Below are 69,104 nucleotides of genomic sequence, written 5' to 3' on the forward strand. Positions count from 1 at the left end.
TATCTGAGGAAAGGGATTTAGGAGTAATTATTTCAGAAGACTTAAAGGTGGGAAGACAATGTAATAGAGCAGCATGAAATGCCAGCAGAATGCTTGGATGTATAGGGAGAGGTATAAGCAGTAGAAAGAGAGAAGTGCTTATGCCGCTGTACAGAACACTGGTGAGACCTCACTTGGAGTATTGTGCGCAGTACTGGAGGCCATATCTCCAGAAGGATATAGATACTCTAGAAAGAGTTCAGAGAAGAGCTACTAAACTAGTACATGGATTGCAGGAAAAAACTTACCAGGAAAGGAACAGTTATATTCAAGCCATCATATGGCTGATGTCATAGTTCATCACATATGCAGCATCATGGCGACTGCAGATTAAACAGAGGCTAAGATGGCAGCTTCTTTGGGTGTAAAAGACAGGAGGTTTTAGTTCTGTTTTAACCACTTTTGCTCCTGCAGATTTTCCCCACTAGACCATTTTTGCTATTCGGCACTGCGTTACTTTAATTGGCATTTGAGTGGTTAAGCAATGCTGCACCCAAACGGAATTTACATATTTTTTTCCCACAAATAGAGCTTTCTTTTAGTGGTATTTGATTACTACTGGGTTTTTATTTTTTATTATATAAATTAAAAAAAGACAAAATTTGGAAAATAAAACAATATAGTTTACTTGATATAAAACATATCCAATAAAAAATATATTTTCTTCATAAATTTAGGTGAAAGTGTATTCTGCGACATGTCTTTGGTTTGCGTAAAAGTTATAGCGTCTACAAACAATGGTATACTGTATATAATGGAATTTTTATTTATTTTTATAATAATGGTGGTGATCAGACTTATATTGGGACTGCGATAGTGAGGCAGGCAACCTGACACTAACTGACGCTGGGGGGGGGGGGGGGGACTAACGCTGAAATCACCAGTGACACTAATACAGTGATCAGTGCAAATAATATACGCTGTCACTGTACTAATGACACTGGCTGGGAAGGGATTAACATTTAGGGGCAAGTAAGGGTTTCATTGTGTGCCTAACAATGTTTAGTGTGTGTACTGTTTTACTAACCAATGTGGCAATGTGGCAATATATATTGAATATAAATGATATTCCTCATAACCCTAGAACCCTGTCACGGATACCTGCAGTGACAAACACTAATAACTCGGTACACCAATTATCACGGAATTATTGTATTTAATGGTTATATCGAATAAATCCCCATTAACACAAATTTTCATAGAAGATCTTAGTAGCAAGTTAACCATATAGGGTAAATATCAGAATTGTATAAAAATCATATCCAATAAATCCACATTAACACAGATACTCATGGAAGATCTTAATAGCCAGGTAAAGAAGCAAGATCCTAGAGGAAAATGTGAAGTGTCACCTCTTATTGTGCATAATTTGTATGTATGTGTTCCAGATAGTGTGTAAACGTACATGGGTCAAACACCTCACTGTCATTGAGCACCCTTATAAGTCTCTACAGTATTTGACATTGACAAACACTGTCAAATACCCACTCTAATTCCTTGATATAGAGGTATACATGGTACATTAGTGCCTCATCTACTTTTAATCTGAATATAGTTAACTTTTACATTCTCTGTTGGTTGTGACCCTGCAAGGCACAAATGTATTGTTAAAAACATGCATATAAAATTCTCCATGATCCTTTAAAGGGTTCATGTCAAATAATACTTTGACATGAGAGACTAACCCATCTTTGTCATGACATGTACGAATTATATATGAGGTCTATGGGCACACAAACCAACAGAGGTTCATTCTATTTTATTTCACCATTTTCCCTTGTACTTTACACACTCTTCCATGCTATTTTTCTCATACTTTGGACACACAGTTCTCCCTAATTTTTTAAAAACATGGTGCTGGGTACCCCTCCTGCCTCTTATGGCTTTACCTCACTGAATTATCATATAATCTTGTGATGAGTAAGAAATTCCCCCTTTCTTCATACACCAGACTTCAATTTTTGGAATATTCTATAAATTGGATGGACACCCCTACCCTACTCGGTTGACCTCTAGCCACGATAAATACTCATCTATAATAGGTATGGTATATGTCCCACCCCCTTCTTCCTCTCTACTTTCTTATATTTTTTGATACTGAATACTTCTATCCTCCAAATCTACTCATTTTAGGCATCCATACATATATGTAGGGGGCCCTTCGGACCAAGTGGATCACTGTGGCACCCATGAGCATCCTAGGCGCAAGCCAGCTTTTCTTCCATCACCCTCTTACCTAGTGAACTATGTCTATGGGAGACTCGGTATCCCTCTTTCGATACAATTACCGTTTTAATTAACAGGCCATTTTCTTTCCACACGAAGACTCCCCCTGGTAGGTACTATTACTCAATAATTATGCTATTTCATATGAAAATATGTTTCCTTTGAGTATAACTGTACTTATATAAACACTAAAAGAAAATGTATTCATATAGGCACACTTAGTGTTTTGAACTCTGGTTGACCCCTGAAGCAGGGTCTATACCTGAAACGCGTAGGGTTCTGTCCGCTTCTCTCCACCAGCTGTACCTAGGAGTCTTCTGCGCTGAGGATGGTCTGTCTTTGCATGCAATTTAAAATTTGATGCATATCCAGTCAATTTCCTGTTTGGAATATGCATTCAGTATATAATCAACATTTTTTTCTTTTTGTATAAATAAAAATGGATTATTTTTAAATACTCTGGTCTATACTTTTTTCAGTGTTAAGTGGCATTTATAGTCCCAAACAATTGGGGGTATTTTCTTTGTCTCTACCTACTGGGATGAAGGCCACTAACACTGGGTACTAAGTGATATGATCTAATTTTTCTTTTCGCTGACATGGCAGCACACTTGTATAAAGTACTCGAAACCCACACTTGAGTAAAATACAAGTGCTCGATCAAAAAGTGACTTGAGTAGAAGTGGAAGTGCTCGATCAAAAAGTGACTTGAGTAGAAGTACTAAAGTATTCAACATTTTTTGTACTTAAGTATTGCAAGTAGTTTTTTTTTTATTTTGCTACTCAAGTACTGAAAGTAAAAGTACCAGTAGTTTTTTTTTTTTTAAATTTGCTACTCAAGTACTGAAAGTAAAAGTACAAGTACTGTGTTATGTAATTATTAAAGAAAGAAGTCAAAAGTTTGAACATCATATTGTTCTTTTATTATTTCAAATGATTAACCTAAAGGACAATCACAATTTCTTTGGCTGTAACTTTTTGTAAACAAAAACAGATAAAGTATGTCCCTCCCTTTAAAGCATCCCTCCTTCTCTTCCCTGCATGTTTTTTTTCTCCACAGCTTATTGGTGCGCAAAATCATATATAAACTAATGTGATATACAACAATATATTCCAATAATGAAATAAAGGAAGAGTGTATGAAATCAAAGTCAATAAAAAGTCCATATATATATAATGCCATAATACCATATATATGTGACAAAACAAGATGAATATATTTTCAAAGGTGCAGGAATCAAACAGGTGCTATTCCAAATAATAGGTGCAGACTCCCACCACCTTGTGGATTTCGCCCTTACCCGGCGGATGAAGGTAAGTGCCAAATAATATCCAAATAGATTCTTCCAGTGAGACAAAACTGCAAAACCTGTGCTCTCAACTTCCAGTTGCAAAATCAGCCTCTTACCAGAAAAAAGGTCTATGTACGCTTGTGACTCTCCTTGGTTGGGGGAGGTTCTCTTTCCCCTTAACAGCAGATATGTAGACCATTTTATTTATACATACAGTAGCATTTATATACTATCTCCTGTACCATGACCTGTGACAAGCCTGCCATGCCTATACCATGACCTGTGACATGCCTGTCCAATTCCTGTACCATGACCTGTGACATGCCTGTACCATGACCTGTGACATGCCTGTACCATGACCTGTGCCATGCCTGTACCATGAACTGTGCCATGCCTGTACCATGACATGTGCCATGCCTGTGCCATGACCTGTGCCATGCCTGTGCCATGACCTGTCACATGCCTGTGCCATGCCTTTACCATGACCTGTGCCATTCCTGTACCATGACCTGTGCCATGCGACTGTGACATGCCTGTACCATGACCTGTGACATGCCTGTAGCATGACCTGTGCCATGCCTGTACCATGACCTGTGCCATAACCTGTACCATGACCTATGCCATGCCTGTACCATGACCTGTGCCATGCCTGTACCATGACCTGTGCCATGCCTATACCATCACCAGTGACATGCCTGTACCATGACCTGTGCCATGCCTGTACCATGACCTGTGCCATGCCTATACCATGACCTGTGCCATGCCTATACCATCATCTGTGCCATGCCTGTACCATGACCTTAGGCACGTCACTTCCGGTTTCTCACGATCGAGATTGAGGCTTGGATCGCAACCACGCTCCACACATATGATTACATGCCTGTTGTTTCTCCTGTAAAGTACCTCTCTATCTTTGCTATATTAAAATTGCCCTTACGGTATCACACTATGTGCCTTGTTTATTATTCCCTGGTTTAAAACTATGAGTGATACCCCGTGGACATCCCGGACCACTTCCTATTGATAGGAGCCTAGTAGATCCCGACCACTATCCCAAGGGACCCTTCCATATAGGACCCCCCAGACCACTTCCAGGACGCCCCCATCCAGGAGTAGTTGAAGATATCAGGAGTCTCTGGTCGCTGGATACATATATACACCCGCTCCATACCCCTGCGTGGGGTGGGTGTTTCTGGTGAGTGAGTTTTTTTACCAGAAGGATCACCCAACACCTCACCGCCCACCACGGGGTCACTCCTCATAACCATCATTAGAGTGTTGTCACCCATTATCTATTTTGGAACTCTGTGCCTTGTATTTGGTCACTGCATGTGGCATATAGACACTTAGCACTTATATTGGACTTTGTGTGCATATTTGGTGTGTTATATATTTTGTTAGCACTTTACTTTACCTCCATACCACAGTGTATGGTATAGTTGGGGATTTCATATGCACTAGAGCACTTTTCCTTATATGCACTTTTTTGATATGTACAACTAAGATTTTATATAATTTATGATATCCGTTATAACTTTTAGATTTGGCATCCATTTTTTACCACATTGTATCACATTGTTTATTTATACTCACATGCACATATCACTTTATATGATTATAGCTGCCAACATTTAAAAAATATTTCCAGGGACACTTTGCAGCACAGCTATCAATAACCACACCCACTTCCATGAAGCCACGCCCACTCTGCATAACTAATCTCGCCTACTTATCAGATTATAGAGTCTACTCAATATAGAGAGAATTACAGGAAATTAAAAAGGGAATTTCAAACGTAAGGCCACAGTAGCAGAGTTGGAATAATTCTCCCATTCAGCTGCACTACTTCTGCGTAATATTTACAGGCAGCCTGATTAACAAGCGCTTCCAGGGACAATATAAATTACCTGGGACAGGCTCCTATTTGCAGGGACTGTCCCAGGAAAAAAGGGACAGTTGGCAAGTATGTGATTATTATCTTTGAACACTAAGTTCTTACCACTGCTATACTACCAAGTCGCACTTCTAGGTTTACATTTAGCACCTATAATATTAGGCAGCGCCACTACCCTACCTTTCCTATACTATGACCTGTGACATGCCTGTACCATGACCTGTGCCATGCCTGTACCATGACCTGTTCCATGCCTTTGCCATGACCTGTGCCATGCCTGTACCATGACATGTGCCATGCCTTCGCCATGACCTGTGACATGCCTGTGCCATGACCTGTCACATGCCTGTGCCACGCCTGTACCATGACCTGTGCCATCCCTGTACTATGACCTGTGACATGTCTGTACCATGACCTGTACCATGACCTGTGCCATGCCTTTACCATGACCTGTGACATGCCTGTACCATGACTTGTGCCATGCCTGTACCATGACCTGTGACATGCCTGTACCATGACCTGTGACATGCCTGTTCCATGCCTGTAACATGACCTGTGCCATGCCTGTACCATGACCTGTGCCATGCCTGTACCATGACCTGTGCCATGCCTGTGACATGACCTGTGACATGCCTGTGCCATGACCTGTGCCATCCCTGTACCATGACCTGTACCATGACCTGTGCCATGCCTGCACCATGACCTGTGCCATGCCTGTGTCATGACCTGTGACATGCCTGTGCCATGCCTGTACCATGAACTGTGCCATGCCTGTACCATGACCTGTGCCATGCTTGTACCATGACCTGTGCCATGGCTGTACCATGACCTGTGCCATGCCTGTACCATCACCTGTGCCATGACCTGTGCCATGCCCTTACCATGACCTGTGTCATGCTTATACTGTACTTTCTCCTGTACCATGACCTGTGACATGCCTGTACCATCACCTGTGCCATGCCTATACCATCATCTGTGCCATGCCTGTGCCATGCCTGTACCACCACCTGTGCCATGACCTGTGCCATGCCCTTACCATCTCTTGTACCATGACCTGTGACATGCCTTTACCATGACCTGTGACATGCCTATACCATCACCTGTGCCATGCCTATACCATCACCTGTGACATGCCTGTACCATGACCTGTGCCATGCCTATACCATCACCTGTGCCATGCCTATACCATCACCTGTGCCATGCCTATACCATCATCGGTGCCATGCCTGTACCATCACCTGTGCCATGCCCTTACCATGACCTGTGCCATGCCTATACTATCTCCTGTACCATCACCTGTGCCATGCCTATACCATCATCTGTGCCATATCTGTACCATCACCTGTGCCATGCCCTTACCATGACCTGTGCCATGCCTATACTATCTCCTGTACCATCACCTGTGACATGCCTGTACCATCACCTGTGCCATGCCTATACCATCACCTGTGCCATGCCTATACCATCATCTGTACCATCACCTGTGCCATGACCTGTGCCATGCCTATACCATCTCCTGTACCATGACGTGTGCCATGCCCGTACCATGACGTGTGCCATGCCTGTACCATGACGTGTGCCATGCTTGTACCATGACCTGTGCCATGCCTATACCATGACCTGTGCCATGCCTATACCATCATCTGTGCCATGCCTGTACCATGACCTGTGCCAAGCCTATACCATCTCCTGTACCATGACCTGTGACATGCCTGTACCATGACCTGTGACATGCCTGTACCATCACCTGTGCCATGCCTATACCATCATCTGTGCCATGCCTGTACCATCACCTGTGCCATGACTTGTGCCATGCCTATACCATCACCTGTGCCATGCCTATACCATCATCTGTGCTATGCCTGTACCATGACCTCAAAGTCACGCATTTTTTACAGCGTTTTTTGCCGCGAAGCAATGCCTATTACATTTTTCTTTTTGCGCCCCCCCAAAAAAAAATTTTGAGCACCAGCCGCCACTGCCTCCGCAGGAGGCCCCAATAAAACACAGAAAATGTCATGATCAATTTGACCACGATGAAGAAGATTCTCTTCTCTTTGTTGTCGTCTTTTTGGGCATTTTTCTGTTTTTGCAGCATGCTGCTCTTTCAGATTATAAAAATGCTGTTCTGGACTTGTCTTTTCAGCAGGAACCTCCTGCACCTCCTGTTGAATATCTTCTGCCAGCCATTGTTTTGCCTTGGCTAATACATCATCAGAAGAGAAAGCATGGTTCTTGTATCGAGGATTCAAAAGACTTGCCAGCACAACATTTTTAATCTCTTCATGCTTCTCAAAACATATATCAATCAAAGCTCTCTGGCTTGACAGACCATCATTTGAAAGTTGGAGGGTGTTGTGTGCCATGACACTGAGGTCTGACATATCAGCAAGCCTCATTCCTTTCCGCATGTTTGCTCTGCACAAGCATCACTCAGTCTTTGGTGATTCCCCATTCTTCAGACCAATTGCCTTTTTGTCCATCCACTGTCAATGAAGTGGCATGTAAGATTCATTAGTGACTGTTTCTCCTCCTCCTGACCACCAGTCAGTAGTGAATGAGAGTGAGGTGCCAGCATTCTCTGGTTGCAGCATAGCCTTTACTTTTTCAATGACCTTTTGGTGAATCTTTCCCAGCATTTTGGTTCGATAATACTTCTCACTCGTCAGTGTGTACTTTGGCTCAAGTATGGACATCAACCGCTTAAATCCTGAGTCGGACACCATTGTAAATGGCTGGTTATTATCAGTGACCATCATCTTTGTGATTACTCTGTCCAGCAGTTGGGATCTTCCATCTGAATCTAGACTGTGACACCTGTTTTTTTTCTGAAACATATCTGTTATTGTTGCCTGGGATAGTAAAGGAGGTATTTCAAAATCACATTGATATTCATTTGGTTTTTTCTGTGCTGCATGATATAATTCAATATGATGAACTCTTAGATGGGCCCAAAGATTTGACGAATTTTTGTTTTTTGCAGTTACTGATCCCATGCTTACATTGTTTTTGCATGTGTTGCACACTGCTGCTTTTCCTGGAGATGGTTGAGACGAGAAATAGTCCCAGACCACACTTTTACCTTTTCTGTCTTCATCTATCTCCATTGCAATTTGAAAGAGACAATAAGGTTAAAAAAATGGCTGGCTGGCTGCTGGCAACCTGGCCTGCTGTGGGTGGCTTTCTGGCATCCTGTTGTGGGTTGGTGGCTGACGCCTGGCAGTGTGGGTTGCTTGCTGTCACCCTGTTGTAGGGTGGCTGGCTGCTGTCACTCTGTTGTGGGTCAATGGCTGACACCTGGCAGTGTGGGTGGCTAGCTGGCTCCCTATTGTTGGTCGGTGGTTGACGCCTGGCAGTGTGGGTGGCTTGCTGGCACCCTGTTGTGGGTCGGTGGCTGACGCCTGGCAGTGTGGGTGGCTTGCTGGCACCTTGTTGTGGGGTGGCTGGCTGCTGTCACCCTGTTGTGGGTCAGTGACTGATGCCTGGCAGTGTGGATGGCTGGCTGTCGGTGGCTGATGTCTGGCAGTGTGGGAGGCTTGCTGGCACCCTGTTGTTGGTCAGTGGCTGATGCCTGGCAGTGTGGGTGGCTTTCTGGCACCCTGTTGTGGGTGGCTGACTTGCTGGAACACTGTGGTGGGTGGCTGGCTTGGTGTCACCCTGTTGTGGGTGGTTGGCTTAATGTCACCCTTTTGTGGGTGGGTGGCTGGCTTGCTGGAACCTTGTGGTGGGTGGGTGGCTTAGTGTCACCCTGTTGTGGGTGGCTGGCTTGCTGGAACACTGTGGTGGGTGGCTGGCTTGGTGTCACCCTGTTGTTGGTGGCTGGTTTGGTGTCACCCTGTTGTTGGTGGCTGGCTTGGTGTCACCCTGTTGTTGGTGGCTGGCTTGCTGGAACACTGTGGTAGGTGGCTGACTTGGTGTCACCCTGTTGTGGGTGGCTGACTTGGTGTCACCATGTTGTGGGTGGCTGGCTTGCTGGAACACTGTGGTGGGTGGCTGGCTTGGTGTCACTCTGTTGTGGGTGGCTGGCTTGGTGTCGCCCTTTTGTGGGTGGCTAGCTTGGTGTCACTCACCCTGGCCTGTTGTGGGTGGCTGGCTTGCTGGAACACTGTGGTGGATGGCTGGCTTGGTGTCACCCTGTGGGTGACTGGCTTGCTGGAACCCTTTTGTGGGGTGGGTGGCTGGCTGGCTGCTGGCACCCTGTTGTAGGGTGGATGGCTGCATGCTGGCCCAGCACCCTGTTGTGGGTCAATGGCTGGCGGCTGGCACCCTGCTGTGTCTGGCTGGCGCCCTGTGGTGGGTGGCTGGCTGGGAACCCTGTGGTGGGTGGCTGAGGCCAGGGCCTGTGGGTTGCTGGCTGGCTGGCACTGTGACCAGACTGCAGCTGCACACACTGTCCAAGGCTGTCTGAGGTGTGGGAGGCAGTCTTAGAAGGCAGAACGTGTCAAATTATAGGCCCAGCGCGCGGAGACACGTGAAGCAACACACGCAATGACGTCACGTGTGCACCGCGCACAATATAAGCAATATCGGTAACTGGGGCAGATTCCGATATATCGGGGAAAGTGCATATCGGCCCTCAATATATCAACCTGTGGATCCCTACTGACAATATCAATCACCTGATGGGTTGCAGTCCTTGCCCTTGCATTTGTGCTCCAAGGTGCTCCAAGGTGCATCACTGCTAGCAGTTGTCTGTTCTCCCTGTTCCTTCTTGTCTGACCAGGCTTGGCTGATGACTCTCCTGGCTGACGACTCTTAACCCTGCATCGGCAGACGACCCGGCATCGGCAGACTACCTGCTTCTGGACTCGTCCTCGGCTTGGATGACTACCTGCTTCTGGACTTGACTCAGCTTGTTCCTGATCTCGCTCCTCCTCCTCTTGCTGTGAGTTTATTGCTGTTTACTCCAATAAACTGCTTTATTTTACCTGCATCTCCATGTGGTCTGGTTTCCTGGCACCCTGACACCATGGACAGATGCACTCTTTTATTCATCACAAAACCTCCAGCAGCACTGATGTCCATTCTGAAAGCACGCTGGAAGCAGGACAGGGCAGTAGCTCGATTGCATATTGAGCAATTTCCGGCCAGTGGTCCATCCTCAAGACCCAGTAACCCAGTGGATGCTCAGTTGGAAAGGTCTCCAAGTCTGCTCTTGCCCCTAGATAATCCTGCACCACATGATGCAGACGCTGCCGATGGTTGCTTAAACCTAACAGCCCTGGGTGCTGAGGACTAAATAAATGTTTAAAGGCATTGGTTATCCGACCGCCTTTTCCACCGCTCCTCCTTTGACCGAACAAAGCCTCAGAAACATGTTGTTCAGGAAATGATAACCTCCCAGTGTCTGCAAAGGTGTTACATACATTTTTCTTTAAGGCGTCCTCAAGATAATTTAACCTCTGCTCTCTCTGCGAAGGCAGGATAAGCACTGCAACTTTACCCGTGTAATGTGGATCAAGAAGGGTTGCCAACCAGTAATGATCCCTCTCCTTGATACCACGAATCCTCGGGTCCATTCTCAAGCTTTGCAGAATCATGGTGCCCATGTTCCCACAATCCTCCTCTTCCTCCTGTGTGTTTTGCAGCCCCGCAGGAATGGTATCTGCATAAAGGGGGCTCATTGATGGCCCTCTGCTTCATGTGCAGCCGCTGCAGCATTACCAATATTGAGTTCCACCTGGTGGGCATGTCACAAATGAGGTAATTAGTGGGCTGGTTGAATTTCCATTAAATGTCAGCCAGCCGAGCACTGGCATTGTATGACTGCCAGAATGCCAAGAATGGAACATGTTTCAAGTGTCCCTGTCTCAGGGCGGAGAGAAGGTTGGTACCATTGTCGCATACAACCATTCCTGGCTCAAGCTGCCATTGCGTCAACCACCTCTGAGCCTGCCCCTGCAGAGCTGACAGAATCTCTGCCCCGGTGTTACTCCTGTCCCCTAGACAGACCAACTGAAGCATTGCATGGCATCTTTTAGCCTGACTGCCTGCGTAGCCCTTTAAACACTTAGGGAGCGCTGCTGGTTCAGAGGTCAATTCAGCAGAAGAGGACATAGAGGAAGAAAAAGAGGAGGGGGTGGAGCAGACAGATGTGGCAGAATCACCACTAGCTTTTAGGAGGCGTGGTGGCGGAACAACCTCCAGCACTGAACCCTGTCCTACACCCTTCCCAGATGCCAGCAGAGTTACCCAGTGCACCGTGAAGGAAATCTAATGTCCCTGACTATGCCTGCTGGACCATGAGTCAGCAGTAATGTGAACCTTCCTGCTGACCGCTCCATCCAACAAGGCAAAAACATTGCCTTCCACATGATGGTACAGAGCATGAATGGTCTTACGTGAACAGAAATTTATTTTTGGAACCTGCCACTGTGGCACAGCACATTCTTGCAAATTCACGAAAGGGGGCAGAGTCTACCAGATGAAAAGGCAGCAGTTTTAGTGCTAGCATTTAGACGCTGAGCATGTGGATGGCTGGGACAGTATTTCTTTTAAATATATTTATTCCTCCCATTGATACCAATGATGGAGCATTATTTCTCCCATTTAAACTAGCGATTGGTCCCTTTTCCTCTCATTTGTACCAATGATTGGGCACTATTCCTCCCATCGGTACCAGCGAAGGGACCCCATTCCTCACATTGATACCAGAGATGGGGCATTATTCCTCCCTTTGGTTCCAATGATGGGGTACTATTCCTCCTATTAGTACCAGCGATGGGGCCCTATTCCTCCCATTGATACCAGTGATTGGGCCCTATTCCTCCCTATGATACCAGCGATAGGGCCCTATTTCTCCCATTGATACCAGCAATGGGACCCTATCCCTTCTAATGATACCAGCGATGGGGCCCTATTCCTTTTGTTGATACCAACAATGGGGCCCTATTTCTCCCACTGATACCAGCAATGGGGCCCTATTCCTCCCACTGATACTAGTGATGGGGCCCTATTCCTCCCACTGACACCAGTGATAGGGCCTTATTCCTCCCACTGATACCAGTGATGGGGCCCTATTCTTCCCATTGATACCAGCGATGGGGCCCTATTCCTATCATTGATACCAGCGATGGGGCACTATTCCTCCCATGGGTACCAATGATGGGGTACTATTCCTCCCATCGGTACCAGCGATGGGGCCCCTATTTCTCCCATTGATACCAGCAATGGGGCATTATTCCTCCTATTGGTACCAATGATGGGGGACTATTCTTTCCATTGATACCAGCGATGGGGCATGATTTCTCCCATTTAAACTAGCAATTGGGCCTCTTTCCTCTCATTTGTACCAATGATGGGGAACTATTCCTCCCATCAGTGCCAGCGAAGGGATCCCATTCCTCACATTGATACCAGAGATGGGCATTATTCCTCCCATTGGTACCAGCGATGGGGCCCTATTCCTCCCATTGATACCAGCGATGGGGCCCTATTCCTCCCATTGATACCAGCAATGGGGTCCTATTCCTCCTATTGATACCAGCGATGGGGCCCTATTCCTCCCACTGATACCAGCGATGGGGCCCTATTCCTCCTACTGATACCAGTGATGGGGCCCTATTCCTCCCACTGATACCAGTGATGAGGGACTATTCCTTCCATTGATACCAGTGATGGGGCCATATTCCTCCCACTGATACCAGTGATGGGACCCTATTCCTCCCACTGATACCAGTGATGGGGCCCTATTCCTCCCATTGATACCAGCGATGGGGCCCCATTCCTACCATTGATACCAATGATAAAGGACTATTCCTCCCGTTGATACCAGTGATGGGGCCCTATTCCTCCCATTGATACCAGTGATGGGGCATTGGTTATATCCACTAACATCGGACCATTTTCTATTCCCACTAGGCAAAGTCCGGCCCCTCTGAAGTCTGAAGGACAGTAAACAGGCCCTTTCTTGGGAAGGATAAAAGACCTCTGCTTTAAAGGAACAGGGTATTTTTTTTAGGTTACAACCAATTTAACTTTGGTCAAAGCGGCACAATTTATTTCTATCTACAGGTGCCCCTTATCTATGTTGGAAGGTTTTTAGTGAACTATGCCTTTAACTCCAACATGAACATTTAGACCTTGGGAAGCCAGAACTATCCATGGAGCTAGTGACACTTGTCCAGGAGACAAATAAAGCAGGTGAAGTGCAAATCACATACTTGCCAACTGTCCTGCTTTTGCCGGCTGCAGGCTGACATCGTAACAGCGCATGCGCCGTTCCAACACCTGCCGGGATCAGGAAAGTTCGTACAAGTTCGGCCGGGCGGCACACGTGCAATTACGCAATGGCGCCGCCTGTCGCCATTTTTAAATCAAAGACAATCGTTCTCGGCAGCGCCTTGCCGGTGCTGGCCGCCACAGCAGAGCAGAGAAGGACCCCTGGAGAGTGAAGACACATTCACAGACATTAAGGTAGGTAGGATGAAAGCAAAAATCTTTTGTGCAAAAATATCTGGTAACATGACATGTGAATAAAGTGTGAAATGTGCTCAGGTGTGACCATACAAAAAATGTAATATGTAAATATAAATAAAGTGCAAGGTGTAAATAAGTACGAAAACCTAATTATATCAGATAGTATAATTGCACTTTATTTATATTTACATATTACATTTTTTGCATGGTCACACCTGAGCACATTTCACACTTTGGAATTGTGATGAGAATTTTAAACTTTAGGCAGAAGTAGTGCAGCTGAATGGGAGAATTATTCCAACTCTGCTACTTTGGCCTCAAGTTTGAAATCCCCTTTTCGATTTCCTGTAATTCTCTCTATATTGAATAGACCCTAAAATCGGATTAATTATGCAGAGTGGGAAGTGGGTGTGGTAAGTAATTGATAGCTGCGCTGCATAGTGTCCCTGGAAATTTTTTTCAAATGTTGGCAACTATGAAATCAGCAATGAGGGGACACAAAGACACATTGGTGCCGAGGTTGTGGTGAGGGGGGAGTGCTAAAATAACCATCCATCCGTTCAACCCCCACTACCTAACGACATAGCACTCTATGGGGGGGATTTATCAAAGCTGCCACACAGAATCTGGTGCAGCTCTGCATTGTAACCAATCAGCTACTAGGTTTTATTGTCAAAGCTCAGTTGAACTAGATGAAGTTAGAAGCTGATTGGTTATTATGCACAGCTACAGCAGATTCTGTATGCACCCGTTTTAGTAAATCCCCCCACTATGGCTGTATGACTTAGGGGAGGGAGGGGAGTGGAAAGCGGAGACAGACAGGAGGGACCACTTGTCAATCACTGGAGGCTGAGACCATCCTTCTGCTGTATTCTGAATCCGTAGAGCGCGAGTCGCCTCGCTAGATGTGTCCCCAGTAGAAGCCATTTTGTGTGGGGCACTTTGTGTTAAACAACATAGAAGCGGTCTCCGGTAAAATGGCGCATTTCTGTGCTGTAATGCAAAGAATTCGACAAGAGTTACTGTTTTCTTCTCTTAATATGTCGCGATGCGCTAGAATGGGCTCACATTTGCGTCCGCTTGTGTTTATTATGAGCTTTATTTATTTGATCATTGTCACACCTTGATCGGCTCTTACGTCACGCTTTACAGATTGTGGGCGGGAATTATAGCTTGTTGCTTTTGCTGGGTACTAATTATTATTGACATTCACAAAACCACACAATAGGTAGCCGTGTGTACAATTTTATTTAATAAATTACTGTGAACAAATACAGTTCTAGTGTTGTCCAACGCGGTCAAAGTGTCGATTGTCAATAAAGCTGAATGAAGGTTAAAAAAAAAAAAAAAAAAAGCTGTGTTCTGGTTGGCAGATCGGACCGTGTGACTTCCCTCACCAAGATGGCGGCCTCCTTGGGCAGGTTGTGTGTGACCGGTGTGAGAGGAGTCCTGTGGAGCAGGGTAATGGAGAGGGTGAGGGGAATGGAGGGTTACTAGGAGCTCCTTATGCTTTGGCAGCCGTGTGACTACAATAGATGAATGATACAAATATCCAGTATTCTTGTCTCCTGTGCTTTGACTGAAAGCTCTACACCTATGTAACAGCCAGATGATTAGCATTCACATATCACATATTTCCCTTAGAAAATTCAAGCAAACCTGTAGCAGGGATATGCAAACTGTGGCCCTCCAGCTGTTGCAAAACTACAAGTCCCATCATGCCTCTGTCTCTGGGTGTCATGCTTGTGGCTGTCAGTGTCTTGCTATGCCTCGTAGGACTTGTAGTTCTGCAACTTCTGGAGGGCCACAGCTTACATATTCCTATGAGTGCATTACATCCTCCTTCATGGGGGGAGGGGATTCGATTGGTGCCAGGACGTGTTTTAGTGGCATTGGAGACGCACTGGTGTTGGGAACATTCCTTTGCCAGCAGTCTCATTGAATTTCAATTGTTCTGTCAGAATAGGGAACCCATCACATTAGGTAACGGAAGTGACGTTCTGTCAGCTGCGCATGCGTTCCACCGCTACCAGGTTTGCTAATCTGACAGAACACCTGCAGTCAGAAGAAGGACATCTTACTACACCCAGCTACATCTTGAATTTCAGAGTAATTTTAGCAATAAAGTGAGCAGATATACATATAGTGTATTGACATCCGTGATTTTTTATGTCATATTTTGAAAGAAGTTGGAGGCCAGGAAGGTGGCGGAGGCCATGTTGGTACACCCGGCACTGCTCAGTAATAAACCTTTTAGGCTTTCAAAATTAAACTTCCAAACAGCATCACAGATGTCAATACACTGTATTTATTTATACGCACACTTTATTGCTAAAACTACTCTGCAATTCCAGCCGTAGCTGGGTGTAGTAAGATGTCCGCTGCCATCTTCTGACTGCAGGTGTTCTGTCAGATTAAAAAACCTGGAAGTGGTGGAACGCATGCGCAGCTGACAACACGTGACTTTGTTACGTTATCTGATAGGTTCCCTAATCTGATAGAACATTACCTGTACGGGTTTTGAGTCATGTGTCTGGATATTCATATTGTACCCGTGTGGCCCCCCTGTTACACCTGCAGGGAAAATGCTGCCCCATGCTCCCTTCTGCCCCAATTCCACTCCTTTCTTCTGCCCCACCCCCATAACTTTGCTTACTATGCTTCAGTTTGTGAATGAACAGGAAGCCGCTCAGCACAGAGCACTTCCCATTCATTCACTGTCCAGTGCAGCTGAGTCTGAGAAGTCTCTGTCCTCATTCCTTTTCTCTGTTTTAGAAGCGAGATATCCGGGGTTATAATAACAAAATTGTAAATTTTGTTTAAATGCTTGCCAACCAGGCCATAGTCGAATGACGGCTACAGCGCGATCAGCTTATTCTGGGAGGGCTTACAATGACATCCTCCCAGAATCGTGCTTCCCGCGCTCCCCCTGGGGTGTGCACACGGAGATGTCTGTGTTCGCAGGGTCTGAGGGATCTGGCGCATCATGGATTGTGGTAAAGGGCCAATGACAGCGGCCCTTTACCACGTGATCGCTCCGTCCAATGACGAATCGATCACTTGTCAACAAATCCGCGCATGGCTGGTTCAGTTCTCTCCTCTCCTTGTACACAGTCATCGGTACAGCATGCGAGGAGAGGAGAGAGACTGCAGCTGCACTCATCCTTTGCCTCCTCCATGCCTCATCTGTGCTCATCCATGCCACATCCATGTCACGTCAGTGCTCATCCGTACCACATCCATGTCACGTCAGTGCTCATCCATACCACATCCATGTCACGTCAGTGCTCATCCGTGCCACATCCATGTCACGTCAGTGCTCATCCGTGCCACATCCATGTCACGTCAGTGCTCATCCGTGCCACATCCATGTCACGTCAGTGCTCATCCGTGTCACATCCATGTCACGTCAGTGCTCATCCGTGCCACATCCATGTCACGTCAGTGCTCATCCGTGCCACATCCATGTCACGTCAGTGCTCATCCGTGTCACATCCATGTCACGTCAGTGCTCATCCGTGTCACATCCATGTCACGTCAGTGCTCATCCGTGCCACATCCATGTCACGTCAGTGCTCATCCGTGCCACATCCATGTCACGTCAGTGCTCATCCGTACCACATCCATGTCACGTCAGTGCTCATCCGTACCACATCCATGTCACGTCAGTGCTCATCCGTGCCACATCCATGCCTCGTCAGTGCTTATCCATGCCACATCAGTGCTCATCTGTGCCACGCGAGTGCCCATCCGTGCCTTATTTGTGCTTATCCATGCCATCTCAATGCTTATCCATGCCACATCAGTGCTTATCCATGTCACATTCGTGTCACGTCAGTGCTCATCCATGCCACATCCGTGCCACTACAGTGCTTATCAGTGTCCTACAGTGCCTCACAAAATTGTAATGGATAGTCAGGAAATGCTGGTGCTCCCTGCATATTGGGCCTCTGTATGTGGCCAGGCTGTGTAAAAGTCTCACATGTGGTATCGCCATACTCAGGAGTGGCAGAATGTATTTTGGGGTGTCATTTTTGCTATGTATATGCTATGTGTTATAAATATCTTATAAATGCGCAACTTTGTGTAAAAAAAAAAAAAATGCGTTTTCATTTTTCAATATTTTAAAAAATGTAAATAGAATTTAAAAAAAATTGTAAATATTATAATAAAAAAAAATTGAAATAAAAAAAAAACACAATGTGCTGCCCTTCTGGCAAAATCTACTGCTACACTGTCTGTCACTGTCCACTTTTAACCACTAGCCAACAGTAATACTATCAGCCATAACCCCGGTACCATTTTTTTCAGCTGGCTTTCTCATGAAAATGTTGCGAGCGGCTGGAATGCTTTCTTAAGCAGCAGGAGGGGATGTCCTCTCCCCACTCACTGATGTTTCTCGAGCTTACGTTTCCACCGGTTCCCCCGAGAAACAATACCAATGGAGCGGCCAGCTGCCCCCATAAGTGATCAAAGATTGACACTATGACCTTGGAGGACAGGAGTGACATTATGATGTCACTTCCGGTCCAGGCGGGATTTATTTATTTATTTTTTGATCTTTTGATTTTAAGGCTGCATTCACACTTGAGCGTAGCGTTTTTTACCGCGATTTTACCGCAATTTTTTCAGGCGTTTTTCATTGACATCTATCAAAAACGCTGGTAATCAGCCCAAAAAGAAGCTCATGTACTTTTTTCAGCTACAGGCGTTTTGCAAAATGCTCAGATGTGAACAGGGGCCATTTAAATGAATGGGGTTTTACTTGTTGGGCGTTTTGGAAGTGTTTCTTTTGAGCGTTTTTGGAGCTGAAAACGCCCAGGTGTGAATGGAGCCTTAAGGTGAAGAAGAGATCTTGGTTATTTTTGACCCCAGACCTCACCATAAAGAGGACCTGTCATCCTTATTTCTTTACAAGGGATGTTTACATTCCTTATAATAGGAAAGAAAGTGATACAAATAAAATAACATAAAGGGACAGTGTAAAAATAAAAAGTAAAATAAATAAGAAAAATAAAATGACAGCGCCCCCATCCCTCCGTGCTCGCACACAGAAGGGAACACTTTTGGCACTTTTCCACTGCAAGTACCGGCTCGGCTCCACTCGGCCCTGCTTGGCTCTGTTTGGTTTTCCACTGCATGGTACCGCATGGTACGGTGTTGGAACGGTTCGGTACGGTTTGCTTTTCCACTAAAGTAAAGTGGGTGGGATAACAATGATTCTCTGACCAATCAGTGGCTAGTAATGACAAACAGTCAAGGCTGCATGCAAAGTATTGTGGGATATGGTACCGGTACGGCCCTCTTGGAACCACAACTGAGGTGGTACTGTTTAACCACTTTACCACTAGAGCATTTTGCTGTCTTACGTCCGGGCCACTTTTTGCGATTCAGCACTGTGTGACTTTAAATGACAATTGCGCGGTCATGCGACGCCATCCCCAAACGAAATTTACGTCCTTTTTTTCCCCACAAACAGAGCTTTCTTTTGGTGGTATTTGATCACCTGTGCGATTTTTACTTTTTGCGCTATAAACAAAAAAAGAGCGTTTATTTTGAAAAAATAACAATATTTTTAACATTTTTTTATATGAAATTCCCCCCAAAAAAGATGTAAAAACCAATTTTTTTTTAAATTTTTGGCCAATTTGTTTTCTGCTACCCATGTTTGGTAAAAAAATCGCAATAAGCGTATTTTGATTGGTAATGGCGGCGATCTGCGATTTTTTTTTTTTTGCGGGACTGCGACATTGCGGCGGACAGATCGGACCCCTGACTGACATTTTTGACACTTTTGGGGGTACCAGTGACATTACTGCAGTAATCAGTGCTATAAATATGCACTGTTACTGTAAAAAGGACACTGGCAGGGAAGGGGTTAATTTTATTGGAGAGGGAGGGGTTAATGTATGCCTGGTGCTTACTAACGTGTGTGGGGGGAGGTGACTGAGTGAGCCAGGGACAGATCGCATGTTCAGCTATGCTGAACACTCCGATCTGTCACTCCCTGTCACTGAGGAGATCCGCCCGCTCTGTTTACACAGGCGGGCGGATCTCCAAACTGGATTCCCCGACGATCGGGGCAGAGCAGCGGCGATCGCCGCCGCTCCTCCCCTGGCCCGACTCCCGCTGTGAATGAAAACAGCGGGAGCGCGCCTCCGGCTGCGCGCAAGCGCCACCTACAGGGGGGGGGGGGGGGAGTCTGGCGACGTAGGTCTACGTCTTCAGACCTACAAGAGCCACTTTGCTGCAGTAGCAGCACAGTGGCTAGTGTTAAAGTGGTTAAGCGAGCCGTACCGTTTGGTTCCATGTAGAGGAAAAGCGCCACCGTACCGAACCGTTCCAACACCGTACCATGTGGTACCATGCAGTGGAAAAGCACAAAAGCGAGCCGAACCGTTCGGTTCCATGCAGTGGAAAAGCGCCAATACATAAGTGCCATGTGAGAGCAATAATTCTAGTACTAGGCTTCTGTAACTCTAAAACAGGTAACCTGTAAAGGCGTTTAAAGCCTCGTCTATGGAGATTTTTAAAGTGGTTGTAAAGTCAGAAGGTTTTGTATCTTGATGCATTCTATATATTAACCTCCCTGGGGGTCTGATTATGTCAGGATTTCTGTGCTAAAAGCGGTACATTGTTTTGCATGGAAATCTGTTGCTTTATATTTTAAAACTCCCCTTCCCCTGCGATCCCCTGCTGTCCTCCCGCTGTGTGCTCAGCCGATGCCGCCACCCGTCTTCCGGTTCCCTTCCCTGCAAGCGTTGCGACGCAGGGGGGTGAAACCGGGGGCAATTTAAAAAATGTAAATAAACCAAATGACATGATACAGTTGTTTTGCTAACGGATTACACTGTATCATACCATTTCACCACAGGATTAAAAAAAAAAAAAAAGTCCTAACGGGTTCTCTCTCTTCCTGCTCTATCTCTTCCCGCTCTATCTAAATAAAAAAAAAAAAAGAAGGTTTTGCCTTTAATTATAGTTTAAGTAATACAGCCATTTTCAGAACCTGCCCCAGCTTGTGATTAGTGTAACAGGCAGCACACCACTTGGGTCCTCCCTCTGGTCTCTCTTCTTGTAGCATTGCCCTTTCAACGTGGAGGATACCTTGACAAAAGTTTCAGGTCTCAGGGAATCCTTGCTAGTATTTATTGTATCTACAGCTCGTGATGTTCCTGCTGAGTTTGTGGAGCATGGGAGGGAGTTTTATACCGATTTGTAGCATGACCTTTCTCTCTCTCTCTCTCTCTCTCTCTCTCAGCCTACAACTTAGACATATTAGTGGCATATATTAGCTTCAACTATAAATCAGGAATGTGGCGTGCTTGGTGTATTTGACACCCGGGGCTGTGATATATTTATTTTCAGTGATAATAAAATAAATGTAATAATAATTCTGGCCAGAAAAAAATCTGCAAACCATGACAATTATATTGTTTTCTGACATTGGTGGTCAGTGTAGGTGCCCCCCTTATATCAGTGGTCAGTGTATTTCCCCTTATATTTGTAGACCATGTGGTGATCAAGGTACTGCCCAGTGGCGGCCCGTGCATAGCGGGCGCCAGGGCGCCGCCCCCCTACCCCTAAAAAAAAAAAAATGATAGCGAACAAATAAAGTTTTTTAAAAAAAAAAAATTGGGTTCGCCGGCCTTTGCAATGGAAGTGGTGGCTAGGGGGGGGGTGGGGTTACGTCCCAGAAGAGGCGCCGATCGGCAGCCTTCTGGGGGCGTAACCCGATCGCAAGTCCTTGCGATTGGACACCCCCACTTTCGGATATCCTGGCTGTGATTGGTCCAGTCTCCAGCCTGGACCAATCATCATCCAGGACATCCGATCCCTGACGTCACAATGGGGGCGGTGCCGGTGCGTGAGTCAGTCACTCACCGTCACCGCCACTCGGAGGACGAGGGAGAAGCCACTCTCCTTCCCGCCGCCGCGGCCGCAGAGAGGACGGACTGGATCGAGGAGGGAAGAACCCGCCGCCGCCGCCGCCGCCGCCAGGTAAGTGCATTAAATTGAAGGGAGCACGCACGCTGCACTCTGCATTGATTGGGGGACAATGCTGTGGGCACTCTGCATTTATTGGGGTACATTGCTGTGGCACTCTGCATTTATTGGGGTACATTGCTGTGGCACTCTGCATTTATTGGGGGACAATGCTGTGGGCACTCTGCATTTATTGGGGGACAATGCTGTGGGCACTCTGCATTGATTGGGGTACAATGCTGTGGGCACTCTGCATTTATTGGGGTACAATGCTGTGGGCACTCTGCATTTATTGGGGTACAATGCTGTGGGCACTCTGCATTTATTGGGGTACAATGCTGTGGCGCTCTGCATTTATTGGGATACAATGCTGTGGCACTCTGCATTTATTGGGGTACAATGCTGTGGGCACTCTGCATTTATTGGGGTACAATGCTGTGGCGCTCTGCAATCATTGGGGTACAATGCTGTGGCACTCTGCAATCATTGGGGTACAATGCTGTGGCACTCTGCAATCATTGGGGTACAATTCTGTGGCACTCTGCAATCATTGGGGTACAATGCTGTGGCACTCTGCATTTATTGGGGTACAATGCTGTGGCGCTCTGCATTTATTGGGGTACAATGCTGTGGGCACTCTGCATTTATTGGGGTACAATGCTGTGGGCACTCTGCAATCATTGGGGTACAATGCTGTGGGCACTCTGCATTTATTGGGGTACAATGCTGTGGGCACTCTGCAATCATTGGGGTACAATGCTATGGCACTCTGCAATCATTGGGGTACAATTCTGTGGCACTCTGCAATCATTGGGGTACAATGCTGTGGCACTCTGCAATCATTGGGGTACAATTCTGTGGCACTCTGTAATCATTGGGGTACAATTCTGTGGCACTCTGCAATCATTGGGGTACAATGCTGTGGGCACTCTGCAATCATTGGGGTACAATGCTGTGGGCACTCTGCATTTATTGGGGTACAATGCTGTGGGCACTCTGCATTTATTGGGGTACAATGCTGTGGGCACTCTGCAATCATTGGGGTACAATTCTGTGGCACTCTGCAATCATTGGGGTACAATGCTGTGGCACTCTGCAATCATTGGGGGACAATGCTGTGGGCACTCTGCAATCATTGGGGACAATGCTGTGGCGCTCTGCAGTGATTGGGGACAATGCTGTGGCGCTCTGAATTGAAAGGGGCATGCACGCTGAACTCTGCATTGTGAGGGCACAGCACAGTGTTTATTGCATTGAAGGGGGCACAGCACAGTGTTCATTGCATTGAAGGGGGCACAGCACAGTGTTCATTGCATTGAAGGGGGCACAGCACAGTGTTCATTGCATTGAAGGGGGCACAGCTTCAAAGTCACGCAATTTTTTTACTGCGCTTTTTTGGCGCGAAGCAATACCTATTACATTTTTCTTTTTGCGCCCCCCCCAAAAATTTTGAGTACCAGCCGCCACTGGTACTGCCCCTTTACATTGGTGGTCAGTTCTCTTTTACATAGAAGCTCAGTACACAAGGACCCCTTTACATTGATGGTCACTGGGCGAAAGACGGTCTTACATCGTTGGGCACTGGTAGAAGGACCCCATTGCTGTGGTGGGCATTGGGAGAAGGACCCATTTACATTGATGGTCATCGGGAGAAAGCCTCCTTTACACTGGAGGGTACTGGGGACAGGCCCCATTTCTCTGGTTGTCAATGGGAAAGATGCCCTTTACATTTAGTGGTCGGAGAGAAGAATGCCTTCCTTACAGATAATTGGTGTCAGTGGTTATTTATCTAAGATTAAAAAATTGCTCAGGGAACCCATAGCAATCTCTGGTTAAGAACCGTTACCTTAGCATGTTTACGCAGCTAGGGTGAATGTAGTGTGCAAATATGCAGCCTGGAAGGCTTGTAATGGTGTCCCTCCCTCTCCCAGGCTTTGTGATGCTGTAAAGGGGATTACCAGGAAGCTCATTTCAAAACCTCTTTAGGTACTTTTGCCAGTTCTAAGATTGATTCTAAGACATGATTTTAACCACTTTACCACTAGAGCATTTTGCTGTCTTACGTCTGGGCCACTTTTTGCGATTCGGCGCTGTGCGACTTTAACTGACAATTGCGCGGTCGTGCGACACCGTACCCAAACGAAATTGACGTCCTTTTTTTCCCACAAACAGAGCTTTCTTTTGGTGGTATTTGATCACCTGTGCAATTTTTACTTTTTGCGCTATAAACAAAAAAAGCGCGTTTATTTTGAAAAAATAACAATATTTTTCACATTTTTTTATATGAAATTCCCCCCAAAAAAGATGTAAAAACCAATTTTTTTTAAAATTTTTGGCCAATTTGTTTTCTGCTACCCATGTTTGGTAAAAAAAATCGCAACAAGCGTATTTTGATTGGTTTGCGCAAAAGTTATTGCGTTTACTAACAAAGGGAAAGATTTCTGTCATTTTTGGTGGTTTTTTTTTTAACGAGTAATGGCGACGATCTGTGATTTTTTTGCGGGACTGCGACATTGCGGCGGACAGATCGGACCCTTGACTGACATTTTTGACAATTTTGGGGGTACCAGTGACATTACTGCAGTAATCAGTGCTATAAATATGCACTGTTACTGTAAAAATGACACTGGCAGGGAAGGGGTTAACTTTATTGGAGAGGGAGGGGTTAATGTATGCCTGGTGCTTACTGACGTGTGGAGGGGGAGGTGACTGTGTGTGACAGGGACAGATCGGATGTCCAGCTATGCTGAACACTCCGATCTGTCACTCCCTGTCACTTGGGAGATCCGCCCGCTTGTGTTTACACAGGCGGGCGGATCTCCACACTAGATCCCCGACGATCGGGGCAGAGCAGCGGCGATCGCCGCTGCTCCTCCCCTGGCCCGACTCCCGCTGTGAATGAAAACAGCGGGAGCGCGCCTCCGGTGGCGCGCGAGCGCCGCCTACAGGGGAGGAGTCTGGCGACGTAGGTCTACGTCGTCAGACGGGAACGAGCCACTTTGCCGCAGTACTATTCCAGTACTCAGCGGTAAAGTGGTTAAATGAATACATCATTTTATCCAACTATATGTTTTTAAAATATCTGCCTTGTGTTCAGCTTTTACTTTGATGTGCCTAAATTGCAGTTGCACTGATGGGTGGTAAAATGCTAGTTAGTAGTAATGAGACAGCTGTACAAGAGGCATGTATGTCATTTAGCTGTTTTGATGAGCAGATTTTTAAACTAAGATAAGGAAACAGGGCAACAGGTTAATGCATGGGGCTGGACTATGCTATAAGAAAGGGAAGAGGAGATATACTATATTACCAAAAGTATTGGGACGCCTGCCTTTACATGCAGATGAACTTTAATGGCATCCCAGTCTTAGTTCATAGGGTTCAATATTGAGTTGGCCCCTCCTTTGCAACTATAACAGCTTCACCTCTTCTAGGAAGGCTGTCCACAAGGTTTAGGAGTGTGTCTGTGGGAATGTTTGACCATTCATCCAGAAGTACATTTGTGAGGTCAGGCACTGATGTTAGAGAGAAGAACTTTATGGACCTTGCTTTGTGCACTGGTCCAAATCATTTGGTGGAGGGCTGATTATGGTGCGGGTTGTCTTTCAGGGGTTGGGCCTGGCCCCTTAGTTCCAGTAAAGGGAGCATTTTAAGGCATCAGCATACCAAGACATTTTGGACAATTTCATGCTCCCAAATTTGTGGGAACAGTTTGGGGATGGCCCCTTCCTATTCCAGCATGACTGCACACAAGTGCACAAAGCAAGGCCCGTAAAGACATGGGTGAGTGAGTTAGGGGTGGAGGAACTTGACTGACCTCAACCTGATAGAACACCTTTGGGATGAATTGGAGCAGAGACTGCGAGCCAGGCCTTCTCTCCAACATCAGTGCCTGACCTTACAAATGCGCTTCTGGAACAATGGTCCAACATCCCCACAGACACACTCCTAAACCTTGTAGAAAGACTTCCAGAAGATTTGAAGCTGTTATAGCTGCAAAGGGTGGGCCAACTCACTATCAAACCCTACGGACTAAGACTGGGATGCCATTAAAGTTTATGTGCGTGTAAAGGCAGGTGTCCCAATACTTTTGGTAATATTGTGTATATTTCCTTCTACTCGTAATGAATTATACATACTGATTGTTTCTTCTCTAGCCCCTAGTGCCTGTGCTGCCTGTTGGGGTTCGTACGCTCTGCAGCCCACCTGAAACGTTTGATGTGTCATCTCGGTATAAGGATCAGCCCTGGGAATATCTGAATAGTGAAGGTATTGTTTATTTTTTAAAAGATATGTTCATCTTTTGTAACCTGTTACATGTTACACCTATATATATGGTGTAACGTTACTTTGGAGCAGTCTGCTGCACCCTCTGATCCCCCCCCCCCCCCCCCCCGTGACAGCAGGCAGGAGATCCTCACCCTACACCCGCTGTCAGTTTAAAGAGGTTGTAAACTCGTTTAAAAATTTTTTATTTTTTTTACAACCTGCAAGAGAAAGACATAATGAGCTAGTATGCATCGCATACTAGCTCATTATGAAATACTTACCTTAGAACGAACCCCCGCCGTGCCGCTCACTCACCTGTATGACGAGCGACATGTTCAGTCGCCCGTCTTCCGGGATCGCGGCATCCGGCCATCTGATTGGCCGGAGCCGCGGTGACGTCACTTCCGCGCACGCGCGCGGGAGCCGACGGTCACGGCACGGGGCTCTGAAGGAACGGCACGATCAGCCGTTCCTTCAGAGCGCATGCGCCAGTGACGTCACTGGCTGCATTAAAGGTAAATATCTCCTAAACCGTACATGTTTAGGAGATATTTACAGTACTTATAGGTAAGCCTTATCATAGGCTTACCTATAGGTACAACTTCCTGAGGAGGGTTTACTTCCTCTTTAAAAACAGGGCTGCTGTATGGGGCTCCGCCCACATAGCAGCTTCATTCATTTACACAGAGCTGTAAATGAATGAAATACAAGTCCCTTGCAGTTCTCAATGATGAGTGCCCTCAAAGTTCATTGACTCTTCTGCACTTTGCAGGCCGATGCAGACAGGTGTATTGAGTGTCTGTAGGAGCCTGATATTGCACCCGCGATTCACTTATGGCAGGTGCAATGCTTTGCACTGTATGCTGCAGTGTACTAAAATAATACATTCACATTTTTTTACCTGCAAAATTGTTTGCATTATATATTTATTTTTACAAAAGATGAACTTTGGCCCTAAAGTAACATTTCAAATTATAGATTAAAATAGACCCTTGAAATAATTTTAGGTTTCAGGGACTGCCTGCTACAATGATTTTCTTTGTAGCTCATGATACATTACCATGATCAGTAAGTTGTAGAAAAGTTTAAATAAAGTTTAAGCAGCTTATTTATTTTTTTAAACACCTGCTTTTATGACCACATATGATTTTCCGTAATACTAAGAAAATTAAACAAATTATAATAATGGCCAGAAGAGAACAGATAGTGATGAGTAGGGAAATGTCTCCCTACATTGGTGGTCAGTGTAGGCAAAAGATCAATCGCTGCTCAAGGAACCTTGGTTTAAAGAGCCTGTTCTATATACTATATGGCCAAAAGCTTGTGCCTTGCAAAAGATTTTGGAGTGTCTCTGAGAATTTGTGCCCAAAAGAAGCTTTGTGTTGTCAGGTACTGATGTTGGACAAGAACACTTGGCTTACAAACGAAGTTCTAGTTCATCCCAAAGGTGTTCAGGAGGGTTGAGGACAGGGCTCTACTGTATAAAGGCCACCAACTTTCCTCCACAACTAACTTGTCAGATTATATCTTTATGAAGCTGGCTTTGTGCAGAGGGGCACAGCCATGTTGAAACAGAAAATGGCCTTCCCAATTGTTGCCACAAACTTCCAAACTGGAAGGGCAAACTTATCTAAAATGTCTTTGTATACTGTACCACACACATACACTATAAAACCCCAATTCCTTGTTCAAATATTTTATTGTGACAATGTAAGTATAAGGAGTACAGACAAAGATACAACCCTAATTCCAAACTGGAACACTGGGTAAAATCTACATAAAAACAGAATGTAATTATTTGCAAATCTCATAAACCTTATTTTATTCACAACAGAAAATAGAAAACATATCAAATGTTTAAACTGAGAAAATGTACAATTTTAGAGAAAAATATAGTAATTTTGAAATTGATGGCAGCAACATGTCTCAAAAAGGTTGAGACAGGGCAACAAAAGCTGGCAAAGTAAGTGGTACTAACAAGGAAGAAAGAGCTGGAAGAACATTTGCAACAGGTTAACTGGCAACAGGTCAGTAACCTGATTGGTTATAAAAAAACAAAAGTCAGAGCGTCTCAGAAGTAAAGATGGACAGAGGTTGACTAGTCTGTGAAAAGCTGCATCTAAAAGTTGTCAAACTATTTCAGAACAATGTACCTCAATGTAAAATTGCAAATACTTTAAATATATCATCATCTACAGTACATAATATCAAAACATTCAAAGAATCTGGAGAAATATCTGTGCACAAGAGACAAGGCCAAAACATAATATTGGGTGCCCGTGATCTTTGGGCCCTCAGATGGCACTGCATTAAAACGGGCATGATTCTGTGATATACATCACTGCATGGGCTCAGGAATACTTCCAAAAATCATTGTCTGTGAACACAGATCGCTGTGCCTTACAAAATGCAAGGTAAAGCTCTATCATGCAAAGTAGAAGCTATATCTGAACATGATCCAGAAACTCTGCCATCTTCCCTTGGCCAAAGCTCATTTATAATGTTCTGTGGTCAGACAATTCAAAATTTGACATTCCTTTTGCACAAATCTTATCGCCTGAGACATGCAGTTCCGGGGGCCAAGCAAGTTTTTTTTTTTTTTTGCACCTTAGTATGGGGGATACGAGCAGCTCCAGTCCAACTTATTGTCAGCCTCCGCCTCCCCCTTGCAGCTGCTCATGTAGTGTTTGTGATGCTCAGTGTAACTTTTGGGCTCTCTTGGCCAGGCTGCTTCGGAAGACTCTGTGCCTGCAAATCCTCAGGAAAGACGCCTCCTTCCCTGCACCCTCCTTCTACTAGTCAGTGTGTCAGGACTGAGGCTTCAAGTGAATGTCCCCTTGGAGCCCGGCGGTGCTGGCTTGGTGTGCTTCACAGGGTAGTGAGCTCCCGCACCATTGACACGGAATAAGATCCTGTTCCGGAGGGAGGAGGGTCTCCACTGGCTGTGGAAGCACATGAAATTGGAGCCCGGAGGTTTGGGAGAGCGGAGTGTGGCAGGTAAGAGCACCAGACTGTCACTGAGAGGAGTTCAGGAGGGAGATGTGTGCTGGATGGGGAGTGCGTGAGGAGAGTCCACAATCCTTCACATGGACCTCACTGTACTCTGTGCATGAGGAGAACCCTCACTCTACACACCTTACCACACTGTACTAAGTGTATAGAGGAGCCAACCCTTTATATACCTTACTATACTACACTAAGTGTAGGAGGAGAACCCAAAATCCTTCACATAGACCTCGTAGCATGAAGATCTATATCCCCTGCAGCATCTGCTCATGCGCTGGAATCGGGGAAAATAGAATGGGCAGCTTGCACATCTGGAAAGGCACCATCAATGCTGAAAGATGTACCTGGATTTTAGAGCAGCATATGCTCCCATCCAGATTAAGTCTTTTTCAGGATAGGCCTTGCATATTTCAGCAGGAAAATGCTAAAAAAAAAAAAAGCAACCACATACTGCTTCTATAGCAACAGCATGACTTGGTGGTAGTAGAAGAATCTGGGTGCTTAACTGGCCTGCCTGCCGTCCAGACCTTTCATAAACTGAAAATATTTGGTGTATCTTGAATCGAAAAATAGGACAAAGAAGACCTGGGACTGTGAGCAGTTAGAATCCTATATCAGGTAAGAATGGGACAGCCTACTTCTTCCAAAACTCCAGCAACTGGTCTCATCTCAGAGGGGATGCTACACCATGGTAAACTTTTTTGAGCCGTGTTGCTGCCAAAAAATTCAAAATCCCTTTTTTTTTTTCTTTAAAATGGTACATTTTCTCTGTTTAAAAATTTGATATGTTTTCTGTTGGGAATAAAATATGGGTTTGAGATTTGCAAACCATTGCATTCTGTTTTTATATAGATTTTACACAGCATCCCAACATTGTTTTGGAATTGGAGTTGTATGTTACGACCGACATACAGTTGATACAGTAAAGTACAATCAGTGGCACGTCCACCTAAGATAGATATTGTAGAACATAAAAAAAAAAAATCTAAATAAAAGGTCTGGTCTATAGCTCAAATGAAGTACTGTTAGTAAAGGTGTCAACTGTCAACCTGTGTGTCAACTTATTGGCAGCACAAAAAAAAAAGATAAGATAGAAACGGAAGACATAACCGAGGGAGAAGAAAAGAAAAAGGAAAAAAAAAGCCATTTTAGCAGAGCTCCTCCTTACTCATAACCAATGTAAATGATACGTCTTGGAAGAATCCAAGTCCAAAAAAAATAGCTACCAAGAACCTATGCCTTCCACTCGGCATACTCAGGAGTGGTTTTATATTCAATCCAGTCAGCCCATATCTTGATATGTTTCTGATTCTGTTCTGAGAGATTTGTATCTGCTCCTCCATCACAGACAACTTGTCAGTACAAGCAAACCATTCACCTACAGTGGGCGATGTAGTCCTTCTCCAGTGCAGTCATTTGTACTTCAATTTAATCTTTTTAAACAATTCGGTTTTCGTTTCAGTCTGCAAGCAGCTGCGATTTTTGAAACCTGCCAAAAAAATATTCAGCTGCCAATTCCTTGCAGCCGTGGTAACTGCGGGTATTCTGAATAATTGTGTATGACTCTATACACCCCACCCACACAATCTTTGTTTCCTGCTTGTGTGATTGGCGCACTACTTTGAGAAGTTTGCACAGGTCAAGAAGTCCTATTGTAGGCAGCCTGTGAAATATTCATATTTGGTGAGAAACTTTCAAGATTGTCACAGACTAAAAACATCACAAGGTGGCTAATTTTTTTTGTCACAATACTGAGGCCGCTGACGTGATACAATTAAAACAGATACATTTTAGTACCGTTGTGGTCACTAGGACAAGAAGTGAGAGGAAGTATTCTTTCCTGACAGAGGTTGTAATCGTTTCCTGCACTCTGTACACAATGAAAAAGCTAAGTTTAAAAACCTGATATAAACTGAGACTATTCCAACTCCACCAATCTGATAAAACAGGGCAGTAAAATCGTCAACTTTGTTCATTATTTTTATTGTATGCGAATGTGTGTGTGTATATTTTATTACATCAGAGATTTAGATACTTTATATGTTTCTTCTTCTAGAGTACTTGGAGCGTTATGGGGAAAATCTAGTCTGGGCAAATTACAGGAGGAACCACAAAGGACCAATCCCACCACAGAAAACCCGAAAAAAGTGCATTGTAAGTAAGAGCCTAAGACGGGGTTCACGTTTTATAAAAAAAACAAAGGATTTTCCAGCACGCCTATTAGCTATCCTGCAAAAAAAAAAAAAAAAATACCCTTTCTAATAATTTACATTTAAAAACAGAGGTTTTAGTTGCACATAAAAGTTGCAATATATATGGAAGCTTCACCAACGATCCTCTGTAAATAATGGCAATAACTCTGTATTTGAAAGTCTCCAAGTTGGAGCACATATAGTGATGGATACATTTAGGGCAGTTATGCCTGGAGGCAGAGCCCATGCCTTAAAGGCACAGGGACACATCAGAAGCCCAGCTGGAGAACAGAAACAACTGAAAGCCCCCAGTGGTGTGTGTCCCCAAGCCAAATCCAGCGAGCAAGCTGTATAAGAATTTATAGCTAGATCTGAAGTAAGTTGCACATGTTATACCTTGTTTCTAGCTTTGTGTCCAGTTCAGTTAGGGACAAACCTCATCTCTGCACATTTTACTTGCATTTTCATGTTTGCTTGAAGTGTGTTTCTAAGCTAAGAACAGAAATGTAATATATTGTTATGAGATGTGGTGGCTGCTGCATTTGTTTTCCTTTTTTTCATCTGGTGATTATGCAGGCAACACATTTTTTTAACTAGGATGACATAGTACTGTAGCTTTAGAGTAGTGACATGGTTTGCTTAGAACAGGAATACAAAACTGCTTCCATTCTTCTATCTGCTCAACATATTGGGGTGTTCTGTAGTCCACAGAAAGAACTGGAAACAATGCTTCACAAATAAGTCAGCATAGAGCAGAATTTCTGGCAGAAGCAACTGGTATTTTTTTTCATTTGTATGTCTTACACAGATTTAAAAAAAAAATGGGGTTAACCTAAAATGTAAAGCTAAACTTCAGGCAAACAATTAAATGCATAGATAAAATCCATATATAAGAGCTGTTTTACCTGTAAAATTATTTATTTTTATCCCTTCATTCCTGAGATCTAATAATAAATATGTAGCCAAATACAATTACTTCTACATGCTGGTTTGTTTGACAGAGAGCGGGCAAGGTCTGTGGAAACCCATGTCCAATCTGTAGAGATCAGAAGCTTCATGTGGATTACAGAGTGAGTATGACCGCCAATGCACATTCTACATCCAAACAGCAAACCTAGTTTTCTCTATCGTTCGACAGACGCAGCTCTGCTTAATCATAGACTATAGGGTTAAGCTCCTCCCACTAGGGATAGACACTAGGCAGAAAAAAGTCTTGTCCACATCTATAGGGGCTGTCCCAGCAGGCATACCCCTCAGGCTCTGCTATACTCAAACAGTTTGTTCTGCCTAGTGACAGGGATAGGACCTAGTTCCCTGCTGGGACTTCGGTCTTCGCTGTAACAGGGAAAGTTTGTGATTTTTTTTTTTTTCGTTAGTTCCTGAGGACCAAGATCCAGAGGAACTACAAGCAACATCCTGCTGTGGTTTTCGCACTGGATAATATAGATTCTTAAGGTCTCCCAGCCTGGCCATCGAGCGTGAGCAGGTTATAGTCCAGTACTAGTCCTCGCCATGACATTGCCCCAATAGATGGGGATGAGCCTGCGAGTGGATCATCTCACTGGGAAGCAGACAACCTGGAATGCCCTGAGTCGCAGCCTCACCGTACCACGGTATGGTGAGTAACATGTCCCCCCACTACCCCTGGAGGTCGCGGGTGGGCGGGGGCCCCTCCCGGGAATGGTCAGACCTTAGGGGCTCCCTCGGTTACCTGGCACCCGGAAGCCTAACTGGCATTCCCCTTGCTCCCCCCTCCCCTTGTGGGTTTTCACCGTGGGGGGCGGTAATAATGCGGCTGGTTTTCGCCACATATTTGCGGGGGATGGGTCGTCCGGGGGGGGGGGGGGATCCTTGAATGGGGACCTGTAGTGGCCGACCCCTTTTGGGGGTCTCGGAGACCACATGTTTCGCATGGGGGCCGCTATTTTGCCGTGGTTCATGACCTCTGTGTTCCTATTAGTTTCTATGGGCAGCCATTTTCTGGAATTTCTCATTGAGAATGTATAGCACCGGCATGCAGCATGTTTTTTTCAATGCTTGAGGCAGAGTTGCTTCCTTTTCGTTTTTCTTCTGTGTTACTTTCGTTTTGACACTGACCAGGACTGCATGTTTTTATCTGGTAAAGTTTCTGGGGGTCCCCTGTAGGTTCCCTCTCCTGCTCTGCTATATTTAGACATTGCTCAGATTTTTGGGGGCCGCAGTAATAACGGGGAGACCGCGTTTTTTACAGTCTTAAAGGGACAGTGCACAAAAAATAATTTGTCGTTTTTTTGTTTGCAAATGGAGTCCCAGGATAAAATATCCCCTGCAGACCCCCTGGAAATGACTGCAGGACCCTCCGGCTCGCAGTTGCAGCCTGAGATTTTTTCTGCAAAGCCTGATGTCAAAAGTGCAGTCGGTTTGTTCTGGTGCTGCTAGCCACAAACGTCCTCCATCCTCCCCTCCCATCTGCAGGATCTTTGGATTCTGACACAGATATGGTTGCTGCAGACGCAGACCACCCTGAGGGGTCGGTGTCTACACATTCTGACGGTGAAGAGGATCTGTCCTCCTATGCTGTCGCTCGAGAAAGTGCCTTAGTAGAAAATACTATAGTTTCTGTGCGGGAAACTCTTAAAATAGCTGATGAACCCACAGCGTCAGGTACACAGGTGTCTTTTGGCTCCTGCAAACATCGCCAATCAGGTAAAGTATTTCCTTGTCCTGAATTGTTTCACTCTATTGTGGATGAACAATGGCGACGCATTAAGCACATGCTGTTGGTGCCTAAGCGTTTTGCACGCCGTTATCCCTTTGTGAAGGCAGTGGACACCAGGTGGGCTGTACCACTGAAGGTGGATTCCCTATTGGCCAGGATGAATAAAGCATCTCTGGTGCTGGTGGAAGAGTCGCCGACCTTTTCGGATTTAGTGGATAGACGGGTGGAATCCTTATCCCGGGATGTGGTCAGGGGTCACATGTTAAAAGCTAACTTTGTGAACATTCTCATAGCACAGACTGCTACTGAATGGGTGAAGTTGCTGAAGAGTAACTTGAAAACGACACAGCTTCCCCCTGCGGTTCTGGAACTGTTAGACCAGTTGGTCCAAGCCCTGGTGTTCATGTGTGATACATCCCAGGACTTGGCCTTATTGGTGGCCAGGACATCAGCAGTGGGGGTTGCTATTAGACGCCTAAAACGGCTGAAATGCTGGTAAGCTGGCCAGGCTTCTAAAAAAGCTGCTGATCTCCCTTTTACGGGGGAGAAGCTATTGGGAGCCTCTCTGGACTTGCTGTCGCAAGGGGTCATTGTGCCGGTTCCAGCTTAAGAATGCATTCAGGGTTTTATTCAAACCTCTTCTCCGTGCCCAGAAAAGAAGGCAAGGTGCACCCCATCCTAGATCTCAAAGCCCTGAACTGCTTTGTGCCGGTACAGAGGTTTTGGATGGAGTCCATCCGTACGGTAGTGGACATCCCTATCTACGCTGGACACCAGCGGTTTCTTCGCTTTGCGGTAGCGGAGCAGCATTATGAATTTGTGGCGTTACCCTTTGGTCTCGCCTCCGCTCCCGGGGTTTTTACCAAGGTTCTGGATCCAGTGTTAGCATTGCTGCGCCAGAGGGGGATTGCAGTACTGGGATACCTGGATGATCTCCTGTTGAATGCGGTCTCTCATTCGGTTCTGTTGGAGAATCTGGAGGTCACTGGAACATCAATTTCATAAAATCCGCATTGACTCCGGTCCTGAGACTGGAGTACATAGGCCTGACTCTGGATTCAGCCTTGGTGAGGGTTTTCCTCCCCTCGGACAAACTTTGTCTGAGTCACTGGACAACTCGCTTACGCGATTGTCCGGTTCGGGTTCAATCAGACAACACTACATCTGTGGCTTACATCAATCACCGGGGGGGGGGGGGGGGAGGGGGGACCAGTAGTGTCCTCGCGACCAAGGAGGTGGCTGAGATTCTGACTTGGGCAGAAATATTTGTTCCAGCTCTCTCCGCTGTACACATCCCAGGTGTGGAAAACTGGCAGGCGGATTACCTGAGTTGTCAGGTGTTGGATAAAGGGGAGTGGTCCCTACACCCAGAGGTGTTTCACCTACTGTGTGTTCGGTGGGGGACCCCCGAGGTCGATCTGTTTGCCTCCCGCCTCAACCAGAAGGTGCAGAGATTCATAGCCAGGTCTCGAGATCCTTTGGCCGATGCCACAGATGCCCTGGTGGCTCCTTGGGGTCAGTATCGGCTGATTTATGCATTTTCCCTGTTGAAACTTCTGTTGCGTCTTCTGCGCAGGATAGAGGTAAAAAACATTCCGGTCATTCTGGTGGCTCCAGACTGGTCTCGGTCTTGGTACTCAGACCTCATAAGATTGGCCACTGGTACCTCTTGAAGGCTTCCTCAGTGAAGATCTGTTGTTTCAAGGTCTGACCTTCCATCCTGCTTTACAGTCGCTGGCTTTAACGGCATGGCCGTTGAAAGTCAGGTGTCGAGAGCTAGATGTCTCTCTGAGTCTGTAATCCCGACTCTCTTGAAAGCTAGGAAGTCGACTTCTCAAAATCTATCATCGCACATGGAAATCGTACATTTCATGGTGCGAATCGTTGAAAGTGCACCCTCGCTTATTTTCTATCGCCAGGATTTTGGCTTTTCTACAGAAAGGGGTTGAACAGCGGTTGGCCTTGGGTACTATCAAAGGCCAAGTTTCGGCTCTGGCTATCTATTTTCAACACCCATTAGCCATGCATGCCCTTATCCAGATGTTTATTGAAGGTGTGCGCCATTTGGCGCCTCTGCTGCGATCCCCGTTACAGCCATGGGATCTCAATTTGATGCTGTCTGTTCTTCAAAAGCCCCCTTTTGAGAAAATTCAGGAGATTAAGCTGCTTGTTAGCCACCAAGAAGGCAACCTTCTGAGACAATTACTTCTGCCTGCAGAGTATCCGAATTGGCTGCGTTGTCCTGTCGCTCACCTTATCTGGTGGTTTACTTCGACCTAATCAATTGTTCCTTCCTAAGGTGGTTTTTGATTTTCATTTAAATGAAGACATTGTACTGCGTTCCCTTTGCCATAAACCTCAGAATCCTAGGGAGTATGCTTTACATTCTTTGGATGTGGTCCGGACTATCAGGGTTTACTTAGAGACCACTGCGTCCTTCAGAAAATTGGACGCTCTTTTTGTCCTTACAGATGGACTTCATAAGGGTCTGGCTGCATCTGCTGCAACCATTTCCAGATGGATCAGACTGTGGTACAGGCCAATTCACTGAAAGGGCAGATTCCTCCTTTTCCAGTGAAGGCGCATTCTACTAGAGCGCTGAGTGCCTCCTGGGCTTTTCTAAATCAGGTGTCGGTGCTACAAGTTTGCAAGGTGGCAACTTGGTCGTCTGTGCATACCTTTACAAAATTCTACAAGGTAGATGTGCTGGCTTCAGCGGATGTTTTTTTTGGCCGCAAGGTTTTGCAGGCTGCAGTTTAAGAGAGAACCCCCTTTTTTTTGGAGCTCCTGTTGTTTCTGGTTGAGCTCTGTTTTACCTGGTTGGCTAAGTATGGCAATTGGGGCATTTAGGTTTTTTGTTCCGGTCTTGTTCCCACCCCTCATGTTTTTACTGCTTTTGGACATCCCTATAGTCTATGATTAAGCAGAGCTGCGTCTGTCAATGGACGATAGAGAAAACTGGATTTTTGTAAGAACTTAACGTAAAATCCTTTTCTCTGAAGTTCGACAGATGCAGCACCGGCCCCTCTACTTTTGAGTTATGGGGTCTTTTTCTGTCACTGCTTGCAACAAAACTGTTTGAGTATAGCAGAGCCTGAGGGGTTATGCCTGCTGGGACAGCCCCTATAGGCGTGGACAAGCCTTTTTTCTGGCTATCCTTAGTGGGAGGAGCATAACCCTATAGTCTATGATTAAGCAGAGCTTTTTTTTTTTTTTTTTTTTTTTTTTTTTTTTAACTCAAGTCTTTTATTAAAAAACTAACATACAAAAAGTAGATATGCACGTCAGAAAAGATGGTCTATATAAAGGCATCGCAGTGCCATATTCCGGCAAAAGTCCTACCTATACTCTTTCAACAACACCATTCACTTTGGGTACCCGTTATTACATGTCTACCATGTGTTACACTCACAATTACACCATGCATGTAACTCCATTCACAAAATCCTGTCCAAGTGTAAATCAACATGTGACAAACCAGGTGTGAACAGTTTCGATTTTTTATGTCGTACAATAACTGGTTTAGGGTTTATCAAATATCAGTATTTTTAGTTTAAACAAAAATTCTAATTTTATTGCACACAAAAACACAACAGATCACCTATTTTTGTTGGTAAAATATAGGAGATGAGGTTGTACTGGGTAAGTAGATGCTAAATATGTCAAGCCTCAAAATTGCCTATAGGCAATGCTTTAAAAGCTTTTAGGCTACGTTTCCAATTTCAATCACGACTTTGTAGTGCGACTTGTTTGCGGCTACTTCTGGGGACTTCAGTGCGACTACCTTCTATGAGGGACAAGTCGCACTGAAATCGTTCAAAAGTAGTGCAAAAACCTTTTCTGAAGTCGCTGCGTCTTGAGTCGCAGCAGTCAGAACGGTCCTAATTGAAATTAATGGGTTTTGACTTGTCATGCGACTTGACACATGTCAAGTCACACAACAAGTCGAACTAGTGGAAACGGGGCCTTAACCGCACATCAGTTTAGAGTTAACAGACACTGATGGCGCTAGAATTATTGCTGTCAATCTGGTTTTGTTTTTGTACGTGTGCACACCGGACACACCTTTCAATGGTATATTTAACAGACCAAAAAGAGCAAATGACAGAAGTTCATTGTTGGCAATTTACATACACTTTAAAGCACCCTTCGGTTCCTTCTGCATTTCTGTCTGTTACTTTAAAAAAGCCCTTGGAAAGCTTATCAAGCCTTAAGAAGGGTTTACCTTCTGTTGACTCTTTGCATTTCTGTGAGTTTGGTGAAGGTAAATGCACGATATACGTGCCATTTTATTTACATACTGCTGCACAGAATTGTGCTCACAGAATGACGTGTGATAACAGTCCATGCAGTAATACTCTGCGGTCAATCTGACGTGATATTGCACCCCTAGGGAGTGGGTCCATAATAGCCTGGGCTAAGAGGAAATTAGTTGAATGACTGGCAGCTTCATTCAACCTGGAATATATTTTTTGGCTGGGAGGGTTAATACTACTTTAAATGAAACAGAAATGCAATTATGTCCTGACAGGGACCTGTGAGGGCTTTGCCATAGTCAATGCTGTGAAATTGATGACCTAAAATACAAGTTTGCCTACTGTTAGTGCTATATCAATCACAACTGACTGTTTCGCACTATTTAAAAGATAAGAATGGATGACTTAGTTTAGGTATAAATCATTCATTTTCAAGACACTACAATTCCCAACATGCTTAAGCATTAGTTTTTGTGCTTGTAGCCTCTCCAGCCTCCCTCCATTTGGACTGTGGCTGTCTGTCTGCTGCAAATAAGAACGATGTGACCGCAGTCTCTAACACACCTCTTCTCCTCATCCTCCAATTATGGGCAGTTGAAGCAAGAGGGGCAATAAATAGGTGTGCTGGGTGCCTTGTGACTCCCTGTATGCTTTTTGCAGAGGGACAGCAGAACACTATGCATTTCATCACCCAGCACTGAAAGAACTCCTGTAGCACTGTTAGGCAGAGTATGAGGCTATCTCAGAAGATTACAGTGGGCTTCCTGATGGATGTCCGCTTCCTGGAGGCCTTGACACTTCTGGAGTTGTAAAGTCACAGAATTTGAGTCCAAATCTTTTCTAGTGCACCCTCACTTGTAAAAAGTGATGTTTGCTGATTGGGCTCACATGGAGAAGGCATTTCCCTACCTAAGCAAATCGGCAATACTGCAGGGAGGAGGAATTCTACAAGAAATTAAGTTCTTCATCCTTTTACCTGGCCTTTTCCATACTAAATAAGTCCCCGTCGGTCCTGGGCTTTAACGATGCCACGGTAATATGTTACAGGTCCTCTTTAGGTTGTCCTTTTGTCTGGTAAGACCAGCTCTGCAGCCTGAGGTGATTGCAGTGGGAGTTTGCCAAGTCCTCAAAGTCTGAACAAAGCGTACCCTCCATTCCATTTGGCAGTTCCTGGAAGATTGTTAAATAACTTTGTCTTTCTTGGTGGATGCCTTGGAAAATGTTACGTGGAGGGGTTTGCAGTGGAGAACACAAGATATTAAGAGAAAACATATGGGAAGGTTGTAGCGCCTATACACCTAACAGCTCAGACCTCGAGGCTGCCGCCACCTCCCAGTGTACCAGAATAAGGAAAGGGATGACATCCAAAAAATAGTATTTTTATTGAAAAGACATGTACAAAGCTGTAAAAACTAGGTTTTTGTAAGAACTTACCGTAAAATCCTTTTCTCTGAATTGCGACAAACGCAGCTCCTTATTTTCATGACTCATAGGAATATGCTCCTCCTTCTAGGAATAGGCACTAGGCAGGAAAAAACGTAACCACGCCTATGGGGGCTGTTCCTGCTGGCATAACCCCTCAGACTCTGCTATCATCAAATAGTTTAGTTGCAAGCAGTGTTTAGAGGACAAAAAAAAACCCCATACCTCAGAAGTAGAGGGGCGGGTGCTGCGTCTGTCAATGAACTTCAGAGAAAAGGATTTTATGGTAAGTTCTTACAAAAATCTATTTTCTCTTACGTCCTCCGACAGTCGCCGCCTCTTCATATTCGTCACATATGGGGTATTAGACTTTGCTCCGAAGGAGTAGCTAGGCAACAGAATATGTTAACAATAAAGCTTTTAACATATCCCACCCTCAAGGGGTGGTCCCCTCAGTCAATACCCTCCTACTTCCTGCAACCATATCTCAGTTTTAATGTCTAGCTTGTCAGGAGTGGCTGGCTTTTTCTGTGCTGGGGCTTTCTGCCCCAGACTTTCTTCTTTTTAAAATTTTGTTTGAGTTTTATCTCTACCTTTACTTAGCTGTTATTTTTGTCAGCATTAGTTAGTTCTTCGGACGAAGAGGATCATGCAGACTGGGTCTCGGGCTGATCCCCCTGATCGCAGGTCGTGGGTCAGTGGCTTCCCAGTCTGCCATCGAGCGTTCAGCCAGGTAACGCTCCTGGCACAGTGAACGACCCATCCCTGTTCGGTGCAGGGATGATTGGTGAGGTGGCTACCTCACTGGACGCTGTGCGGTTTCTTAACCCCCATTTTGTGCGTCTTGAATGCGACTCTCCCTGCCTCATGTGCAGCGGCTTGTTCGCCTGTGCGGGTTCCCCACGCCATGTGAGGTAAGTGTATTTATGTGGGGACCTGTCTGTCTGGGGGGGTGTCAGTCTGGGACTGTGTAACCTGCCTTTAATCACACTGCTTGTCTCCCTATCTCTCGGCTGCATGCTGTGGGCTGCAAGGGGGGGGGGGGGAGATGTGTGACACTGTCTGTGTCAGGCTGATCAGTGTGTGAAGCTGTGTGCTGTGGGGCATGTTTTTTGGCATGTTTGGGCACTGTACAGCGATCGCTGCGGCGATCTGACATGTATTCTGATACTGGAATGTAATGTGTGTTTTTTACTGCACTGTGGAGCGGCGGTTTCGGCGCCAAACGGCGCCATTTTGCCTGCTCCCGCTCCGGCCACATGTTTTACATGCATGGCGGCCATTTTCTTGTAGCCTCCATAGGCTTACATAGAGCGCCCTGGCAGCATCACTTCCTCTTTCCTGGAACACCGATCGAGGCAGCAGCAGCGGCGAGGGTCTCCTCAGGTTTTACCCTTCTGTTCTTGCTATCCATTGCCTGTGTTCAGTTTGCATATTCCCTGTGGGGGTCTTATTGTGCTGAGTGTGGTGCGGTGGGCTGCGCTTGCCGCGCTTGCTTAAAAGGGGCAGTTAACCCTTTGTTGTCTGGCATTACAGGGGCAATGGACTCTCAGGAGGGAAAATTTCCTACAGCCTTGGTGGAAAGCCAGGGGACCGCTGTCTCCCCCCCAGGGGGGGATTTGGCCACTATTGTGGCTGGCCTTGCTGCTCAGGTGCAGATGCTGGTGGCTGCTCAATCTACTAAAAGGCCCAGAGTTGCGCTTTCCTCTGATTCTGAGGGTGAGGGTGATAGGGCTGTTATGGCAGGGGCCTCCTTATCGGGGTCCCGCTCCTTTCTTGATCTAATAGGGTCTGAGGTGGAGGCTGATGTTGAGGGGGTTGATAATTCTCCCCCTGGCTCGCCTGAAGAGCTTGCAATCATGGATGAGTTGATTGCTTCCATAAAGCAAACGCTGCGTTTGCAGGATGAGGTGTGTCCCCCCGCCGCCTTGGCGGCTTATGGGACGCAGAGAAAACGCAGGACGCCGCAGGTTTTTCCCTGCAATGATGATTTTCAGCGCGCTGTTAAGGAACAATGGCGCAATCTACGCAAACCTTTTGCTGTACCAAGTAGATTCAAGCTGCGTTATCCTTTTTCACCTTCCACTGATGAAAGGTGGTGTGTGCCACCCCCAGTGGATCACGCAATTGCGGTTTTAAACAAAGCCACTGCGATTCCTGCAGAGGATTCCCCGGTGTTCCGTGACGCCACGGATAGGAGACTGGAGTCTCTTACCCGTCATACTTATTCTGTTACGGGTTCTATGCTTAAGGCTCTGTTTGCTTCTCTCATGGCGGCCCAGGCGATCGCAAGTTGGACGCAGATGCTTAGGCGCGTCCTAGTGGCCGATTCGGCCTCACCGGCGACCCTGGATATGGTGGATCAAATCCACCAGGGTGTCATGTATCTGTGTGATGCGGACCTGGACCTGGTTCCGTTGGCTGCACGTGTGCACAGTGTGGCGGTGTTGTCTCGCCGCCTGATTTGGTTGAAATGTTGGTCGGTGGACCAGTCTTCACGTAAGACCTTAGCCAATCTACCTTATGATGGGTCTCGCCTTTTTGGGGAGTCCCTGGATGTGTTGATTAAGGGGATCACCGGGGGTAAGAGCACTCTCTTGCCCCATTTCCCCAAAGCTAAGGGGGCTTCTGGGAAGAAGCATGCTAATTTTCGGCCCCCTCAGGGGTCCTTTCGTGCCTTTCGGCCGCACTACAAGGGCAAGCCGTTCAAAGGTCAAGGCTCTCGGAAGAACCCCTGGTCTGGTAAACAGAAGTCCGGCCAATCCGGATCTGCAGCCCATAACAGTGCGGCCTGAAGGGGCGCCCTCACCCAGTTTTGGGGTGGGGGGACGCTTGCTCGGTTTTCTTCAGCCCTGGTTGGCCCGTGTGCGGGACAGATGGGTTCAGGAAATCGTTCGATCTGGTTACAAGATCGAGTTTCTCTCTCGGCCGGAGAGCAGATTTTTTCCCTCAAATCTTCAACTGTCTCCAGAGCGTTTGCGGGACCTGCACCTGGCGGTGCGGGACCTGAGGGCTCAGGGAGTGGTGGTTCCGGTGCCTCATCAGGACAGATTTCGGGGGTTTTATTCCAATCTGTTCACCGTGCCCAGGAAGGAGGGCAAGGTTCGTCCAATTCTGGACTTGAAGGCTCTGAACCGCTCTGTGCGGGTTCGCAAGTTCCGCATGGAATCCCTGCGGTCGGTGGTGGCTGCCCTGGTTCCGGGGGAATTCATGGCCTCCATCGATTTGAAGGATGCGTACCTTCACATCCCCATTTTCGAAGGTCACCAGAGGTACCTTCGATTCGCCATTGCGGAGGATCACTACCAGTTCGTGGCGTTACCTTTTGGTCTCGCCTCGGCTCCGCGGGTCTTCACCAAGGTGCTTGCACCGGTTCTGGCATTGTTGAGGGCCCAGGGCATTTCTGTCCTGGGGTATCTAGACGACATCCTGGTTCGGTCTGCGACCAGCCAGGGTCTGGAGGAGGTCCTGTCTGTCACGATGCAAACTCTACAGGAGTTTGGTTGGACGATAAATTTTCCAAAGTCGACGCTGAGTCCGTCGGTTCGTCTTCCCTACCTGGGAATGATTCTGGACTCGGTACAAGCGAAGGTCTTCCTGCCGGAAGACAAACTCAGAACTCTTCAGGAGGAAGTCAGGTCCCTCAGGGACGTTCCGCACTCGTCTTTAAGGACGTGCATGAGATGTCTGGGATTGATGGTCTCGGCCTTCGAGGCGATTCCCTTCGCCCAGTTCCACACGCGGGGTCTCCAAGCGGAGATCCTGTCCAAGTGGGATGGGCGACCTCAATCTCTGGATCTTCAGATCTCGTTGAGTCATCGCACCAGAAGAAACCTTCTGTGGTGGCTCCAGTCCCCGATGGTGTCCGGGGGCAAGTCGTTTCGTCCTATCTCGTGGACGGTGATCACCACGGATGCCAGCCTGTCGGGCTGGGGTGGTGTTCTGGGCGTTCTGTCTGCCCAGGGAACTTGGTCGGAGGGAGAGTCTTCCCTTCCGATCAACATTCTGGAATTACGTGCGATAAATCTCTGTCTTCATCGCTGGACGGCCCGGCTGCAGGGCTGCCCGGTTCGGGTGCAGACGGACAATGCCACGGCGGTGGCCTACATCAACCACCAAGGGGGCACCAGGAGTGCCCGGGCGGCTCGAGAAGTGGCCGACATTCTGTCTTGGGCCGAGACTCATGTCCCGGCGATAACGGCAGTTCACATTCCGGGGGTGGAGAACTGGCAGGCGGACTATCTGAGTCGCCAGACCCTGGATCAGGGGGAATGGTCTCTTCACCCGGCTGTCTTCCAGATGTTGTGCGCGAAGTGGGGTCTTCCAGATGTGGACCTGTTCGCGTCTCGTCTCAACAACAAGGTTCGTGGCAAGGACGCGCGACCCTCGGGCAGACGCGTCAGACGCGTTAGTGGCCCCGTGGCATCAGTACAGGCTGATGTACGCGTTCCCACCGATTCAGTTGCTGTCCAGGTTCCTTCGCAGGTTACTCTCGGAACGCAGCACGGTGATTCTTGTGGCACCGGACTGGCCTCGCCGGTCCTGGTACGCAGACCTCGTGAATCTGGCGGTCGACGCCCCTTGGCGTCTACCTCTTCGAGACGATCTACTGTCTCAGGGACCGATTTACCATCCTGCTTTACAGTCGCTGGCTTTGACGGCCTGGCTGTTGAGACAGAGGTCCTGAAGGAGAAGGGTCTCTCTCCAGAGGTCGTTCATACTTTGATCAACGCTAGGAAGTCTTCCTCGGGGAAGGTTTATTACCGTACTTGGAAGGCCTATTTTGCCTGGTGTGAGTCCAGGGGGTTTTCACCCCGCACGTACTCGGTTTCCCGTGTGCTGTCTTTTCTTCAGACGGGTGTTGATCAGCGTTTGGCGCTGGCTACGATAAAGGGTCAGGTGTCTGCGCTGGCCGTTCTGTTTCAACGTCCCGTGGCTTCCAACTCCTTGGTTGGCACTTTTATTCAGGGTGTGCGGCATCTGGTTCCTCCTAGGAGGGATCCTTTGCCCCCTTGGGACTTGAATCTCGTTCTATCTGTGTTACAACGTGCTCCTTTTGAACAGATCAGGGAGATCTCGTTGTCTATGTTGTCCAAAAAGGTCGCCTTTTTGGTGGCCATCACTTCGGCTCGCAGAGTGTCGGAGCTGGCAGCTTTGTCCTGCAAGTCTCCGTACCTGGTTATTCATTTGGATAAGGTGGTCTTGCGACCTAATCCTTCTTTTCTTCCGAAACGAGTTTCGGAATTCCATCTTAATGAGGATATTGTCTTACCTTCGCTGTGCGCGAAGCCTAAACATCCAAAGGAGGTGAGACTACATTCTCTGGATGTTGTTCGGGCGATAAGGGTTTACCTTAAATCGACTGAGTCTTTTCGTAAGACTGACTCCTTGTTTGTTCTTCCAGAGGGTCCTCGGAAGGGCATGGCGGCTTCGGCCTCTGCCATCGCCAAATGGATCAGGCAGACCATTGAACAGGCCTATGCTTTGCAGGGTAAGGCTCCTCCTGTCCCTGTGAAGGCGCACTCTACTAGATCTTTGAGTACGTCTTGGGCCTGTCGTCATGGGGCTTCTGTAGCCCAGGTGTGTAAGGCGGCGACCTGGTCGACCGTGCACACTTTCACACAATTCTACAAAGTAGATGTTCAGGCATCGGCGGATGCTTCCTTTGGCCGCAAGGTTCTTAGTGCGGCTGTTCCATAGGGTCCCTTGTTGGGGACTCCTGGCTGTTGGGATAGTTTTTTGTATCCCCTGGTTTTTTGTCTTTTCCTGGGTTGTTGCTCCTGTTGAGCACTTGTTTTTTTACTGTTGCCCAGCTGGTTTCCTTCCTTTGGTAAGGTTCCTTTCTTTGATGCGGAGACTGCGTTGCCTTTTCGGCGCGGATGCGTTTCCCACCCCTCATGTTTGCACTGCTTTGGGACGTCCCCATATGTGACGAATATGAAGAGGCGGCGACTGTCGGAGGACGTAAGAGAAAACTGAATTTTTGTAAAATCTTACCTGTAAAATTCCTTTCTCTGAGTCCTCCGACAGTCGCCGCCCCCGCCCCTCTTTTGGGGTTTGGTTGTATACTCTACTGCTATTCCACTAAAACTGAGATATGGTTGCAGGAAGTAGGAGGGTATTGACTGAGGGGACCACCCCTTGAGGGTGGGATATGTTAAAAGCTTTATTGTTAACATATTCTGTTGCCTAGCTACTCCTTCGGAGCAAAGTCTAATACCCCATATGTGACGAATATGAAGAGGCGGCGACTGTCGGAGGACTCAGAGAAAGGAATTTTACAGGTAAGATTTTACAAAAATTCCGTTTTTTTTTCTATCGTTCGACAGACTGAGTTCCTTATCTTCATCACTCATAGGGATGCCCCAAAGCAATATAATCATGAGGGGTGGGAAACAATGCAGAAACAAAACATAAGTCCCCAATGGCTAAACTTAGCCAACCAGGAACAACTGAAGCTCACCCGGAAAAAATTTAACCCTCAAAGAGAAACTAAACAGAGTTCTCATTTAAACTGCAGCCTGCAAAACCTTGCGGCCAAAAGAAGCATCTGCGGATGCCAAGATATCTACTTTGTAGAACTTTGTGAACGTATGCACAGACGACCAAGTTGCCGCCTTGCAAACTTGTAGCAACTACGCCTGATGGCGAAAAGCCCAAGAGGCGCTCAGCACTCTGGTAGAATGCGCCTTCACCGGGAAAGGCGGAAACTAACCCCTCAGTGAATAGGCCTGTACCACCGTCTGCCTGATCCATCTGGAAATGGTTGCAGCAGATGCAGCCAATCCCTTATGAGGTCCATCAGTAAGGACAAAAAGAGCATCTGAATTTCTAAAGGACTCAGTGGTCTCTAAATAAACCCTGATCACCTGAACCATATCCAAAGAATGCAAGGCACACTCCTTAGGATGCTGAGGTTTAGGGCAAAGTGAACACAACACAATGTCTTCATTCAGATGAAAATCCAAAACCACCTTAGGAAGGAACGACTGATTTAGGTCGAAGCACCACCTTATCCCTGTGTACCAACAGATAAGGTGAGTGGCAAGACAAAGCCGCCAATTCCGATACCCTGCGGGCAGAAGTGATCGCCACCAAGAAGGCAACCTTCTGAGACAAAGAAAGCAGCGAAATCTCCCACATTTTTTCAAAAGGAGTCTTTTGAAGAACAGATAACACCAGATTTAGATCCCACGGAGGTAACAGGGATCGCCTCAGGGGAGCCATATGGCGCGCTCCCTGGCTAAAAGTCCAGATTAGGACATGCGTGGCTAACGGGCATTGAAAATATATTGCCAAAGCCAAAACGTAGCCTTTGATAGTACCCAAAGCCAGCCGCTGTTCAACCCCTTTGTGCAAAAAGGCCAAAACCCTAGCGATCGAAAACAAGTGAGGGTGCACCTTCAGCGACTCACACCATTAAAATGTATGATTTTCACGTACGATGGTAGATCTTCCTGGAAGTTGACTTCCTAGCCTTCAAAAGTCACAGAGTCTGAAAAACCCCTATCTCTCAACACCTGACTTTCAGCAGCCATGCCGTTAAAGCCAGCGACTGTAAAGCCGGATGGAAGATCGGACCTTGAGACAGCAGATCTTCCCTGAGAGGAAGTCTCCTAGGGCTATCGGTGACCAGCCTTATCAGGTCTGCATACCAAGACCGGCGAGGCCAGTCTGGAGGCACCGGAATGTTTTCCACCTCTATCCTCCAGCAGGAGTTTCAATGAGGGAAATGCATAAATTGGCCGATACCCACCCCAAAGAGCCACCACTGTGTCTTTGGCGTCGGCCAGAGGATCTCGAGACCTGGCTACGAACCTCTGCACTTTATTGTTGAGACAAGAGGCAAACAGATCGACCTCAGGAGTCACCCGCAAAACACACCGAAGGCGGAACACCTCCAGTTGTAGGGACCACTCCCCTTGATCCAACACCTGACGACTCAGGTAATCCGCCTGCCAGTTTTCCACACCTGGATGTATACAGCAGAGAGGGCTGGAACAAAGCTTTCTGCCCAGGCCAGAATCTCGGCCACCTCCTTGGCCATCAAGACACTTGGTGCCCCCCTGATGATTGCTGTAAGCCACAGCCGTAGTGTTGTCTGATTGAATCCAAACCGGACAACCTTTCAGACGAGTCGTCCAATGACTCAGACAAAGATTTATCGCTCTAAGCTCCAAAAGATTAATCAGAAGTTTCGACTCTTCCATCGTCCAGGTACCCTGGGCACAGTTTCCCCAGCACCCCGCCCCAGCCCGACAGGCTGGCGTTCCGTGGTTACCACCGTCCAAAACAAGGGAAGGAAGGACTTGCCCTGGCACAGTACTGGAGACTGAATCCGCCAATGCAGATTTTATGTTGTGGCTCAACCGAATCACAGATTTCAAGGACTTTGGATCCTTGTTCCATTTTATAAGAATCTCTCTTTGCAAAAGCCTTGTATGGAACTGAGTAAACGGAACCGCCTCGAAGGTTGATACCATCAGACCCAAGGCTCGCATGCAAACTCATAGAGAGGACAGATTGTTGTCCAAAAACAACTGAATCGTCCCCCGCAACTTTTGCAGCTTGTCTGGTGGAAGAAAAGCCCTCGCCAAGGCTGAATCCAGAGTCAAGCCCAGGTAATCCAGTCTCCGAACCGGAGTCAGCGCGGATTCCTTGAAAACTGATGTTCCAACCGAACTCCTGCAAAGTTCTGACCCTGATCGTCAGATCCCCCAACAAGGCTGAATGAGAGTCCGCTCTCAACAGGAGATTGTCCAGGTACCCCAGTACACAATCCCCACTGGCGCAGCAGTGCTAATACTGGCTCTAGTACCTTGGTTAACACTCTGGGAGCGGAGGTGAGACCAAAGGGTAACGCCAAAAATTGATAATGCTCCTCTGCTACTGCAAAGTGAAGAAACCCCTGGTGTCCAGCATAGATAGGGATGTGTAGATAAGCGTCCTTGATATCTCCCTGATGTAGAGACGCTACTACTGTGCGGATGGACTCCATCCAAAACCTCTGTACCAGCACGAAGCGGTTTAGGGCCTTGAGATCCAGGATGGGACGCACCTTGCCTTCTTTTCTGAGCATGGTGAATAGGTTTGAATTAAATCCCTGAAAACGTTCCTGAGCGGGAACCGGCACAATCACTCCTTGCAACAGCAAGTCGTGTACCGCCCCTCGCAAGTCCCTTTACTGGACTGGGGATAATTGAAGATTGGACAGGAAGAACCTGTCTGACGGAGGAGACCGGAATTCGATCTCTTATCCTATTTGGATCAGTTTGTGAACCCATTTGTCCTGAATCAAGGAGGTCCAGGGTTCCTGAAGGAATCAGACGCGCCCCCCCCCCCCCACCCCAGACTCGATTAAGGGCGCCCCCCTTCATGCAGCCGAGGACTTGTCTGCAGGTCCAGATTGGCTGGACTTACGCCATCGTCCGGTTTTTGTGGCATGCTAGTCTGATGTGGAGTGAAGAGGTTATTTTCATACGAATTTTCCCGTACGACAGAATTCTACTTCAGAAGTGATGTCATGTGTTGAATTGCTTTGTATGTGTTCTTTCGTCTCTGAGCATGCCTAGTCTTGCTCTTAAGATTTTTTTCCGTCAATCTGTACTAATAAGACGAAAATCATTGTATTACGGACGACAACAATTTATATAGCCTGCACATCAGGATTTTGTCAGCCGAAAAGTCTGAGTTGGCTGTCAAAAGCACCATAATAACAATCTGAAAATCGGCAGATCGGTCGTCGGACGAATTTTCCCTACAGATTTTCTTATCGTGTGTACGGGCCTTTAGAATTTCCTGACTATGGCTTCTTGGAGCCCCCAGAAGACCTAAACGGTTTACCTTTTTCTTGCGACCCGGAGGCACGAAAAAGACGTTTGTGAGCAGTAAAGGAAGGCCCCCCGCCTAGTATGTGGCACCTTGCCCTTAGAGGTTTGGGGCAGATCGACAGGGTCTTCGGACTCTGAGACAGATATGGTCGCAGCGGACGCAGACCACCTTGAGGGGGGGTCGGTGTCTTCACATTCTGACGGTGAGGAGGACCTGTCATCAGCCGCAGCGCGGGAACGCGCATTGGTGGAAGCTCTGATAGTTTCTGTACAGGAAACCCTAAAATTGGTTGATTAACCTACAGTGTCAGATACTAAGGTGTCTTTTGGCTCCCGCAAATCAGGCAAGGTATTCCTTGTCCACAATTGTTTTATACTATTGTGGATGAACAATGGCTAAGCATTAGGCACATGGTGGTGGTGCCTAAGCGTTTTGCACGCCGTTATCCTTTTGCGGAGGCGGTGTCCAATACCACCGAAAGTGGATTCTACGGTGGCCAGGTTGAATACAGCGACACTGGAAGTGACTGCGAGACCCTCTGGTTCACAGTCGCAGCCAGAAATTGCATTTTTTTTTTTTTTGCAAAGTCTGATGTCAAAAGTGAATTTTGTAATTTCTGGTGCTGCCAGCCGCAAACGCAGGGTTGGGGAATTCCAAGGGGTACACCAGATTAGTCCTCTGGGGTGCCAGGGAACCAGGTGGGTGCCACTCCGAAACAGATCACCTCCCACCCGGGATGGGGGTGCTGTCCGCCATGGGGAAGCTGCGACTCAGGGCATTCCAGGTCCATGTGTACCAGCGACACTGTCCACTCGCAGGCTCGTCCGCATCCATCGGGTCACTGTCGTGACGAGGCTAGTTCGGGACTATAACCCTCTCACTCGCTGGCCAGGCTGGGAGACCTTAAAGCCCCGTACACACGTACCGATCGTCGGCCGAAAAGCTTCGGCCGACGACCGATCTGCCGATTGTAGGCTTGTTAGTATGATGCCTCCGACAGCCGACAGCGCACATTCGGCCGAAAATAATCTGTCATGCAAGCATTAAAATTTTTGTATGCCGACACCAGAGCGGCCGATTGTTCGCCAGTCAGTACAGATTTCGGCCGACAGACCGCAGATTTGCAAGACTGGGCATGCTCAGAAAAGGAAAAACACAGGGAAAGTTAACCATTACATGACATCACTTCTGCAGTCGGCGGACAAAATTCTTGTGCAGTCTTTTGCACTTTTCAACAGACACCGACAGCCCTGGACAAAAGACGGCCGATCGTTCGCCGACGATCGGTACGTGTGTACGGGGCTTTAGGATCTAGATTATCCAGTGCAAAACCACACCCGACTATTGCTTGTAGTTCCTCCTGGATCTTGGTCCTCAGAAACGAACTAGTTAAAAATAAAAAATCACAAACTTTCCCTGTTATAGCTAAGATCGAAGTCCCAGCAGGGAGCTAGATCCTATTCCTAACACTAAGCAGAACAAAACTGTTTGATAATAGCAGAGTCTGAGGGGTTATGCCTGCAGGGACAGCCCCCATAGGCGTGGTTACTGGTTTTTGTTTTTTTCATCCTTGCCTAGTGCCTATTCCTAGGAGGAAGAGCATAACCCTAAAGTCATGGAGATAAGGCGCTGCGTCTGTCGATAAAAGATAGAGAAAACAGCCTATGCGTTTCAGAGTTTTTACAGCCTTATATACATGTCTTTTCAGTAAAAGAATACTATTTTCTCAAAGTCGTCTTCCAGGACAGCCCATGAGACCTTAGGCTCCTCCCCCAGGGACAGGAAACACATTCCAAAATTCAAATAAAAGGCGGTGCCTTAGTCCTCACCTTCAGTATTTAGTGTTTCCTCCGGACAGGGGGTAACATGTTCCTGGAACTGAAGCTCCCGGTCTCCTGGACTGTCCTTGGAAAGACTTGGAAAGATGCATCTCCTCAGCCCATAGCGGTACCCCCTTAGTGCCGCAATAGGGGCTGACCGCTGTCTCCTGTTCTTCTAGCCTCTCGGCAGGACTACGGATGCTGTCTGGTGGAACGTTGGGGAGTCCACTCCGTTGGTCGGCCGGTTCCTTGGAGCAGAGTCCTGTGTACCCGGAACCGCTAACTTCGGAAGAAATTTTGAAGTTGGCGCCAAAAACGGAGGGGGCGGAACTCAGCGTATCCACTCTGGCCTCACGGGAAGCGACAGTGTCACTTCCGGCGCAGTGATGGCATCCGCGGGCGCCGGAAACCCTTGTTCCAGTTTCCGAAGGCGCGAACAGTGAGTACATATGGGCGACCGATGTTAGGTGGAAACAGCAGTGCTGGGACCACCATACAGAGCGATGGACACGACAGTAACCGCACAGGCGGTGGAAGTCGGCTCTGGCATCGGCACCTCTCAGGTAAGCAAGGGGAAATGTACACCCTATTTGCAGATACCTGTTAGGAACTCCGTTCCCCTTCCCCCCTCTCTTTTCTATCGTTAGGGGCAGGGGTTAAGCAGCACCGCTCCCTCTTTTCTAAATCACAAATGGGGGATAAGCGGGAGGTGGGAGGAGGACAAGTTTCCCTGATTATAATTCTCTTGTCTTTTATCTTCCAGGCCAAGGCTCAGGACAATAACCCACCTCAGCCCCCCAAAAAGAAGTGTGCTGTATGCGGAGAGAAATTGAGTTCCTCTTGGAACAAAGCAGTGTGCCGGGCATGTATAGCTAAACTGGTCAGAGACGACCCTGCAGTCTCTACCCAGAAAATGCTGACCTCAGTGAGAGATGAACTAAGAAGTACCATTAGTTCATTCAAAACTCTCGTTGAAAAGATGCAGGCACCAGTCCAGCCTTCCACCCCAGCTCAGGCTCCATTGGCCCAGGCCCCATCTTTGAATGTCCCAGTGGGTTTGGAGGAAGTTTCTTCTTCCCACTCCTCCGGTGGGGAGCAAGAAGGATCAGGATCAGGGGAGGAACCCATAGACAAGGATTCCCATAATAGCTCCAACTTTAAATTGAGCTTGGAGGATGTAGATAACCTACTAAAGGCAGTTTATACAACTCTAGAAATTGAGGAGGAAGAAGTGCATCTCTCTAAGCATGACTTGATGTACGCTTGTCATAAAAAGCATGCTAGAGTGTTCCCTGTGCATAGCTCCCTATTGGATATGATTAAACAGGAGTGGAATTCTCCTGATAAAAAGCCTTTTTTTCCAAAGACTTTGAAAAGAAGGTATCCATTTGACAACAGTGGGGATCAGCCTTGGAACAAAATCCCTAAAGCTGGATGCCTCCCTTTCCAGAATCTCCAAAGGCACTGACTTGGCATTTGAGGATTCAGGAGCTCTAAAAGACCCTATGGATAAGAGAACTGATATCTCTTTGCGTAGGGTCTGGGAAGCCTCCATTATGAGCTTAAGAAGCCCTGGAGCGTACAGCGGATAAAAAGAAGGGATTCCCAGAAAAGAAGAAATTCCCCTATGCTCAGAGGAATGCTCGTGGCAGGGGTAAACAGCAGAAGTCTTTTGAAACCCAGCAAAATTTCAAAAAACATTGGACCGGGCATAAAGGAAAAGGGAAGGGCAACATTCTGTTTAACCCTCCTCAACGCCCCGACAAGCCCCAATGACTCCCTTCCCAGGGTGGGAGGAAGTTTAGGGGCCTTCCTCCCACTATGGAAGAGGATTTCTTCCAGCCCTTTTATTCTAGACCTAGTAGGCCAAGGACACAGGCTGGAGTTCTGTCTTCTACATCCAGAAAGAATCTGGGTCTCTCTGAGGGACGTCACAAGAAGGATGTGCTTGATGACCTCCTGTTTCCCAGCGGTCCCCTGGGCAGGGTTCCAACTACGTCCACTCCAAATGTTCTTCCTACAGAATTGGGATGGATAGTCAAGTTCCTTAGAACAGAAAGTAAAGGTTCCCACCAAGTTGAAAAGGACCCTTTGGGGGTGGAAATCCTCTCTTCACCTATCAATAAGGCGAAGCTGGACCATCCAGGTATCACAGACATATCTGCACCACCACCAGATGAACCAGGACAATTGGTTCCTCAACCAAGAGGTGTTTTTCAAAGTCACAACCCCTTGGGGCCTACCGGTAGTGGATCTGTTTGCCTCCTAGGCAAACAGGAAAATAGAAAAATTATTTTCCATAATCCTAGTAGATATAGAGATGATCCTGATAACCCCATACTGGCCCAAGAGGCCATGGTTGGCACGCCTTCAGGCATTGGCTGCACTACCTCCAATGACCTTCCCTTGGAGACTAGATCTCTTAACTCAAGGTCCGGTGGTCCATCCATTTCTCAGGACCCTAAACCTGTCGGCCTGGTATCTGAGGAACAAATTCTAGGTTCTCAGGGGTTCTCAGACAGAGTCATCCAAAACATTGACCAGCTGTCGTAAGCCGGTCACTAGGAAAATATATGCAAAAAGTTGGAAGAAATTTAATTTTTGGATGGTGGAGAATCAGAGATTTTCCCCAGATATTCCAACTATCTTAGATTTTTTTCAAGAAGGCATAGACAAAGGTCTCTCCCTAGGGACCTTAAAGGTACAGGCTGCCGCCCTTAGTGTCTTCCTTCGGTTCTCCCTTAGAGAAGACCCTAATGTGAATGCCTTTTTCAGAGCAATTGCCAGGACAAAGCCAACCAGGATTAAAACGTGTCCAGCTTGGGATCTATCCCTGGTACTCCAGGCTTTGGTTACCAGTCCGTTTGAACCCTTGGTAGACCTGTCAGTAAAAATGCTCACCCTAAAAACTTTATTTTTAGTAGCTATTACTTCGGCTAGAAGAGTTAGCGAATTACAGGCTCTCTCAATCAGAGAACCTTTTCTTATGATTTTTGACGACAGGATTGTGCTAAAAACAGATCCAGGATTTTTGCCCAAGAGGGTCTCTTCTTTTCATAGGACTCAGGACATAGTCCTTCCTTCCTTTTGCAATTTCCCAAACAACAATAAAGAAAGAGAATTTAGTTGTTTGGATGTCAGAAGAGCCCTTCTGAGATACCTGGAGGTGACTAAAACCTTCAGGAAGAATGATACTTTGTTTTTACAATTTTCCGGCCCCCATAAAGGGGAAAAAGCTTCTAAGGCAACCTTAGCTAGATGGATCAAACAGGCTATCACAGAAGCCTATATGGTGAAAAAGGTGACTCCACCTTTCATTACTGCACACTCTACTAGAGCACTGTCCACGTCTTGGGCTGAAAGGGCCGGTGCCTCTCCAGAACAAATCTGTAAGGCAGCTACCTGGTCTAACTTTTCGACCTTTGTTAGACATTATCGCCTGGAACTCCTATCTTCTCAGGAACAGGCGTTCGGTCGAAAGGTGCTCCAGGCAGTGGTCCCTCCCTAGACTGGTAAGTTTCTTGCTTATCGTCTCATGGGCTGTCCTGGAAGACGACTTTGAGAAAAGATGGGTTATACTTACTGATAACTCCTTTTCTAATAGTCTTCCAGGACAGCCGGATTCCCACCCGATTTATCTGGTATTATGTATAAATGATATGTGTATATATATATCTATGTATATGTTTTACAGGGTGTCCTACGGTTCTCATGAAATACTGAAGGTGAGGACTAAGGCACCGCCTTTTATTTGAATTTTGGAATGTGTTTCCTGTCCCTGGGGGAGGAGCCTAAGGTCTCATGGGCTGTCCTGGAAGACTATTAGAAAAGGAGTTATCAGTAAGTATAACCCATCTTTTTTTGATGTCATCCTGAGTGCCGAGCATCTCTTTCCTTATTTGGAGACACAAGATATGGAATTCTTGGCATGCAGATTTAGCAACAAGCTGGACAGGTTAGTGTCCCAGACCAAGGATTTTCAAGCATTTGTGGTGCATTCCCAGGTGACTCTTTGGTATCCAGTTTCCCTATTCATGCCTTCCCTCCTATGCTTCTGGCTCGCCTGTTACACTTCCAGATTGGCCAGGTTTGTCCAAGTCCTAAGGAGAAGGTGGTTCACATTCTGCCAGGTAGATGTTCATGCTTTTTTTTTGGATGCCAGTTTTGGGCGAAAGGCCTTGTAGTGAAGTTTTCCCTATCCTGTTTTTTTGGGATGTTGGCCTTGTTGCCTGACCCTCTGCTTTGGTATAGCCCAAGCAATCATGAATAAGTGTTCTGTGCTCACTTAGTCTGATAGCTGCTGTGAAAGCTAATGTAAAGACCGATTTAGGTTCTTGTAATAAATTTATTGCATTTTTAATTGTTCCACAACTATACCATATGGTACTTTACGAATTTAATGTTTTACTGTGGTTTATCTGTTTGCAGAACATCAGGTTACTTGAGCAGTTTATTTGTTTGCATACTGGAGTGGTGCACGATCCAACCAAAACAGGTGTGTGCTCCATTATAATATGACTCCCATTCAGAATAAATTGCCTGTATAGTGTACCCTAACATTCAGATATTATGCCTTTTATTTATGTGGATTAGGTGTCTGTATGGAGCAGCACAAGAAGCTTGTAAAAGCCGTAACTGATGCACAAGAGCATGGTAAGTAAGTGTGCTGTTCTCTTTGCTTGCTAGGAAGATGTATTACTTTGTGTTTTATATCCTGCATTCTTGTGTCCTGAACTAATTTTAAGAGCATAAGCTGCCTGTTGAGGTCATTAGATTCCTACTAATGGATTTATACAATGTCTTGTTCCTTTAAAGTTTATATTGTGAAAGCATATTGTTTAGATCTCCTTTTACATACAGCACCACTCAAAAATACTGCTGAATAGGAGTGAGTATGTAGCAGCAGTGTTTCACTCTCCAGTTATGTAACCATCAGCTGGGGTAAATTACATGGCCGTAGCAGTTCGGGCCCATAGCTGAAAACCCTGATGACCCAAAACATTAACCTGAAAGTTCACTTAGCATCAGTTAAAGGATAAGTTCATCGTAACATGTTATATGGATCTGCTGCCCCTACCGTCAAACTAAAAAACGCAGCCATGCATTCATTCACAGTATTCTGTGAATGGAAATTACAAGTCCCAACAGCCTTTTGCAGCTGTCAGCATTTAGTTCTCAATGAACTACCACAGGCCTGTTGAGCCCTGTAGTTCATGGATTCTTCCTGACAGTTCTGCAGGAGTCTTGCATGGCACCAGTGATCTGCTAATTGTTGGTGCAGTGCTTTACAGGCTTCCAAAACAAAAAAAATTGTAAATGCACATTTTTTTTGTTACCTGCAAAAAAATGTGCATTTATTTTTTAACAGGTGAACTTATCCGACACCATCCTCTGTTATTTTGTGGGAAAACAAGAGCTGTGATCAATCATCGGGTACATACCAATTCACGCCACATAACGAGTCCTGTTCAATGTGATTGCCACAGGAGCACTGGTTTTAGCAAAGAGGGAAAGAAACAAATGAGCTGTTATGCTCACACATTTCAGATTAAAGCTAAATAAAATTTGGTTGGTTTTAGCAGGGTGCGTAGGTTCCCTCACTTGACAGAAATCGATCCCTTGAATGACTTCTGTCGAAGGGACATACTGGTAAACTTTTGCCAACTCCGCTTTAAGATTGCAATCTGTTCCAGGTGTAAAGTCGCTTGTGGCTTATATATATATATATATATATATATATATATATATATATATATATATATATATATATATATATATATATATAAAATTTTTTGTTTCTTCTATAAAGCAAAAAATAAAAAATAGTTCAGCAGCACTTCATTCCTCTAAATGAGTGAAACGTAAAAATCTTTATGCAAAAAATACATTGCAAAATAATGCATACTTTTAATCCCTCATACCATCTATGACAAAATAGTGGATCTATACCACCAAAAATGATAATTTAAAGTTACTCCATCTAAAAGAAAAATGCAATCCAAAATATCTGTGCGATGAAATCAAACTATAAGTCCAGTGTTGATCATCATTTAGAAAATGGTAAATTGAAGCGTTCTTCAATCAGTGCCATACAAGCATGCAGTCCCCTCTTCTGAAACATCACCAGTCAAGCATTACAAATCCCCCCCAAAAAAAACATAAGGGGAATCATCCAGTGGTCTCCGTATATACAGCCATGGCCAAAAGTTTTGAGAATGACACAAATATTAATTTTCACAAAGTCTGATGCCTGTTTTTTTTTATGGCAATTTGCATACACTCCAAAATGTTATGAAGAGTGATCAGATGAATTGCAAAGTCCCTCTTTGCCATGGAAATTAACAATCTCATAAAATACATTTCCACTGCATTCGTGAAGAAGGCTTCAGGGTGCCCAAGAAAGTCCCGCAAGCGCCAGTACCGTCTTCTAGAGATTGTTCAGCTGTGGGAATTGGGGCACCACCAGTGCAGAGCTTTCTCAGGAATGGCAGCAGGCAGATGTGAATGCATCTGCACGCACAGTGTGGGTGGGAGACTGAGGCTGGCTTGGTGTCACGAAGGGCAGCAAAGAAGCCACTTCTCTCCAGGAAAATCAGAGACAGACTGATATTCTGAAAAAGGTACAGAGATTGGATTACTGAATAAAAGTCATTTTTTCGAATGAATCCCCTTTCCGATTGTTTGGGGCGGCTGGAGAAGAAAAGGTGAGCGTTAACATCAGTTCTGTGTCATGCCAACAGGAAAGCATCCTAAGATCATTTGGTTTTCAGCCAAGGGAGTAGGCTCACTCACAGATTTTTTGCCTAAGAACACAGCCCTGAACAAATAATGGTACAAAAACATCCTCCCAGAGAGCAACTTCTCCCAACCATCCAAGAACAGTTTGGTGATGAACAATGCCTTTTTTTTTAGCATGATAGAGCACCTTGCCATAAGGCAAAAGTGATAACTAAGTGGCATGGGGAACAAAACGCCAACATTTTGGGTCCATTGCCTGGAAACTCTCCAGACCTAATTCCATTGAGAACTTGTGGTCAATCCTCAAGAGGCAGGTGAACAAGAAAAACCCCATACATTCTGACAAACGCCAAGCATTGATTATGCAAGAATGGGCTGCCATCAGTCAGGTTGTGTCCCAGAGGTTGATAGACAGCATGCCGGGGTGAATTTCAGAGGTCTTGAAAAAGAAGGGTCAATACTGCAAATATTGACTCTTAATTGTCAAAATCCTTTGACACTTATGAAATGCTTGTAATTATACTTAAATATACCTTCGTAACATCTGACAAAAAGATCTAAACACTGCAGCAGCAGACTTTATGAAAATTAATATTTGTGTCAGTCTCAAAACTTTTGGCCACAGCTGTATTTACATTAGAATATTAACTACATTTCCAAGGAAAGCATAAGCCAGCTGTGTACTCGCTCTCCTTTCTGGTGCCCCGATTGCAATGCTGTTTCTTCCCGACAGTTGTGCACAATCTCCTCCCAGTGGCAAAAATGCTGTTCACATTAATTTTATTATTTTTATGAGGTGAATAAATACTTCTATACACAGAGAGTACTAGATGGTTCCCCTTGATGAGTGCATATTTTAGAACACGTGGGGACAGCAGAAGTGTATGGCACTGATTGAAGAACACTTCAATTTATGAATATTGAACACTGTAGAATTAGCTTGGTTTACCACATATTTGAATTCTTACTATTGGTGTTCAATCATTCAGTGGAATTGATTCAATATTTTGACATGGATGGCCTGAGGAATTATTTTGTATATTACTTCTAGATTGTAAACTCTAACGAGCAGGGCCCTCTAGTTCCTCCTGTTTTGAATTGTATTGTCTTCCCTCACATTGTAAAGCGTTGCGCAAACGGTTGGCGCTATATAAATCCTGTATAATAATAATTTTTCATAAAGATTTAGAAGTGTAAGTCATTTAAAGGAATGAAACTCTGTGTAAGTAATTTAAAGGAATGGAACTCTGCACTGTTTTTATTAGAATTTTTATATTTAGGTGGCTGGATGTCACTTACCTATTAGTATTATCGTTCTCTGTAGTTTCTGTTTGTAAATGTTTTTTAATTTATTTTTAAGTTTGCTTTAAAGTAGAACTATAGTCTCCCTTAAAAAAAAAAAAGTGTCCATCCAAGTACAGTTTCTCTATTCTTCTGTGGAGTCCCACCAATACTGGGCGAGGCTGCCAAGTGCACCTAATGCGGCTTCCTGTCTTGGTGTGGTAATTTATCACTGCTCCTAATTTCAGAGCAGAGCTGTCACTCTGGGGCGCTATCACCAGTGTTACTGCAAATTGATGAGCCTTCAACTTGTCAATCAGCATCTGATCATACCTAGTCCTGGCCATTGCTTTTAGGATTGATAATGCCTCCATTGTTGGAACCTTCCCACTAGGAGCATGGAAGACACAAATGTCAGACTCCTCAGTCAGCAAAACGCCTAGAATAAAACCACTTACATAATTTAGATATGTGGTTTTGGCCAGTCTGTGCTGACTGTAGAAGAGCATTAATAAAGAACCGTAAAGTGTGATCACTGTGCCAAGTAGGGACCCTGTATATGTGAAAAACAATATGAATATACAATAAAAAACAAACCAAATTCTCCTTTGGCAAGAGTGAGGTCATTATTGTCAGTATCTGAAAAAAGAATGAACCATGTCTGTAGCAACAAGATTCTTGTTATCATTTATGCCAGCATCTGAGCCATTGATATGAATAAAATAATTCTCTCAGACATTTTGTGACAGTGGAAAGGGAGCTAATTTTTCCTAGTGTGATAAAAATCTGATCACCTTCTCCAGGTTTTCTCCCAATGACAATACAACACCAAGATGTGACCTTTGGAGAATATTCATATATTCATGGAGCTGTGGCACAAACTCCTCCCGCTCCAGAAGGGCTGTGGTATTCCTGGTATGAGTGGCAAGAACCACCAGCCAAAGAAGTGACCCGACTACGCAAGCTGTACAAGCCGCACTTGAGGAAGATGATGGGGGAAGAATAAAAACGGGTGATAATTGCTTATGATGTGTGTATATTAATACTCAAAATTAAATGTTAAATTCTGGGAATGTATTCAGCCTCTTTTTATTTTTAATATATCTCAAAAAAGGTATTGTGACCCCATAGCAAGCAATCATGTTCTATTCCCTACCTACTAGTAGGTTCAGGAAAATAATATGTAAAGAGGTTACCTATATTGGTGGCAGCGGCTGAAAATTGGGGGCTAAAAAAGCAATACAGTAATTTCTAAACTTTCTTCACTAAAACATCTTGTTTTCTACTTGAGAGATTATTCCTCATTTCCTATGAGTAGGAAGTCTGACACAGACACCAATAAAAAATTGGCAGATATTCTAAGGCAGCTCATTGATGAGTCTGCTTCCCCCCCCCCCCCCCCCCGTTTCCTCCCTTTTCTCCCTTTTACACAGAGCGGGAAGGATTTACTAAAACTGGAGAGTGCAAACTCTGGTGCACCTGTGCACAGAAACCAATAAACTTCCAGGTTTTATTGTTAAACCTAATTGAACAAGCTGAAGTTAGAAGTTGATTCTGAGTGTGCCATTTTTAGTAAATCTCCCTAGCAATTGTATTTAGACAGCAGGGAAGACTGATTAGCACTGCTTGTGTAGAAACTTTCCCACTGGCTACCTGCACAGAAGTCAATCAGTAGATTGACTTCTACACAACGAGCCTGTCTATACATGGATCAAAATTCAGCTGGTCCCTTCTGAACTGGCCAAATTTCACCCATGTATGACCGGGTAAACAATTGCATGTACACAGCAATTTGCCACCCATCACTACAGCAATTTTGTGGTTTCAAGTCACCAAATGGAACAGCAGTGAAAGTTAATCAGTAGCAATATGATGCAGACTGACATTTCAATCACTTTCAAGTTCAAATTTCAATAATTTGAAATTGGGAGGGAAACATTAAGTGGCAGATTTAAGAAAAAGGATTGTCAGTTGTTATGGCAAAACCACTGCCTCCTCCTTTTTGATAATACCATTATGTGTGTATCTACAATAATTGGTGCCTAAAACAAAGAGACATGAAACAATGGTGAACTGAAAATTATAAAACCTTTTATACAAAATCTGTACAAATGAAAAACAACAAAGTAGTAGGCTGCATCATGTTCAGGATCTGTGTGATGTTCTCCTTCCCTTCTTCCTGGAGGAAAAAAAAAAAAGTGCCTCAAATTTTTTAGCCATCGCTCTAAAGGTACATACACACACATATAATAAAGTCTCATAAGTTAGTGCAGGGATTCCCAAATGATGGCCCTGCAGTTGCTCAGGAACTACAATTCCCATCATGCCTAGTCATGTATATGTGAATGTCAAAGTTTTAAAATGCCTCATGGAATGTGCAGTTCTGCAACAGCTGCGGGGCCGTAGTTTGGGAATCCCTGCGTTAGTGAATTCCTAAAGGGGAACCTGTGATGACAGAAACAAGGAGATTTTAAAGTCCACTCAAGGGTGAATTCACACTGATTAGTGCTAAAATGCATGTACCTTCCCATGCAGCGGTTTTTTTTCTTTACAGGATTTCCTTTGACAGCACATCCTGTGGGTAGAGGAGGAGTGTGATGGGGAAGAAATATAAATTTTTTGGAAACGGATGTCTAGTAAAACAGCCCTAATAGGGCTAGCTATACTGAGGAGGAGATTGGGGCCAAACAAGACAACACTATTGGATACATTGCTGTCAAAATGTGAAAGTAAAGGGCAGATTTGGACCACATACCACTCTGAAAAATTGTGTGCCTATGCATGGCTGTCCATTGATAGGCAAGTATGTGTGTAAAATATATGCAATATGTTTGTTGCTAGGGTTAGAGAGTTAAGTTAGGTTTAGGGTTCGCTGTGCATTTTACATTCATTGACATGCATTGCGCTAAAATGCATATGGGTGAATTCACATTGACTTGCGCTAATATGCATGTGCATTTCCATGCATTTTAGTCAACAAAGTGTCATTCTGACACAGCCCAGGCATTTGAGTCCCTCCATGAGCTCCAAGAAAAGGATTTTACGGCGAGTATAAAAATCCTATTTCTCTTTCCTTCATTGACTGACAGTCATTCTTGACCACCGGGTTATACTGCCCCCTACAGGAGTAGGACACTAGGCAGAAAAAAAAATTCTGGCTACACCCATGGGCAGTCCAAGGAAGTTTACTCCCTCTTCCTGCTATAGTCACTCAGTTTTTTTTTCTGCCTAGTCAGGAGTAAGGGCCTAGTTCCTTGCTGGGATCTTTGGACCTGGCAAAATTTTTTAGACAGAAAAATTTTTCCTCCTGGATTTTTTCTGTCAGATCTACTATCAACGCCAGCATGTGCAGGCCTCAACTCGGCGCTGACCTCGCCTCGGCCAGAGTCGCAGCGTTCCTCCTGGTCGACAGCCCCCCCCCCCATTTCGATGGAGAGGCGGATCTGTCTGAAGCGGTGCCCACTTGGTTCCTGGTATGGTGAGTAGCTGTCCCACCACCCCTCGAGGGTTTTAGGACGTAGGCCCCTCCTTTGGACAATCGGACCCCCGGGTTCCCAGGGGGGGGGGGGGAAGAGTACCTTTCTTCCGCAGGCTACTAAGGGCAAGGAACCTAGTCATAGCCATTGACCTTCCTTCCTTCCTTCCTTCCTGATAAGTATTTTTTCGTCCCTCAGGGTGGACTGACAAGGGCTCAAAGCCTTTCTAGGTCGCCTCTGGCAGATCTAAACGAACCTGGTCTGGCAAGCCGAGAGCAGGCTTCTGCAGACCCACAGACAAGGCTCCTTCTGCATGAAGGTGCACCCTCACCCGAATCGTGGTTGGGGGGGGAGAGAGAGTCTTTGCTGGTTCGCCAGCTTCACTGGCGCAAGACAAGTGGGTCCACAAAGTCAGTCGGTCCAGCTACAAGATCGAGTTTCGATCTTGTCCCCTGGCATGGTTTTTTTCCTCCCAACCTGCACCTGTCCCCAGACTGGTTATAGGAGACCTGTTCTTTCAAGGGGCGATTGTTCCGGTTCTGACTTCGGAACGTTTTCAGGGTTTTTACTCAAATCTGTTCACAGTCCCCCAGGAAGGAAGGCAAAATGCATCCAATCCTGGAACATAAGATGCTAAACTGCTTTGTGCGGGGGTACAGAAGTTCAGAATGGAGTCCATTCTAACAGTAGTGGCATCCCTGCATCAGGGGGGATTTCCTTGCCACTATAGATATCAAGGATGCCTATATTCACATTCCACGTGCCAGTCACCAGCATTTTCTCCACGTTGCTGTGGGAGAGGAGCATTATCAGTTTGTGGCGTTACCCTTTAGTCTCGCCTCAGTTCCTCGGGTCTACACTAAAGTGTTGGCTCCAGTGCTAACCTTGCAATGGCAACGGGGGATCGCGGTACTGGGCTACTTGGACGATCTCCTCCTGCGAGCGGAGTCTCCCTCTGCTCTGGTTGAGAACCTGGAGATCACAATACAAACTCTGCGGGACTTCGGGTGGATTCTGAATTTTCAGAAGTCTGCCCTGGTTCCGTCCACAAAGCTGGACTCGGATGTAGCCAGAGTGCTCCTGCCTCTGGACAAACTATAGAAATTGCAGGCTGCAATTCACCTCCTGCTGTCCAACAAATGGTCATCCCTCCGGACTTGCATGCAGGTGGTATCTACCTTCGAGCTTTCCGTTTGCACAGTTTGATACGCAGTCCCTGCAAAGGGCGATTCTGAACAAATGGGACAAGACTCCACAGTCTCTGGACAATCAGATACGGCTGAGTAGGGGAACAAAGCAGTCCCTGATATGGTGGCTTCACTCTAGGGCTGGGAAAATCGTCCCCTTGAATTAGACAGTGGTCACCACGGATGCCAGCCTGTCCAGCTGAGGAGGCATCCTTGGCAAGCATTCTGCTCAGGTGATCTGGACACTGGAAAAGTCCAGACTACCGATCAATGTCCTGGAACTCCGAGCGATCGGACTGTCTGGATCATTGGACAGATCATCTTCAGGGATGCCCAGTGTGCATTCAATTGAACAATGCCACGCCCGTGGCTTATGTAAATCGCCAAGGGGGCACAAGAAGTGCCCTGGCGGCTCTGAAGGTAGCCGGGCATTCTAAAGTGGGCAGAACAGTTCGCTCCAGCCCTCTCCACCGTACACATTACAGGGGTGGAAAATGGTCATGCGGATTACCTCAGTCGGCAGGCGTTGGACCAGAGGGAATGGTCCCTTTATCCGGTTCCATCAGCTGTGCCTCTGGTGGAGCGCCCCCCCGAAGTAGTAGATCTGTTGGCATCTCGCCTTAACAGAAAGGTGCAGAGGTTTGTGGCTCGGTCAAGGGATTCACTAGCAGACGCACTGGTGGCCCTGTGGGGTCAGTATCGTCTGATCTACGCCTTCCTTCCTCTCACGCTTCTGCTCAGACTCCTACGCAGGATCGAGGCAGAAGGGATTCCAGTAATCTTAGTGGGCTCGACTGGCGTCACCTGGCCTGGTACGCCGATCGCCAACGTTCCTTGGAAGCTTCCTTTGAGGGAGGGAGGATCTGCTGTCCCAGGGACCAATCTTCCATCCTGCTTTACAGTCGCTGACTTTGACGGCTTGGCTGTTGAATGCCAGGTGCTAAAGGATAGAAGTTTGTCTGAGTCTGCGATTCCTACGTTGTTAAAAGCTAGGAAATCTACTTTGTGGAAGACGTACATTGCGTGGTGTGAGTCTCTTGGGGTTCATCCTCACTCCTTCTCCGTGGCTCGGATCTTAACCTTCCTTCAACAGGGGGTTGAACAGAAATTGGCCTTGAGTACTATCAAGGGTCAGGTATTGGCCTTGGCGGTCTTTTTCCAATGACCTTTGGCCACACACTTCCTGGTGAGTACTTTACTTTTCTTCAGGGTGTCCAACGTTTGGTTCCTCCATGTGGGCTCCGTTGCCTCTTTGGGATCTTAAATTAGTGCTTTCAGCTCTATAGAAGCTTCCCTTTGAAAATATTTGGGAGATTCTCCTGCTTACGCTGTCCCAGAAGGTGGCCTTTTTGGTGGCTATCACCTCTGCGTGCAGGGTGTCGAAACTGGCGGCGTTATCCTGTCGTTCACCTTATCTGGTGATTTACAACAGTGGTCCTCAGGGCCCACTAACAGGCCAGATTTTAAGTATTACCTTGGGGAGATGCAGACTAGAGTACTGAAATCACTGAGCAGCAAATGATATCACCTGGGATGTATTTCAGTTATCTTGCAAATCTGGCCTGTTAGTGGGCCCTGTAGGCCAGGGTTGAGGACCACTGATTTACAAGGATAAGGTGGTGCTTCGGCCCTGTCCGTCATTCCTTCCTAAGGTGGTCTCTGACTTTTTATTTGAATGAAGACATTGTGTTGCCTTTGCCATGTCACAGGCCTAAACATCCAAAGGAAATTGCCTTGCATGTTTGTCTGGGCAATTAGGGGGATACTCGGCAGCTACGGAGTCTTTCAGGAAGTCAAACTCTCTATTTGTGCTCATGGATGGTCCTCGCAAAGACAGTGGTTCAGGCCTATTCCATCAGGGGTCAGGTTCCCCCTTTTCCTGTCAAGGCGCACTCAACTAGGTTGCTTAGTGCCTCCTGGGCCTTCCGTCCCCAAGCATCAGTGACACAGGTTTGCAAGGCACCCACATTTACAAAGTTTTATAAAGTGGATGTGTTGGCATCTGTGGATGCTTCCTTTGACCGCAAGGTTTTGCAGGCTGCTGTTTGAGTACCCGATTCTCTTAGAGGGTGTGTTGTTTTTCTCAGGTGGGCTTCAGTTTTTTTTTTTTTTTGTTGAGCCTCTGTTGCTTGGGAATTTTCTGCCGTTTCCCACCCCTCATGTTTAACAGTGCTTTGGGACGTCCCAATGGTCAAGAATGACAGGAGCTGTGTCAGTCAATGGTCGAAAGAGAAAATGGGATTTATCTGATGTTCATTGATGGACACAGCACGCACCCCCCCCCCCTCTGTGGAGTTATAATTCTCCTGCCACTGCTTGTAACATAACTGAGTGACTATAGCAGAGAGAATATATAGTATATACCCCCATGGGTGTAGCCAGAATTTTTTTCTGCCTAGTGCCATACTCCTGAAGGGAGCAGTATAACCCAATGGTTAAGAAGATCAGGAGCTGTGTCTGTCAATCAAAGAAATGGATTTTACAGTAAGTCAAAAATCCAATTTTTCTTTCTCGTCCAGGGACACAAGAATTCTTGGCATTTGTTGCCCACCCTTCTTGTGTTGGATATCTCAACAGTCTAACAGGCTCTAAAAGAGGCAAACCGAAAACTGGCTACTACCTGCATCTCAAAGTGCCACCTGAAGGAAAGAACACCCAAAACTCGCATCAGTTTATTAGGCCTGAATGTGGTGACCTTGCAAACTGAAAAGTTGCATAATGCGGAAAAGAGCTGATCTAGTAGAGTGCACCTAGACAAGAAAAGCACCCAATCCTTAATGCACTGAAACCAGGACAGGAGAACAATGTCCTGGTCGAGATGAAAGGCAAAAACTACCCAAATCTCATGTAAACAAATGCTGGTTATTAGCATTTCCTTTCCTCACTCTCTGTCACTCTCAATCCTGTGACAGCAAACATTTACACTGATCATCGATCATCAGTGCTGCCTCATCAGCACACATCAGATAAGAAGAAATTACTTGTTTTGCACAATTTTGTTACTAAAACTAAGAAAAACATTTTTTCTTTTTTCATTTGCTCAGCAAAAAAATAAAAAAAAGCTCTGTCTCAAAAAAACTATAACAATTTCATATGGGTGCAGTGTTGCCCAACCGTGCAATTGTAATTCAAAGTTTGACCGCACCGAAAGCTAAAACTTGACTGGAGCAGGAAGGGGTGAAAGTGCACAATATTGAAGGAGTTACGAGGTGGGTCTTGGGGGGCTATAACCGGAGCAGGAGAGAAGTGGAGTATCTGAGTGGATGAAAGAGGAGCCTGGATGTTCTATCAGCCAAATTTATTACAACAAAGCGGATCATGACTAACTTAGTAAAAAGGGCTTGTGAAACTGGTGAGCCTATTTATCTTTTGAGCACGGAGGTGTGACACGGATTGAAGGAGATTGTTTCCACTATTTGAATTGGATAGTGTATGAACTAGAACAGCCTTTTTCAACCAGGGTGCCTTCTTGGTTCTTGGGGGGTGCCTTGACAAAATGCCTAAAATTGTCCAAAAACTGTCAACAAGTGTGTGGATGAGATCTGTCTTTGTTAAACAAAGCTAGAAGCTTTTATTGTGCAACACTAGAACCTTGGGCGCTGTGTGGGCCAGATGCCAGTGTCTAAGAACCAATGCCATCATAGGTTGATAAGGTAGGCGTCAGGTGCCTGAGGACATTCTAGTTTACCCCTCCTTTGCTTCTCTTTTTCAGCAAGAGATGTATTTGCTTTTTAAAAATAAATCACCTCTAATGTTGGATGTCTGACGTGCGTGCTGCGAATGTAAGAATATTAGTTTCATTTTAAAATTTTTAGAATGGGGTGCCTTGACTGAAAAAAGGTTAAGAAACCCTGAACTAGAATATTATATATTGTTATATAATTTGTGTTCACTGTATTGGGAGTTTTCACTGCATCTTACATCTTTTCACTGTGGTAAAGCACTAGAATTTTTTTTAGTAGTTTATTAAGGATTAAGGTCAACAGACACTACCTATTGTCTTCACTTCAATCTCCCATCCAACCTGCAATCTTCCCCGCCTGCAGTCCCCAGCCAAGGTTTGCCCCTGCTCCACTGTCATAAGCTCAGTCTTTGGTTGACAGGACCACCGATGTCCAAGCAGCCAATGATGTGTTTGCCTCAATTATTCAAAGGAGGATGGAACTTCCTCCATCCTGACCTGCTTTTCCTGCTGCCAAAGTCAAGTATACAGGGGTTATGGGGAACTCTGATGGTGACCTGCCATGAAAGAGGGACTCTTGACAGGGACCCTCAAATGGAGGATAGCTTTTAACAAATAAAAGGCAAAATAGGGAACATAGCCTTATTCTAATGTATATCAGATTCTTCACAGAGTCATCAGATGAACTGTCACAGCTCTGGTCCCCCAGCTCTTGCTCAGCAAGGAATCCACAGACAATTCTCATCTGACCTTAATAGTCCTTGCGGAGTCCTGTGGTAACGAACACAGATGGGATGTCATGGGCTGCAGGACCTGTGATGAACCATCACAGAGAGATCACCAATATAAACCTTGGAAACCCTGCAATCATTATGTGAATGGAGGGCCTGCCAGGATTTGATACCAGTAGGATTCTTTCTTAGTTAACTGGAGACACTTCCAGGATTTAACATAGCTGGCATGAATCACTAGTGCTGTTGGCTGACTGGAGAGACTTCCAGGTTTACATACATCCAGCACAAATCTACTAGCAACTGTTGATATATTATAAATCTTCCTAAAAATTCTAACAGCAGAGTTGGAAGCAACACATTAACTCTCATGAGGACACTAGCAAAAAACAGAAACATGATTGTTGTGTGCAGGGTTATCTTGTGCTGACCTACAGCTTTTTTTTTTTTTTTTTTTTTGCAAGTGTCCATATCTCCTTTAGGCAGCAGTACAACCCAAGAGACTAAGAATTCATGTCTCACTCAATAGACAAGAAAGAAGGGAGACTTTTGCATTATTGCACATGCATGTGTGAACAGGTTTGTTTTCAAAGCTCAAACACAGTGTTTAGTCTATCTGGAAGCTGATTTACAATGGATAATTTAGAAGTGCGTGTGCATGTG

General features: G+C 46.0%; 1 protein-coding gene across 1 annotated transcript; it reads left to right on the forward strand.

Annotated features, from left to right (window-relative positions):
- The first annotated feature begins 15,234 nt into the window (after positions 1 to 15,234).
- Positions 15,235 to 60,429, forward strand: MRPS18B (mitochondrial ribosomal protein S18B). The gene is made up of 7 exons (XM_082264359.1): positions 15,235 to 15,330; positions 26,010 to 26,121; positions 31,184 to 31,281; positions 32,321 to 32,389; positions 55,775 to 55,841; positions 55,940 to 55,999; positions 60,169 to 60,429. The coding sequence occupies exons 1-7, from the start codon at positions 15,271 to 15,273 to the stop codon at positions 60,369 to 60,371; spliced, it is 669 nt and encodes a 222-aa protein (XP_082120485.1). The 5' UTR covers positions 15,235 to 15,270; the 3' UTR covers positions 60,372 to 60,429.
- Positions 60,430 to 69,104: the final 8,675 nt, after the last annotated feature.

Source organism: Pelophylax lessonae (assembly GCF_965119305.1).
Source record: "Pelophylax lessonae genome assembly, chromosome: 7".
NCBI classification, from domain to species: domain Eukaryota; kingdom Metazoa; phylum Chordata; class Amphibia; order Anura; family Ranidae; genus Pelophylax; species Pelophylax lessonae.

Excerpts from the sequence above, each read along its gene's own strand:
- MRPS18B (XM_082264359.1), top strand. The coding sequence starts at position 15,271 with ATGGCGGCCTCCTTGGGCAGGTTGTGTGTGACCGGTGTGAGAGGAGTC. Across the intron at positions 26,122-31,183 it reads GGAATATCTGAATAGTGAAG|AGTACTTGGAGCGTTATGGG; the intron begins GTATTGTTTATT and ends TTCTTCTTCTAG. Across the intron at positions 32,390-55,774 it reads AGCTTCATGTGGATTACAGA|AACATCAGGTTACTTGAGCA; the intron begins GTGAGTATGACC and ends ATCTGTTTGCAG.